Source organism: Schistocerca nitens, chromosome 2 (genome assembly GCF_023898315.1).
Source record: "Schistocerca nitens isolate TAMUIC-IGC-003100 chromosome 2, iqSchNite1.1, whole genome shotgun sequence".
NCBI lineage: Eukaryota > Metazoa > Arthropoda > Insecta > Orthoptera > Acrididae > Schistocerca > Schistocerca nitens.
In genome coordinates this window covers 152,606,803-152,678,891 of record NC_064615.1, presented here as the reverse complement: position 1 = coordinate 152,678,891, position 72,089 = coordinate 152,606,803, and positions in this window count along the sequence as shown.

The window sequence follows — 72,089 nt, the reverse complement described above, 5'->3', positions numbered from 1 at the left end:
ATTTATAAGTCGGCGTGCAACGTAAGATCCCTGCAGATTCTTCCATTTTTGCCGATCTGGAGCTTCTCGTTGCCAGGTCAGTCCTGCTGTCTTCTTAAAATCTCTGACCGATCTGTCCCATGGTCTTTCCCTTGGTCTTTTCTGGTAAATTGGGCTCCAATCCAGTATTTGTTTTTACCACTTTCCATCTTTTCATCGAGATATATGACCAGCCCACTTTCATTTCAAGGTATTCAATGTTTTCATTATGTCACTGGCCTTTGTTACCTGCCTGATATCAACTGCTTTCTTTCTGTCTTTCATTCTGTGCACAACATTGATCTTCTCATTCATCTTTAGGCTACAATTAGTTTTCTGACCATAAACTCATTTAATGTCCATGTCTCACAGCTGTGTGTTGTTACTAGCAGTACACATTCGTCGAAGACTCTTTTACCTATCTCCTCTGACAGCTTGGATTTCAAAACTGAGGAGTGTTTTCCATTAGCTTGCTGTCCTAATTTAATACGTCGAAATATTTGTGGTTTTAGTTCTCCTTTAGTGTCTGCAGTTGACACAGATTATATTCTGTGACCCTTTGAAGTTGCATACTTTCAACAGATGTATTTCCCTTCGGTGTAAATTCATTCACCATGATCCTTGTTTTATCTTGCTTCATTTTTAGGCCAACTTGATAGCGGACTGACGCAAGTTCAGTAACCAGCATATGAAGTTCTCCCATAATATTTGCAAATAATACAATATCATCAGAGAACTTCAAGTTGTTTAATCTCCTTCTCAGAATTTGGACTTCCTTTATTTTCCAATCTAATACAGACATCTCGTTTCCGAGGACTGCTGAGATAATATTGTGTTACACCCTTTTCAATGGGAAATTCATTGGTTTTTTCAATAGAGTTACAAGCGCTTTGGAGGTTTTGCATAGGTTACATAAACCTTTTGTATAGGCCTGTTCTATATCTTGTTCTGTTAGAACCTCAAACATCGTTGGATGACCGATACAGTCGAATACTTTTTCGAATTCTTTGAAGGCAAGGCAAAGACTAAATGGTACTCATTTGTTCTACAAATTGCTTAGAGTGAAGATATGATAACTTGTACAAAACCCTGTGCGGAACCCAGCTTGCTCATTGTGTTGGGCCAGGCCAAGAGTATTCCTCAATGTGGAAGTCAAAATTCTAGTAAAAACTTCCACTATAGACAGGAGTCTGACAGGGAGATAGCTCTTTACATCTTTTATACTACATTTCTTGTATACTAGGGCTATCTTGGCTTTATTCCAATCTTTTGGTAATTTTTCGCTGTGTGAATTGTTTGAAAATATTTTAGCTAAGTGTTTTACAGATTCGTCACCCAATAGCTTCAACATATCGACCGAGAGGTCATCACTGTCAGGTACGGTTCCTTTTTTCACCTTGTTGCAGGGAGTTTAACTTATGAGGCGAGTATTTCTGGTATTTGGGAAGCAGTGGCATCCAATTCATCTATGATTAAGACATCGTCATTGACTTTTCTATGCAGGTTAGTATAAAAAAAATTCAGTATGTCGAGTATTTCTTTGTCTATAGTTCGGCCTTGGTCTGCGTCGAACGCTATTAGATAAGTCACAACAATCACAACCTTCCACCTGGCTGTATTAAACCAGATCTATTTTCAAGACTGGCATTTAGCTTATCTTCTGCATACTTCTTGATGTCATCTTTCATGCTCTTTCTGAGAATCCTCATCTTCGTCTGTTTCTACTTTTACTTTTATTTTCTTCTCCATCAAACTTATCGTTTTATTTGTCAGCTTCTTTGGATGGTTTTTGAGATTTGCAATAGCAACCAACTTCTTCATCTGTTGTGATCGTTAGTTTTGTTACTGATTCTGCTGCACACTCTTTTAATTTTATCAGAATCCTTCCTTTACGTTCTTCGAGCACTTAAAATTTTTCTTTTTCTTTTAATTGGTTCCAGTCTTTCATTTTTTGTATTCAGTTCAAATCTTGCTCTTATTAATCAATGATCACCGCTTGTATTGAACCTCTTCAGCACAGAGACATCTTTAACGTTTCGAGGTCTGTTGGTAAGAATGAAGTCTATTTCATTTTTCACTTTAAAATCAGGACCTTGTCCATCTGCTACTAGGATTGTAGTGTTAGGCGGTGAGGTGTGAACAGCACGTAGCGTTGCGCAGTTGGAGGTGAGCCACCAGCAGTGGTGGATGTGGAGAGATAGATACTAGAGTTTTGAGAGGTTGCTATAAGCGGACGATCTGGACGTGTGTCCGCCAGAAAAAGGAAATTATTAAAGATGGATGTCAGGAATTGATATATATATATATATATATATATATATATATATATATATATATATATATATCAATTCCTGACATCCATCTTTAATAATTTATATATATATATATATATATATATATATATATATATATATATATATATATATATATATATATATATATATATATATATATATATATATGATGACTTTTGAACATTATTAAGGTAAATATATTGTTTGTTCTCTATCAAAATCCTTCATTTGCTAACTATGCCTATCAGTAGTTAGTGCCTTCAGTAGTTAAAATCTTTTATTTAGCTGGCAGTATTGGAGCTCGCTGTATTGCAGTAGTTAGAGTAAAGACGATTTTTGTGAGGTGAGTGATTCATGAAAGGTATAGGTTATTGTTAGTGTGGGCCATTCTTTTTGGGGATTATTGAAAGTCAGATTGCGTTGCGTTAAAAATATTGTGTGTCAGTTTAGTGATGATCAGAATAAGTAAAGAGAGAAATGTCTAAGTACGTTCAGTTTTGCCCGCATCTCGTGGTCGTGCGGTAGCGTTCTCGCTTCCCACGCCCGGGTTCCCGGGTTCGATTCCCGGCGGGGTCAGGGATTTTCTCTGCCTCGTGATGGCTGGGTGTTGTGTGATGTCCTTAGGTTAGTTAGGTTTAAGTAGTTCTAAGTTCTAGGGGACTGATGACCATAGCTGTTAAGTCCCATAGTGCTCAGAGCCATTTGAACGTTCAGTTTTGCTCAGCTATTTGAAAATCAAATAACATAAGAGGTTTACCAGGACAGACATTCATAATTTTCTAAGGGGACGTTACATCATCTCTGTTATTTCTTTCATTTATACCATATTTGCAATAACTGAATCATGTCCCTTGTACGTGTAACTTTGGCTCGTATAATCTTCCCAAACTCTGCATGTCGTTGGGTGGAAGTCATGCGCTGCTGCTAAGTGCCGTTAACGGTGAAATGTTGGAGAAGGAATCTACTCTGTTCTGCCCTCCCGGCTCTCCCCGGAGGAGTATATTCTTTTCGTTCCCCAGAATAACTCTCATTTCTACGTCTCTGTGCCTTTTGATGCACCACTCACACAATTTTATAAAACTCTGCCCAATGGCATGATAGTAAATAAATCAACACTTTCCGAGTTTGAAATTTTAACCTGTGGAAGGACTCAGTTCTGAACAGCTCTTCCTGACATCCCGCTCATCTCTCGAGTCGTCTTTAGCCAAACTGCTGCCTCTGCGTTTTGGATTTTCTGGCGACTAGCTCTCGATTCCTCCCCTCTGCTAAATTATTCAGTAAGGAGTCTCATTCAACGTTTCACCGTGTGTAGATTTGCCTTGCTATTTCTCACGATTCTACAATGTGTCTCCTAAACCTTTCCACACGCTTCTGGAAGGGCATGTAAAACAGTTAGGCCTGGCTTCGCCAGCTATCGACGCCCTGCGAGTCGGTAACAGTGAAGTATTCTGCTGTTCCGTTATCTGATTTCCTGCGAAGCCTCTGGGAGCAGATCTGGTGAGAAATACGGTACATTGACCGCTCTGAGTTTCACTGCAGGCTACGCGTAAGACAGACAGGGTCGGGAGCGGGTGGTTTAGCCACACGGCCACACCGTATCTCGAGATATCGGGCCCCAGCCCTAAGGGTGGTGGTTGCCCCTGAGTACTATAATGTACTCCACTGTCCGCAATACGATTCAGAGACAGTTTCTCAGACTGCGATTCATCATTTACGAAAGCTACAGTCATATCCGTCCACATATACTCTGGGTGTCCGGAAAAAGTCTGAAAAACTTGGAAGGGTGTTTCATTTAGCTTCCGCTGAGAAGTAATTGTTCAGAAAAAAATTCGAAACGTGGGCGCTGAGTTCACTGACATTAAAGGTAGCCGATCAGGCCATCATGCCCTGAAATTCAAGCGGCCCACCATACACAATTATCGTCAGTTGTTCTCATAGCTTAGGCGACAGGGCACGAAAACTGCTGAACCTTTGATTCGGGTCCGATCCTTACACCTGTTCCATATCCAATTTTTGTATCGCTCTCTTGTTCGGTTTTAGGAATCCAAACGCAGAACATGTTTGGCGATACTGGCTCCAGTGGATGGTACGAATTTGCGAACGAAATGGCCTGAGTGACTACTTTCGGTGTAACAATTATTTCTCCAATCTACTCTGCAGCACTCTTGCAAGCATTTCAGACTGTTTTTCATTACCATGGAGATAAGAAGTGAGATGTTAATTGACGTTTTAATCGCTGCATGCTCTAAATACTGCTTTCTGTAAACGTGAGCATACTTGAAATACACTACTGGCCATTAAAATGGCTACACCAAGAAGAAATGCAGATGATGCACGGGTATTCATTGGACAAATGTATTATACTAAAACTGACATGTGATTACATTTTAACGCAATTAGGGTGCATAGATCCTGAGAAATCAGTACCCATAACAACCACCTCTGGCCGTAATAACGGCATTGGTACGCCTGGGCATTGAGTCAGAGCTTTGATGCCCATGCAACTTGGATGCCCATGCAGCGTCAACACGATATCACAGTTCCTCAAGATTAGTGACTGGCGTATTATGACGATCCAGTTGCTCGGCCACCATTTACCAGCCAGGGCAGCAGTCGAACATTTTCAGTATCCAGAAAGGGCCGCAGAGGACCTCCAACATGCGGTCGTGCATTATCCTGCTGAAATGTAGGGCTTCGCAGGGATCGAATGAAGAGTAGAGCCACGGGTCGTAACACATCTGAAGTATAACGTCCACTGTTCAAAGTGCCGTCAATGCGAACAAGATGTGACCGAGACGTGTAACCAATGGCACCTCATACCATCACGCCGGGTCATACGCCAGTATGGCGATGACGAATACACGCTTCCAATGTGCGTTCACCGCGATGTCGCCAAACACGGATCCGACCATTATGATGCTGTAAACTGAACCTGGATTCATCCGAAAAAATGACGTTTTGCCATTCATGCACCCATGTTCGTCTCTGAGTACACCATCGACCAGGCGCTCCTGTCTGTGATGCAGCGTCAAGGGTAACCGCAGCCATGGTCTCCGAGCTGATAGTCCATGCTGCTGCAAACGTCATCGAACTGTTCGTGCACATGGTTCTTGTCTTGCAGACGTCCCCATCCGTTGACTCAGGGATCTAGACGTGGCTGCACGATCCGTTACATCCATGCGGATAAGATGCCTGTCATCTCGACTGCTAGTGATACGAGGCCATTGGGATCCAACACGGCGTTCCGTATTACCCTACTGTACCCACCGATTCCATATTCTGCTAACAGTCATTGGATCTCGACCAACGTGACCAGCAATGTCGTATTACGATAAACCGCAGTCGTGATAGGCTACAATCCGACTTTTATCAATGTCGGAAACGTGATGGTACGCATTTCTCCTCCTTACACGAGGTATCACAACAACATTTCACCAGGCAACGCCGGTCAACTGCTGTTTGTGAATGAGAAATCGGTTAGAAACTTTGCCGCGCGGGATTAGCCGAGAGGTCTAGGGCGCTGCGGTCATGGACTGTGCGGCTGGCCCCGGCGGAGGTTCGAGTCCTCCCTCGGGCTTGGGTGTGTGTGCTTGTCCTTAGGATAATTTAGGTTATGTAGTGTGTAAGCTCAGGGAGTGATGACCTTAGGAGTTATGTCCCATAAGACTTCACACACATTTGAACATTTTGGTTAGAAAATTTCCTCATGTCAGCACGTTGTAGGTGTCGCCACCGACGCCAACCTTGTGTGAATGCTCTGAAAAGCTAATCATTTGCATATCACAGCACCTTCTTCCTGTCGCTTAAATTTCGCGTCCGTAGCACGCCATCTTCGTGGTGTAGCAATTGTAATGGCAAGTAGTGTAGCTTTGTCGGAACTCTAACCACGTGAATTAAAATATATTATGCCAATAGAACATGGGGCGTTTCAGCAATAGACTGCCGCCTATCGCTCTCTGCCCTTGAAGTCTGCAGACTGCACGTTAAGATACACGTCCATATGCTTGTTCTTTGTATTAAATATCAACAGTTTGATTAAATATATTGATGTAAGATTTTTGTTTTTGAGTCATCAGTCTTTTGATTAATTTAATGCGGCCCGCCACGAAATACTCTCGTGTGCCAAGCTCCTCATCTCTGAGTAGCACTTGCAACCTACATCTTCAAATATTTGCTGGAGCAATCCCAAAATCTGTCTTCTCCTACAGTTCTTACCCTCTACAGCACCCTCTAGTACCATGGACGTTATTCCATGATGTCTTATCGCATGTCCTATGATCGCAGTCCCTCCTTATTGCGTCTTTTTCGTATGTTCACTTCCTCGCTGACACTGCGGAGAATCTCCTTATTCTTTGCTTTATCAGTCCAACTAATTTTCAACATCCTTCTGTAGCATCGAATCTCAAATGCTTCGACTCTCTTCATTTCCGGTTTTTCCACAGTCCATGTGTCACTACCATAAAATACTGTGCTCCAAATGTACGTTCTCAGAAATTTCTTCCTCAAATGAAGCCTATGTTTGATAGCAGCAGATTTGTCTTGTACAGGAATGCCCATTTTGCTTGCGCTAGTCTGCTTTTTGTATCCTTCTTGCTCCGTCCATCATGAGTTATTTTGATGGCTAGATAGCAGATTTCCTGAACACCCTGTACTCCGTGATCACCAGTTTTGATGTTAAGTATGTTTTTGTTCGTATCTGGTAATTCGAATTACTTACTTCTGATTTCGATTTACTTTCAATCACTATTCTGTACTTATTAGACTGTTCATTCCATTCAACAGGTCCTCCACTTTCACTGAGGTTAGCAATGTCATGAGAAAATCTTATCATTGATATACTTTCACCTTGAATTTTAACCAAAATCTTGAACCTTTGTTTTATTTCCGTCATTGCTTCTTCGATGTATAGACTGAACAGTAGAAGCGAAAGACTGAAACCTTGTCTCATACCCTTTTTAATCCGAACACTACGTTATTCGTCTCCCACTCTGTTTGCTCCCTCTAGGTTCTTATATATATTATGCATCAACCGTCTTTCCCTATAGCTCACCCCTATTTTGTCAGAATTTCGAGCATCTTAGACCATTCTACACTGTCGAAAGTTTTTCAAGGCCAACAAATCCTACGAACGTGTCTTAATTTTTCTTTAATCTTGCTTCAGTTATCAACTGAAACTTCAGAAGTGCCTTTCTGGTGCCTCTCTTTTCGTCAAACCCAAACTGACGGTCATCTAAAATATTCTCAATTTTGTGTGGAATTCTTCTACAAACATCAAAAAAAGTTTTGCATCACCTCGGTTCCGAGAGTTCCGGAACCTGTACAGAAAATTAGAATAGAGATCAACATAAACATCAATTCCGCCCTCTTTATTGCTCAAGAAAACCACATATCGCATTTTGCACCACCATACAGCGAGACCTTCAGAGGTAAATGATGACTAACTGAAACTCTCAGCTGCCGACAGGTGTTGTTGATATACGTCGATGTGGACAGCTGAAAATTTGTGCCCCGACCGGGACTCGAACCCGGGATCTCTCGCTTACATGGCAGACGCTCCATCCATCTGAGCCACCGAGGACACAGATAAATATTGCGACTGTAGGGACTTATCCCTTGCACGCTTCCCGTGAGACTCACATTCCCAACTGTCCACAATTCTACATATGTAATGTACCTTATAGACATTTGCCCATCCACTCATTACTCGCGCACGCTTTGGCGATTCCCGTAAGAGTTTGAGCAACCTGTGCGCATTCGCACAGACGAAGGTCAATGGCTGGGTAGCCTTTAACTATATACATGAAGACAGTAATGGTTCTCGAAAGAACAGAATACTGTTGATGACCTTGCAGCTTTTCCCTGGAATAGATGATGACCAACTGAAACCCTCAGCTGCCGACAGGTGTTGATGGTATATCAACAACACCTGTCGGCAGCTGAGGGTTTCAGTTAGTCATCATTTATTCCAGGGAAAAGCTGCACGGTCATCAACAGTATACTGTTCTTTCGAGAACAGTTACTGTCTTCATGTACCTTCAGAGGTGGTGGTCCGGATTGCTGTAGACACCAGTACCTCTAATACCTAGTAGTACGTCCTCTTGCTCTGATGCATGCCTGTATTCGTCGTGGCATTCTATCCAAAAGCTCATCAAGTGACTGTTGATCAATATTGTCCCACACCTCAACGGCGATTCGGCGTAGATCCCTCAGAGTCGTTGGTGGTTTGAGTTCTGAAGAAGCTAAGTTTACAGAAAGCAGTCGTCCATAAACATCCCTTTTCAATCGACCCTAGGCGTGTTCGATAGGGTTCATAACTAGAGAACATGCTGGCCACTCTAGTCGAGCGATGTCATTATCCTGAAGGAAATCATTCACAAGATGTGCACGATGGGGGATTGAACTGTCGACCATGAAGAGGAATATCTCGCAGATATGCTGCCGATATGGTTGCACTATGGCATTCACGTACCGTACAGCCGTTACGGCGCCTTCCATCACCACCAGCGGCGTACGTCGGCCCCACATAATGCCACCCCAAAATTGCAGGGAACCTCCACCTTGCTACAGTCACTGGACCGTGTGCCTAAGGCGTTCAGCCTAACCGGGTTGCCTCCAAAGACGTCTCCGACGATTGTCTCGTTGAAGGCATATGCGACACTCATCGGTGAAGGGAACGTGATGCCAACCCTGAGCCGTCCATTCGGCATGTTGTTGGGCCCATCTGTATCGTGCTGCATGGTTTCTTGGTAGCAAAGATGGACCTCGCCATGGAAGGTGCGCATCATGCAGCCTATTGCGTACAGTTTGAGTCGTATCACGACGTCCTGCGGCTGCACGAAAAGCATTATTCAACATGGTGGCGTGCTGTCAGGGTTCCTCCGAGCCATAATGCGTAGGTAACGGTCCTCCATTGCAGTAGTAGCCTTTGGGCGGAATGAGCGAGTCATGTCATCGACAGGTCCTGTCTCTCTGTATCTCCTTCATGTACGAACAACATCGCTTTGGTTCACTCCGAGACACCTGGACACTTCCCTTGTTGAGAGCCCTTCCCGGCACAAAGTAACAATACGGACGCGATGGAATCACGGTATTGACCGTCTAGGCATGGTTGAACTGCAGGTAACACTAGCCGTGTACCTCCTTCCTGGTGGAGTGACTGGAACTGATCGGCTGTCGGACCCCCTCCGTCTAATAGGCGCTGCTCATGCATGGTCGTTTACTTCTTTAAACTGTCAAACGGACTGTGTCTGTGGTACAATACCCATAGTCAACGTCTGTCTTCAGGAGTTCTAGGAACCGGGATGATGCAAATCTTTTTTTGGTGTGTGTATATATTACTCTTTTCTGCAACTTGGGTGCATGAGCTGTTAAGCTGATTGTGCGATAATTCTGGCACTTATCGGCTTTTGCAATCCTGGGTATTGTGTGGATTTCTTTCTTTTTTTTTTTTTTTCGAAAGTCTGATGATATATCGCCAGTCTGACGCGTTCTGCACACCACTGTGAAGAGCTGTCACTTCCCCAAATGATTTTCGAAATTCCGCAGGAATGTTATCCATCCATTCTGCGTTTAGATCTTTTTTCCAAAGGTAAGTCTTCCAATTCCCTACCTCATCCCTATCGACTCGCCTTTCTTCTTCTATTACGTCATCAGACAAATCCTCCCCGCCATAGAGGCCTTCAATGTACTCCTACCGCCTATTCGCTCTTTCCTCTGCATTTACTGTGCAACTGCCGTTGTAGTATTACAGAGTAATAAGTCATCTAAGTTTAGGACAACTGGTATGCAAGCAGTGTTTGACTTATCGTCTTATCCAGTGATACGTGTCGATCGCTCTGGTTGCCAGTAGGGTGATAAAGAACAGACGTTAAATGACCACGCCAGGATCACGATTATCGCCATGGCTGCAAAAGTTGGCAGAGTATTCCAAACAGGAAAGAGCTCTCGAAGGTCGGAAACGAATGAGATAAGCTGAACAAACAGACACTTTTTCCCCACTCGGCCCTGGAGGGAGTTATTTCATTAAAAGAGTAAAGAGAGCACGGGACAGCGGCCGAGTGTGCATTATGAAAATGACGCGCGCGCCCGCACTGGGGCGAGCAAACGCTACTGGGCTCGCGCTGTCGCCGGCGCCGGCCAACCGCGCGGAAAGGGCGAACGCGGGAAGCGGCGGCAAGCGCACTCGCAAGAAAACGTAATTACGCGACTCCCACATCTACCACCTGATTCCGCCAATATCAGTTCCATTAGCACTGCTTTAACCCGACAACTGTGAAACTCAAATGAGCGATTGTTTTTCAATTTGGCCGGCAGCAGGCGAGTCCAGCGTGGGGGGGGGGGGGGGGGGCGAACACGCGCGCACGTGGGCGGGCGGGCGGGGGGGGGGGATTTGGAGGTGGGTGGGGGAGGCGCGTCCGCGGAACTAATCAATACGGGGTGCAATCACCAGCACCCACACGCGCAAAAATTAAACAGCCGGCAGCTGGCGTGGCGCCTAGTGGGAGAGTCGTCGCTCTGGCCGCCGTGCGACGGGCTGGGCAGAGCCGGAGCGCAGCGGGTCGGCTTGTGGAGAAGGCGGAGTGCGCCTCCGCACCTACTGCTGACTACTCTTGCTCTAAACCAGGGGCGGCCAACATTTCAAATGGTTCAAATGGCTCTAAGCACTATGGGACTTAACATCTGAGGTCATCAGTCCCCTAGAACTTAGAACTACTTAAACCTAACTAGCCTAAGGACATCACACACATCCATGCCCGAGGCAGGATTCGAACCTGTGACCGTAGCAGTCACGCAGTTCCGGACTGAAGTGCCTAGAACCGCTCTGCCACCGCGGACGGCCGCCAACATTTCGACTCGCGGGCCGTTTCCTATCTTGAACAGAATGACCTCCTCAATGCCAACCAACATGGTTTCCGAAAACATCCACCATATGAAACCGAACCTGTACTTTAGTTACATGATAAATTGAAAGTTTGCGATAAAGGCAGTCAGATATGTGGAGTATTTCTTGATTCTCAAAAAGTATTTGACCCAGTACCATACCAACGCTTCTTGTCAAAAGTACCATCATATGGGGTATCAAGTGAAATTTGTGACTGGATTGAGGATTTTTTGGTAGGGAGGATGCAGCGTATTATTTTGGATGGACAATCGTAGTCAGATATGGAAGTAACTCTAAGTGTGTTGTAACGTATTACTATGTTTACGACGTTGCTTATCGAGCCATATACGTTGTCTCGCATTTATAGCTGCTTCTCTCACACAATTAATGATAAAAATTCAGAAATTCATGGTCGCCGTCAGCCCAAGCCCTTCCTAACCATTTAGAAGAAAACAGAGCTGGAAAATTATTAGTTTATTTACTTTAATAATTTAATTACAAGTACGCAAATTTCTTTAAGCAGCCAGATAAATAGCACTCCATGTCGTGCATGAAGCAACTTGTTCAATCAGAGTTAGGGAGTAAGATCGACACCAAAGAATTTATCTCTCACATACATTATTTATTGTAACTAAATATTTGGGTGCACATCCTAACTACACATAACTGGTGCCTGACTCGAAATATTTAAGTAAGAATTACGTGAGAATGAAACAGAGCACAATTTAACTACAGCAAGAAGAAACACAGAAGACGGAGGTGGGAGACCATTATACTATCATCTCCTTTGGATTAATACCATAAAATATCTCAGTGAGATTTGCATTACGATTCTACGCATGCACTATTCTGGACAGAGGTTTAACCAATACGCAAGGCTGTGCGATAATTATTTAACATACTAACTGCGTCTGCTTCTTGCAGACGGCCGAACTAGAGCACGTGGTGCATTCTGACTCAAAAGGTAGTGCTGCTTTGTAGAAAGCGCACGAAAGAACAGATATTCTTGCAGAAACTGTAGCTCATTAAACAAGCAAACTGTTAAAATAAAGCCTATTGCGGTACCGTAGTGGACCAGAAGGGTCATTGATTACCAAACACGTGGCACTAAATCGACACACAAAGCCAAAAGCAATTTCCACAAAATATAAGATTAAAAATCATTAAAAAAATAACTTTCTTCACACGCTTCAGTTAAGCTGAAGTTCTTAAGTATTTCACCACTTAAACATAACGAAGTCCTAACTCAACCTGATTCCTATCACCTGAAACCCCCCTCAAGAGCTACGATCCGTACTCACCAAGCGTTCACCGAAGAGTGCTCCTTTCTCTTTCGAGACTACCTAGCTCCCCGTGCAGCGAAAGCTACCAGAGGCGTAGCTCTCCGTCACCAACCTCACACACAAAAACAGCCTTCGACACAGCCCTCGACTAAGATGGGTAAACCTCTCTATTCAGGTACTGGAAACCTAAGTTGGTCATCCTGTGCTCTCCTTCGAACGAGAAGCAACATCGTCTGCTCCCAGCAGACGATGACCAATTCAGCGATTCCCACAAAACAAAACCGAAACCCCACATTAAAACACACATATAATAATCAATAGGGCTTATTTCAGTACTCGGTCTTTCTGGAAGAGTTCATGAATTGAGCTAAAATCAGGTAGTAAAGTGAATAAGTTGTACCGAATTCGACAAGCGTCTTATGAAACGACTTCACAGAGACGTTTCAGTGTTTCAGGAAAGAGTGTTGGGGCCCTTGCTGTTCAAGTCTCTGCAAGTCCATCTTTATACAGATGATTGCGGGACCTCAGCTGTTCAGTATAAAGTGTCGAATCAAAACACCTCATGCCGTCTAAACTTCCATTTGTTATTTTATTTGAGTAACCAGTTTCGGCACTACATTACGCCATCTTCAGGCCCGCTCACCGATATGTAGGAAGAATCCCACCTCTGCTCCAGTCAAAATAGGGGCCAGCATTCAGTGACTTGTGCCCGTAGATTTTTGACACAGCGATGCCTTCAAATGGTTCAAATGGCTCTGAGCACTATGGGACTTAACATCTATGGTCATCAGTCCCCTAGAACTTAGAACTACTTAAACCTAACAAACATTAGGACATCACACAACACCCAGTCATTACGAGGCAGAGAACAGCGATGCCTTCATCACTTGCCTGTACCCGACGGGAGGCCCTAGTCACACGAAATTTTTTTTATGTTGTATGTTAATGACCTTGCAGACAATATTAATAGCAACCTCAGTTATCTTGATAGCGTACTATCTGCAAAAAGTTGCATAAATATTGAGTCAGATCTTGATAAGATTTCAAGGTGGTGCAACTTGCTTTAAACGACCAGAAATGTAAAATTGTGCACTTCACAAAACGAAAACATCGTAATATACTATAGTATCAGAGAGTCAGTATTGGCCAACTCATACGAATACCTGGGTATAATACTTTGTACGGATATGAAATTTAATGATCACATAGGTGCAATTGTGGGTAAAGCAGGTAGTAGGCTTCAGTTTGTTGGTAAAGTACTGGGAAAGCGCAGTCAGTCTACAAAGGAGATTTCCTACAAAGTACTCGTACGACTGATTCTAGAATAATGCTGAAATGTGTGGCACCCGTACGAAATAGGAGTAACAGATGATATTGAACGTATACAGAGGCAGGCAGCACGAATGCTCACAGCTTTCTTTGATCTGTGGGAAAGTGTTCGGGGATGCTGAAATAATTGAACTGGCAGATTCTTGAAGATAGATATAAAGTATCCCGAGAGTGTCTAGTTACAAAGTTTCAACAACCGGCTTTAAATGATGACTCTAGGAATATACTGCAACGCCCTACGTGTCGCTCACATAGCGATCATGAAGGCAAAATTTGAATATATACAGCACGCACAGCGGCATTCAAGGTATCATTCTTCCCGCGCTCCATAGGTAAATGGGACAGGAAGAAACCCTAATAACTGTTACAATGGGACGTACCGTCCGACATGCGCTTTATGGTGGTTTGCAGAGTATGAATGTAGATGTAGAGTGCCATAGTGTTCATCATGGCTGGCACATTTCCCCTACTGCAGGTGAGAAACTGCAAACGCGCCGCATCTAACTGGCAGTGAAGTCACCATGCATACGACTTGGTATTGTATTCCACATTTCTCTACAAAGTACATCACAAACGAAACAAATTTGTAGTGTTTATTTATTTTCTTGCAACACTTATCTAGCATAAACAGTCGGCAGACAATTTCACAGACTTTCTCACTCAAGTTGCCAAGTAATCGTGACTTTTTTAGTTTCGTTATGGAAAAAGGTCTTACACACAAATGTGTCGATCGAAATAGTGTACCACTTTTGCAACTTCGTTACCAAGGCGCAGAAATTCCAACTGAGTAAAGCACTGAAGACATCCTGGACAGATTTATCTTAAAAGGGTTACCTCAATCACTTACATCAGCACATGCAGAGAGGCTCTTTCAACTAAAACGGCAAACGGTCTCGAAAAGAGATGTAAGATTGATAGTGTCCTCAAAACGTTTAGGAACCTATCCTAGTAATTCTCTCAAGGCCGCAATTAATTCTTCAAACCTCGCGTTTTCTTCAACGGCAGTGAGCTTAGCAACTGGACTGTGTTTTTCAGAATGTGTCCCTTCCATAACGCGAATTTCTTTTTAAATACTTGCCCCTCAAATCAGAAAAACTTTTTTTCTCAACTCATTTTGTCTTACTTTCGGCAGTATGCAATCAAGTCCACTTAAAATTCGAGGCCTGCAATCCATTCGGATGTTCTAATTTTCGTTCTTGCATTCATTTTTCCTTTATAAATTCAACAACAGTGAGCTTTAAATCAAAAATTTGTTCCGCGCATGCCGTAATTAACGTACTTTGCAATAATATATAAAGCCTCCATATTCTTCGTTCAGTTTCATCGAAAACTGTTCGAGATGACAGTGAGATAATGCGTGCGACTTAAAAAATTTTAGTATCAGTCCATCGTTGTAATTTTTGACTCTCGCAAATGTCAGCTAAAATCTTTAAATTCTTTTTGTATGGTTTCCTCTTATAATATCACGGGAAATTTCCAGCACCCGTCGCTTATGCGACTGCATAATAGATACCGAGAATTCTCATCTCTCTTCTGTCAATCTCATTCATTTTTAAAGTTTTGTGACACCAGATCGCTAGACTGCTTCTTTTTTGTGGAAATATCCATTCAACATGTGAACGTCCTTCGCACCTCAAAGAAATAGTAAAGGGTAAACAGCGTTGACACGACGATCCTGTAAAGCAGAAGAGAGTTATGCCGACCGAAAAATGCCACACCGCAGTACTAAATGTAATGTCACACTGTATGGAGTATTTCCTGAAAGCAACAAGCAAAGCAGAGACAGGCTGGGCCGTGACCCGCACGCTGCCCACACCTTCGAGCCGCGTGAAGTTTGGCACGCCGTGATCGGGTCCGCTGTAAACAGCTCTTGCCCGTGTTTAGGAAACATTTTCAGGGTGTGTAATCATGTCGAGCAAAATACCCTGGAAAATGATTACATTTGCAGTCGCAGTTTTTGAAATGGTGAATCCATGACTCCAGCTGTGTGGCCTAAAAAGGAACACGCACTACCCCATTCCCTGCCCCGACCGTGTTTATGGCATCGAATTTATCTCCTACTACAGGCCTGTTACAACCCCGTTTTCACACCCACAGTGGAGTACATTGGGCGTGATACAGATTAACGGCAGAACGCGGTAGCACAATCCTAAAAGGAGCCGACTAAAAACTGAATTAAGTACGTACGGTGATAGCCCAGAAAGCAATACACCGTATTTTTTTTCTTCAAGTCTTTATTGATCATAATGAGAATTTCAGACAAGAAATAATGATATTTTATTTACACACCTTATTTTTCCACGCAACCTCCACCCCTTTCTATGGCCTCCTTCCGGCGCGAAACAAGTCGTGTATGAAACTTCCTGGCAGATTACAATGTGCCGGACAGACACTCGACCTCGAGAACTTTGCATTTCGCGGGCAAGTGCGCTACAAACTGAGCTGCCCAAGCACGACGCACGACCCGTCCTCACAACTGTACTTCCAGCAGTACCTCGTCTCCTACCTCTCAAACTTCACAGAAGTTCTCCTGCGAAACTTGCAGGACTAGCACTACTGGAAGTTTCAGAATCAGCGCACACTCCGCTGCAGAGTGAAAATTTCATTCAAGGCGTGAATGCCTTGTAGGTACCAATCCTCGTCCTGGTGGTGGAGCCAGTGCTTCACTGTGTGTATCACCTCCTCATCGTCCTGAAAATGTCTGCCAACTGCCGAATCATAATGCGTCTGTCCTCGCGAATAATAAGATCAGTTCGCTGCAAAATGTCAGGTGTGACAGCCGTGGATGTTCTCGCCGACCGCTGCAGATGGTGGAGCTCCGCCGAACCGCCTTCTGATGAGCTCACCCTCCGTGCCCAGCGCCTAACTGTACTTCTGTCGACAACACAAGCGCCATAGACTTTTCAGAGGCGTTTGTGAACATCCCTCACAGTTTCTTTCTCTACAGTGAAAAACTCAATGACGGCACGTTGCTTATAACGTACATGACCTACAGACGCCATTTTGAAACTGTCGGAAGTGACGGAAACTTGGCGCACTCACTCAGGAGATTTCAAATAATACATACGTAACCTTTCGCATTGGTAGATTTGTCTTCTTCCGAAAAAAAAAAAAAGAAAAAAGCGGTGCATTACTTTCTGGGCAGCACTCGCACGCATATTTTAATAAAGTCTCACAAATATATTAACAATAAAGCTCACACGATTGTACGGAGTAGATGGACACTTATTCCATATCCGGGCGCCAAGGTGCCAGTGCCGAATTATAATGATGTGTAGACCTGTACAGCTAAAGGGATTCTTACCAGAGCAGAGCCTTGTCTGAAATGTACCGAAACTGAGATACTGCCACCATCTATAGACAGAATGATGAACTGAATGCCTATGGCACTAGTTTTGGCAAAATAAGTCCACATTACGAAATATGGGTGTTCGAATAATATCATATCTTACAGAAACGAACCTTTCACATTCTTTTTCTGCACGAGTGTCCTTTGTTCGGAGCTGTTTCGTTGGAGGCGATAAAAAGTTAAAGATCAGAGAGGAAAACATGGTAAAATAGCGCGTAAGTGTCCTGAGGAGATGGAGAACTTGTTTGCTGAACATACACATTTAAACCACGAACGTCTCATTATTTAATCAGAGATACTGCAAACCCCAATTACTTACCAGAAAAACTGAATATTAATATGACGAATACAACGTTCCTTGAGATGTGTAGGATGAACATTCCATACACGTTTCTCAAACGTTTGGAGTACCTAGGCCTGCCACATCTACACTTTGTGACATTGTAACGGTCAAAATTCAATTGTCACCTGCTAACAGAGCAACCAGCGAGAGGGAGAAGGAATTGCTTCTCGGAAAGTCGAAATGTTTCAGGAAAAGACAATGAAACTAAACCAGCAAGCTCGCAACGGAAAATGATATGTAATTTCGTTTCATTATATGCAGAATTTGCCTGTACCATATCTACGCACCGAAATAGATATTTGCGGTCGACAGTTATGGCGTTTTGTTTTTCGTATACACAATTTCTATGGCGACAGCCCATCTATGTACGTGTACTATGAGGGGATCGGGAAGAGAGGTCAGAGCTAGGTAACATCACATCGTTCGCATTACATTAGGAATATGGGAAAGAAGAAAGATGTTCGATGGGTGTCCTGGCCAGAACAAAAACATTGTCATGATTAAGTTCCTGTATCTCATGGTGCACTGACTGAAAATGTTCAATATGGCTACCCACATGTTTTCAGTAGGGGTCATTCGCACCTTCCTGATGATCAGGACTTTACACTCACCTCTAAAAGAAAAACATTGGAGACCGTATAAATTCCAGAGCAGTGGAATTCCACAACGGGATCACGTCAAAAAACCCGAGCCCATTGAACTTGTAAAGTAAGTACAACACACTATTTTCAACGTAAGGCAAGCTGTATATTCTTAGTTTCTGAAAATTCCAAACCCTCCCCTTCCGCTAAAGAAGCCTAGAGTGTACAATCCAGATAGGTAACATCCATTTGAGACTCTGTGAGAAACTTATACTGGACTAAGGAGGACATCGTACGAAAGAAGGAAAAGATGCCTTCAGAACTTAATTTTCCCTGGCAGTTTACAGGAAAAATTCCTATCAATGTTGCAAAAATAAGTGCTTTGAAAATTGTATATCCTGTATTGACAGAGCAGGGAGGAAATTTTTTTAACTGTTTCACGCGAAGCAACGTGGACGGTGCATATTATAACTTCTTGTTTTCTCATTCAAAAAATAACTTTTGTTCCGTGGTTTTCTTACAAGGGCTTAATCAGTCAGCAATAAATCTATTCATTGATTAAAATATAGCTCCGATAGTCTAGTTAGGGTGTAATCTAAAACTATTTAATATCTGAAAACTGTGAGATGCTAGAACGTTTTTATTCTGTTTCCTGAAAAGTTACTAACAATGGACATGGGCTGCTTCTGTGAAAAAAAAAGAAAGACACTTCAGTTGTTATCTGCACTTCCTTCGTGCTGCAACTCAAGTCCGACAGGTGCTGTCCTCTGTGAGACCATCAAATATCTACATTGATACCCATGGAAAGAGTTAATTATTTGAACTTTCTCGAGGAGTGAGCATGGTTTTGATCTTTCTGCAAACTTGAGTGCGTAAGTAAATTTAAATAATAATGTATACTGTTCTAATTTTTAATTATTTAGCAATTATCGGTCACAGATATTTTTAATAAATTTGCGTAAACGATATTTTATAATAAATTGAGATTTAACGGTAGTCCGAAAATCTCATCTACACGGTGTTTCTACTGCACTGTTTTACACTGATGGTACACTGTTTAAATTTAAATTTAAAATAATTCTTTTTAACAGAAACTGCAGGTTACCCTACGTTAATAATAATGAAAAATAATCATCAAAATAGTATATGAACGAGTCTACATCGCCCTTCGACCCAGATGTAGTGGCTTTCCGTTTAATGGAAATACTTAATACAAGATGAGTCCGAAGGAATATTTGAAGATATTGTCAGTAAAATATGAAGGTGAAATCTGGATGGGGCAAATGAACAGTTCTGTCACGTATTTTCTGATATACTGACATTTAAATTTCATAAATCGCTAAACAAATGTGTGAAATTATGTTTTTATTTCATTTTCCACTCAAATAAAGGGGCACACTGACTATAGTTATGGGCCACCATAGCATACGTGAGGCGGACCACGGTGGAACATCACCACCTGACAATGGTCCAGTTTCTAATAGTTAATATCTCCTTTGATAATATTTGACATTAAAAACCGAAGTATTATGAGTGCTCCTTTCACTTTATTGAACACTTGAAATAAAGAAGTACTATGAATGTCATATATACATGCTCTGCAGACAAAATTTGTGCATTGTGAGATATTATGGTAGACAGTGCTCGGTCAGTCAAGAAAATCAGACGACACAAGACAAAGAAATAAGAGAAGTAACTGAGGCCGAGCGAGTGCGCACTGTCTAATATAGACGCTGTCTAATGTAGATGTATGGCAGTAGCATGTGGCAGACTTGAGAGGTGGCATGAGCCCCCTCTCATATTTCTATCTTACGATTTTCCTCTCTAATTGCATGCAGTGAAAAGTTGCTATTCCTTCACACACGGACTTCCCACGCAGCGTCTCTCGTCACTCGCGTGGTCCGGTGACAGGTGGGCTCTGCTGATCTTGAAAGGGTAAGCCGACGGGTGTGAGGGAGTCAAGTGAATGCTTTCCAGACGCCGACATTGTAGAATAGCGGCAGACACGCTCGCAGTGGCCTGACACAAACCCATTCAAAATCCCTAGCGTTCTTAAAGACTCAAGGTAATATCGCGGTTACGAACATCACGAAACGAATGAAAGAAGTACAGAGTCCAATAACAAAACTAGAGCGAAACGGGTACACGAGCACTGCGCGTTCGGATACCAATGATGGAGTACACAGAATTGTGTCTCCGAGGAAAAGCCCACCGTGCTCAAGCCCAATTACCGAGTGCTGTAAACACCTGATTTCTTTGGGATTGGAATTATTATATTCTTCTTGAAGTCTGATTGAATTTTGCCCATCTCATACGTCTTGCTCACCAGATGGTAGAGTTTTGCAGGTCTGGCTCTCCCAAGGCCGTCAGTAGTTCTAATGGAATGTTGGCTACTCCCGGGACCTTGTTTCGACTCAGGTCTTTTATTGCTCTGTCAAACTATTCACGCAGTATCATATCTTCCATTTCATCTTCCTCTACATCCTCTTCCATTTCCGTAATATTGTCCTCAAAAACATCTTCCCTGTATAGACCCTCTATATACTACTTCCACCTTTCTGCTTTCCCATCTTTGCTTAGAACTGGGTTTCCATCTGAGCTCTTGATAGTCATGCAAGTAGTTCTCTTTTCTCCTAAGGTCTCTTTAATTTTCCTGTAGGCAGTATCTATCTTACCCCTCGTGAGATAAGCCTCTACATCCTTACATTTGTCCTCTAGCCATCCCTCCTTAGCCATTTTGCACTTCCTGTCGATCTCATTAAATTCAGTATCTCTTCTGTTATCCAAGGATTCCTTCTAGCCCTCGTCTTTTTACCTACTTGATCCTCTACTGCCATCACTATTTCATCTCTCAAAGCTACCCATTCTTCTTCTACTGTATTTCTTTCCCCCAGTCCTGTCAATTGTTCCCTTATGCTCTCCCTGAAACTCTGTACAACCTCTGGTTTAGTCAGTTTATCCAGGTCCCATCTCCTTAAATTCCCACCTTTTTGCAGTTTCTTCAGTTTTAATCTACAATTCATAACAAATAGATTGTGGGCAGAGTCCACATCTGCCCCTGCAAATGTCTTACAATTTAAAACCTGGTTCCTAAATCTCTGTCTTACCATTATATAATCTATTTGATACCTCCTAGTATCAGGGGTCTTCCATGTATACAACCTTCTTTCATAATTCTTGAACCAAGTGTTAGCTATGATTAAGTTATGCTCTGTTCAAAATTCTACCAGGAGGCTTCCTCTTTCATTTCTTAGCCCCAATCCATATTCACCTACTACGTTTCCCTCTCTTCCTTTTCCTACTGTCGAATTCCAGTCACTCATGACTATTAAATTTTCGTCTCCCTTCACTACCTGAATAGTTTCATTTATCTCATCATACATTTCATCAATATCATCATCTGCAGAGCTAGTTGGCAAAAGTTGTACTACTGTAGTAGGCGTGGGCTTCGTGTCTATCTTGGCCACAATAATGCGTTCACTATGGTGTTTGTAGTAGCTTACCCGCACTCCAATTTTTTTTTATTCATTATTAAACCTACTCCTGCATTAGTCCTGTTCGATTTTGTATTTATAACCCTGTTTTCACCTGACCCAAAGTTTTGTTCCTCCTGTCACCGAACTTCACTTATTCCCACTATATTTAACTTTAACCTATCCATTTCCCTTTTTAAATTTTCTAACCTGCCTGTCCGATTAAGGGATCTGACATTCCATCCTCCGGTCCGTAGAACGCCAGTTTTCTTTCTCCTGATAACTTCGTCCTCTTGAGTAGTCCCCGCCCGGAGATGGGAATGGGGGACTATTTTACCTCCGGAATATTTTCCCCAAGCGGACGCCATCATCATTTAACCATACAGTGAATCTGCATGCCCTCGGGAAAAATTACGACCGTAGTTTCCCCTTGCTTTCAGCCGTTCACAGTACCATAACAGCAAGGCCGTTTTGGTTAGTGTTACAGGGCCAGATCAGTCAATCATCCAGACTATTGCCCCTGCAGCTACTGAAATGGCTGTTGCCCCTCTTCGGGAACCACACGTTTGTCTGGCTTCTCAACAGACACACCTCCGTTGTGGTTGCACCTACGGTACGGCTATCTGTATCGTTGAGGCACGCAGCCACTCCACCAACGGCAAGGTCCATGGTTCATGGGGGGGGGGGGGGGGTTAACTCATGTAGACACTTTTCGTGCCTGTAGCACTCAAACTCTCCGGACATCCCGCCTGAACGGGATGACCACGTGGTGTCGTGACAGACTGCGCCAGCCACGGAAATGTGTCTTGATGTCAGAAGAGCTCCACTCACAGGGAGGCAAAGCTCCTTCTGTGGGGGATTATTTAAACATTGTACTTCAATGAAAATAGTCACCCGCGCAAAGTGCTCCACTTTTCATAGCCAAGCAAAATGTGCTCATTTGCAGACTGTCACGCAGATTGCTTACTTGAGTCAGGTTGCCACTGACAATCTTCTAATAACCAAAACCGCTTTTCTGGCACCTCTTCGGTGTGTTCATAAGAGAGTAACAGTTAAAAATTGTTGTACAGTTGGCCCCTTTACAACGAAGAAAATCACCTTGGGGAAAATTACTAAACTCTGAATTAATTGCTGTCACGACCACCAAAAGCTATGTACAGTCGTGGACAAAACGAGCGAGACCCCTCGCCTTTTCGTTATGCTGATCCGCACGGCTTTAAAGTCTGCTACACAGCATAACAGGCAAGGCGACGAAGTGCTACCAACATACTATGCGCAGGCGTGAAATTGACAAACTATCTGAACTTTTTTAGACTGTATTCCATAATTTGTAAGACTATATTAATGCTGATTAGTGTGTTAAATACAACACGTAAATATAAGACAGAACTGAAAGAACAAAGGCTAATTGGTATGAACTGGACAAATAAAAATGAATTTCAACTTATCGAGATGACTTAACTGTTTCAGTAAGACAAAGAACCCCAGATCGTTACGAAGTAGCAAAATATTATCCGCATTCGGCCGCGAAACGATCTGTGTCAACGTTCAGACCAGTCATACTGGATTACCGTTGCTGACCTACCATGAAAGTGTGCAAATTTAGCAATGCGTGAAGTTTCATAACGAAATTCAGTTAAAAATCATTCAGTGCCACGCTTAAGTCAATTCCATTATTGACAGAAGCGGAAAAAGTAGGCAGTAACATGTATGAAATTCTACAAGAGTGTCATATTGACATGCACAGGGCGCCAGTACAGAATAAAGGTAGCGATAAAACGTATTGGGTGCGCGAGAATTTCTTAAAATTTCTTTACTGATATTCTACCTGCCTCCATAGAGATTAGAACCGAAAACAAACCAGACCTTCCTTTCACTATGCTAGCAGACAACCTAGGCAAACAGCCCTCTATTATTACCCCAGACATGAACAAGCAGGCAATTTCGAAATGAAAATCTGCAGTTTCTGTTGCATAGAGCTTTCTGGACTCAAAAACATGAATTTTCTTCCTTTATGTCACCGCTTATGTGACAATAATTCGGGATGTTTACCGAAATAACAAATTACTGTTATTAGAGAGTAAATTTTGTAGGATAATTCTGCACCACCCCAGGAAATAAACGGCTACATAGCTGCCAAACGTATTCTGCATTGTTTCGAATTCTCCACTAGACTCGCCACAGCCAGAAAACGTTCATTAGCAGAAGTGTTTCTTAAGCTAGCTAGCAATGAGAATGTTCGTACTTCTAAAACGCGGTGGCATTAATACTGGGATGTGAATTACCACGTGTATAGGCAAATACATTCTATTTGCATTCCTGTAAACGTGATTTGGATCGAAAACGTAGCTACGACTAATATGCTTATGTATCGACAGCAACTAGAACATTTCGAATAAAGAGTAGCGGGTGTTATTTATGCGGCCCTCATCTTCAGTGTTTTCGTTGTTAGGATTTCGTCACCTAAACCGGTAAAAACGGAACCCTACTAGTCTCACTTTCTTGACCGTCTATCGGTCTACCCAACCCTTAAAACCCGTTTACCTCCAGAACGGGTGGACATAATAAGCGGAAATGTATCGCACTTCTTGCTGTAACCGGTCCCATGCTGGTGTAAAAAAGTGAGCTTCTATGTCAACGCAATCAAAAGATACGACGGTTTATGTAAAGAAAATTTACGCGAAAGGTCAAAAAATGGCTTCAAGAACTATGCGACCTAACTGCTTAGGTCATCAGCCCCTAGACCTAGAACTACTTAAACCTAGCTAGCCTAAGGGCATCACAGACATCTATGCCCGAGGTAGAATTCCAACCTGCGACTGAAGCAGCCGTGCGGTTCGTCACTGAAGCGCCTGGAACCGCTCGGCCACCGCAACGCGGCGAAACCCTACTCACCTCATGTATAATGATAATATATACTGTCTAGTGAGGATAAACTGTATTCTCCAGCAACTCAGATCGTTTGATCACGGAACTTTTACGAAGCTACATTCAAACTTTGTCGAAGTCGTCTGCAATATCCATTACAAACACCCTAGGAACCTAGTATGCGATATCCACTTCTGAATACGCTGGCAGATAATGCAGTACTATAACAAGTAGGTGGGAATTTATTGTTATTGGTCCACGCATGACACTTTATTTCAATATCAATTTAACGCGCCTAGGTGTTTGTATATGCCTGAAACTATTGAACAAAAAGTAAATAAACAACAAACGAGCCGGCCGCGGTGGTCTCGTGGTTCTAGGCGCGCAGTCCGGAACCGTGCGACTGCTACGGTCGCTGGTTCGAATCCTGCCTGGGGCATGGATGTGTGTGATGTCCTTAGGTTAGTTAGGTTTAAGTAGTTCTATGTTCTAGGGGACTTATGACCACAGCAGTTGAGTCCCATAGTGCTCAGAGGCATTTGAACCATTTTGAAACAGCAAACAACTTCGATGTTTAAATCAAATGAAAGTCACATGTCGTAATTAAAACATAATTTCGTCGTTACATCTACATGACTACATCAACAGGATTTCTTGGCAATCCGGACTTACGTGCCTGGCAGAAGGTTAGGGTTATTTCTCTACCGTCCCACTCATTAACAGTGTGCGGGAAAAAGGACCACTTAAATCTTTTCTTGCGAGCCTTGAATTACATTATTACTATGGTTTCTTCCTGTGTTCCCGAGGAAATACCCCGATCTTGCTGAAACTTCGCTCAGTGAAAGCGGGGACAAAATATGCGAACACGTGTCTCGGCTTATCTGCTTACACTCTACCGCTTCTGAGAAAACGACGGTCAAAGTTTTCAATGCGCTGTTACTATAGTGTAGACACCTCTTAGCGGGTAAGCATTCAACTGGAGCGGTGGCTCTGCGGCTACCATAGCGATTTCTGAACTTTGCGCTGCGAGTTCGAAACCCGGTTTTTCCTTTTTTTTCCCCTCACTCTCTGAATTATCTACGAATGTTTCTTCCAATTTATGTTGAAACACTGTTGTCGTTATTCGTCAGTTAATTTACTGTGTAAAGAAATAAGTTAAAAAGGGAACACACAGTGCGTAGTGGGGCGATCACTCTGTTGTAGAAATAATTCAGAAGCCAAGATCGCTTAAATATTGTTTACTGGATAACCGGTTTCAACACACTAAAGGTGCCATCATCGGATCTGAATGTAGATTAACATTTATAAAATATTTGGTTATAACGATACATGAGGCAGCCCAGATGATGTTAGATCAGCTTGTCTCATTCGTTTATTACTTTTTAATTCATTAATTACACATAAAGTTAATTGGCGAATAATGACAACTTTATTTCAACATAACTTAGAAAAAAAAATTCGTAGATAATTCTGATAGAGAGGCAGGAAAATAAAATAATTAAAAAACCCAATATGGTATCGAACACGGGAATCAGTGTTAAGAAGGAACGACGGTAGCCACCGCTTCAATTGCGTTCTCGGCTGCAGAAGGTATCTACACTAGAGCAACAGCGCGTTGATAACTTTGACCGTCGTTTTCTCGGAAACGGTCGAGTGTCTGCAGATAAGCCGAAACACATGTTCGCTTATTTTGTCCTCTCCTTCACTGAGCAAAGTTTCGGGACAATCAGCCTATGACATTTGGCGAGTTCCCCTCGCTCGTCGAGTCGCTTCTTACGCCCGGCGAGAATTATGTATGCCTCCGAGTAAACTGTGCCACCTGGAAACACGGCGAGCGGGGATAAACACGTTTTCCTTCTTATAAGGCAACCTTCTACAGATAATATTCACGAAGTGTTCTTCAGGTTGCCTCAGATATTTCAGAAATGTTTCTTGCCTCAGGCCTGCCGCATATGCAAAACGTAAACATTTCATTTCATGTAATATTTATCAGGATAAGACATGACAAGAGTGGACCAGTCACTTCTGAGAAAAATTAGAGATTCTAAGTTGCTCCACTATGTAATGACACGGGCACGGGCTTGCGATCTGTCTTTTATGCCATCGATTTCCGTGTTACACATACTTGGCCACTGCGTTGCGGCTGCCATCTTGGAGGAGGCAGTCTGTTTCCTGCCAGCGCTGTTTCCGCAGCCAACATTAACCGCGATGAATCATTCAGTCAACGCTAAATGGCCCATCTGGCTGAGGCAGACAAGGGCGCTATAATACTCCATGCAGAGGGATCTTCAAATGCCGACATAGCGAGAACTATGGGTCTTCACAAGTCGACGGTAGCCAGGTGGATCAGACGAAAGGAAGAGAGTGGTAACTTGAATGGGAGGCCTCATGGCCGTCGCCGCAAAACAACGCAAGCTCAGGATCAGCAGATACGCCGTTTCAGTGAGAACCACCCATTTGTCAACGCACGACAAATCAGCAAATTCATGAAGCTTGGAATGAGTTACTTGAATCTCCTAGTTCTGTGGCTCGAGTTGTGGGCTCAATGCCCAACAGACTTCCAGCTGTTGTGGAAGCCAAAGGAGACTATACGCGATTTTTTTTTACAGACTTATGTTTTATATAATTTCAAGGAAACGCAATAAGTGGAATGGGGACAAACAAATTAATTCACAGCAAGATATGTAATATTTAATTTCATAAGAGAAGAAATACTCACCTTATATATTCATTCAGTCTCTATAAAATACGTGACACACGTGTGTATGCAAGAAGGGTACAAAACAGTTCAGCACAAAATAAAAATGTTGAGGAGAAGCTCCCCGATGAAGACGTAATTGCAGAACAAAGGTTGGGCTAGAAGGAGAGGTAAGGAGGCCCGAAAAAGCAGAACAAAATCAAATACCCAATAGACTTTGAGTAGTTGTCGCAGCAAAGGGCGGTTGGTATATGCGATTCGGAGCAACTGTACAAGAATAGTTTTATTTACTGATTTTTGAGGCTTTATTTTGTGACGGCTAAACAGTGCTGCATCATGAGACCCGCTATTTTTCCACATGTGGCTAAACATCAGAGCTGAAAAAATTTTGAGAGGTACCGAAGTTCTCTGGAAGAGTAAAGTGTTTTAGACAAGAAGATGATTTTTAGTTCATTTCATTTTAACCATTCACACTATGCTTCGACATTCTAATCTTTGATTTCATTTTATTATTACGTATCTTTCCTTCAGTTAAAGTCAGCGGTAGTAAGTTTCAAGATATGAAGAATAACTGGAAGTTTTTAATTTGTGGAATAGCGTATTTAACAGTTCATATTTTCAACAAATCTGTAGTTATAGGACATATTAAGAAGCAAGTAAAAATGGCACTGTGGAAAGATCAGGTTGGCCTCTAAAGGGTAACGACGGTAAAATAGCAAATACTAAACAATGGGTAACAACTATTGTTGATGGTGAGTAGCCGTAATCGATATGTCACTTTTCCGTAATTGTATTTCTGAAGTTTATCGTCAATCCTAGGACTGACATCGATACTCTGTTTTACGTAAAGAATACAACCTTCAAAATTTATTTAGCAGCGCAGAATATTAAATCACAGTTTATAGATCAGGAACCTAATCCAACTGCCTTTAATTTTATTCTCACGGATGACTTTGGGACAGTAAATAACAAGAGAAATAACAAAACTCTCAGAATCAATATATAGAATTCAAGTGTCCAGTGGATTCAAAAGTTTGCTATAATAGCGATTAATTGCTTTTACAGACTCCTTCATGCCTACATTTTCTATCAGACAATGTTTGAAACTAGGACTAAGAAGGTAAACAATTTTTCCACAAATTGTCAAATTGGAAGTCGGAGAGACAGTTACACAAATTACGATGACAACAAACGTTTTTCAAGTAAACTGATCACAGGAGGAATCCAACGCATTTATTGTGAGTTACATGCACAGTATGTAAACTGGCAACGCCACCAACACACAATACCACTAACAAGGGAACATCCCCATCGCACCGCCCTCAGATTTAGTTATAAGTTGATACAGGGGATAGGCCTTGAAAAACTGAACACAGATCAATCGAGAAAACAGGAAGAAGTTGTGTGGAAGTATGAAAAAAATAAGCAAAATATACAAACTGAGTAGTCCATGCGCAAGATAGGCAACATCAAGGATAGGGTGAGCTCAGGAGCGCCGTGATCCCGTGGTTAGCGCACGCAGCTGCGGAACGAGAGGTCCTTCCGTCAAATTTTCCCAGGAGTGAAAAGTTTAATTTTTATTTTCAGACAATTATTATCTGTCCGTCCGTCTGTCCGATGCGAGGTAACCGCGCCGTAGTATGATGACGCTACACCTAAAAAACATCGAAAGACATGACGTCAGTCGACTATAGCGCACGGAAGAGAGAGTATTCCTGCTAATGAGGCTCCCTGGCTGGCAGTTAACTGTTCGCTACTTTGGACGAGAGTGCATTAAATACGTGCGATGCATTGCGTGGGCAATATGAATCCAGCAAATATAGCTCGTGACTCCAATAACAATGTCAATGAATATTTTCCGAACTGTAAGGCATCGGAAAGTTCCTTAAGGGATCGAACGATTGTCGAACATTTGTATGATTATTTCCTACATTTGTTGAATAACAGTACGTGTGGTGATGATTGTCTGAAAATAAAAAAAATCAAACAACTAACCCGAGGGAAGACTTAAACCAACGACCTCTCGTTCTGCAGCTCCTCACGCTAACCACGCGACCACTGCGCTCCCGTGCTCAAGCTATCCTTGATGTTGCTTATCATGCACACGGACTACTCAGTTTGTTTGGTTTGAATATTTTTTTCATAGGTCCACACAACTTCTTCCTGTTTTTCGAATGATCTGTGTTCAGTTTTCAAGGCCTATCCACTGTGTCAACTTATAACTAAATCTGAGGAGGGTGCGATGGGAAGGTTCCCTTGTTAGCTATGAAACAACTGTAGCAAAACGGAGCATCCTCTTATCCATGTGATGGATAAGACGACTAATTCGCAACATAAATGTCAATGTAAGCATCAGTTTCTGTTGGAACGTGCTTCCCGGACCAAATTACATACATTTCCTACGTCTTCAATGCGAATCATGTAGCAAATGTAATTTAAAGGACATAAAAATATCGAGTGAATTTACTAAAATAATTATGAACCACTTGAATTTGCATTCAACAGGCAATGTTCAGAAGTCTGGTGTAGGAGTACTGCATGCTCTAATTCGAAACAACAAAAATCAACAGAGTAACTATTATTGAACGTCATCAGGTCACTCATCGAGCATTCCTATGCAGTACTGTTACTGGTGACGTGTTATGATGCCTTTATCGTTAACTTCCTAAGAAGAAATGAAAGGCTGAGCCCCACCAAAAGACGTAAACTCGAGGAGAGAGTTGCGTGAACATATTATTTTACATCTGATAAATCCAAAAGTGTGTTTTGGGCTACGAATTCTGCCCCCAGGGTGTGTGCAACACAGCTGGAATCTGTTGCCAACAACTGAGTCACCTTTCGGTCACAGTGTAAGAAAATCGAGCAACAAAACTACATCACCTGTGCTACTGCATGATAACGCACTATGTTGATTTGAGAAACAAAACTATCCAGGAGATTGATAGGAAAGTCGTCTCTCAGGCACATTTGTATTGATAGGGAAGTCCTCTCTCAAGCACTTGTCCCTCTCGTCATATATTTGTAAAATTTTACCTTTCCCACTCTAGATCGATCAACCGTCAAGGCAATTCATTTCTAGACGAAAATACTTTTAAAACTACTCTGGTTTATTGACATCGTTAGAACAAGTAGGTTTCTACAGGCGTAGAATTTGTAAACAACTTTAGCATTGTCATATCGTTTTAGATATCGTGAAAGAAAATTCTGCTGCTAATTAATTTCTCTTTGATAATTACTGTTGCGTTTAGTAAACTAATGGAAAATGCAATTAAAATATTCACTGTACTAATACAAACTAAAGTCAGCTTAATACAGAAACATCACGACGGCAGTCTATCTTAATAAAGCATTAAGTTTCTGTGAGACAATTGGGCTTATTTTAACACGAATTAGTAGGATATTACAGACTTTACACTTAGAAAAGATCTGTATTTATTTCATTTCCTGTACCATTCGTAAGTGTTATGAAAATGGGGCTTTTCATAGATAAAATTATGTATTCACAACAACAACAAAATGTCGGCAGAAAACTAAAGTGGCATTATGAATCTGGCAGTACCGTAAGGTTTTCACTCTGACACTAAGAGTTACTGAAAGTAGCAAGAAGAATTTTGCTCGAGCGTTGTCTTACGATTCCCTTATTAGGTTTTTATCTGCCTGCTTGTAGCTGTGCTACAAAAGAATTAAAAATCTGGCTTTCAGCAAGTCTCGAAAGGCGAACAAAAGCAGCTTGCACCTGGTTACTAAGCATGTTACCTGGGGACTGGTTTTTTCTTAAAGCGGGAAGACATCCTTTTGTGGTTCAATTGGCAAATGTCAGTCAGACGTGTGACGTTAGTCTAAGCGTTTCGGTGTGTTGAATTTGTACCAATGATTTTTCTACACGTTTTTTCTGTCCCAAATAAAGTTGAAGTCTCCCATTAGTATTTTCACGTCATCTTGGTGAATTTTGCTCATGGTATTTTCGAGTGTGTTCCAGAATTTTTCAACATTGTCGATGTTTTTCTTATTTTCGATGTTGGTGGGTTCAAATGGTTCAAATGGCTCTGAGCACTATGGGACTTAACTGCTGTGGTCATCAGTCCCCTAGAACTTAGAACTAGTTAAACCTAACTAACCTAAGGACATCGCACACATCCATGCCCGAGGCAGGATGCGAACCTGCGACCGTAGCGGTCGCGCGGTTCCAGACTGTAGCGCCTAGAACCTCTCGAACACTCCGGCCGTCGATGTTGGTGGGGACACGTGCATTGATGAGTGTGTATGTTTTACTGGGGCTCTGAATGACCATAGTCATAAGTCGCTTGTTGACGGGCCAGCCGCGGTGGCCGAGCGGTTCTTGGCTCTTCAGTCTGGAACCGCGCGACTGCTACGGTCGCAGGTTCGAATCCAGCCTTGGGCATGAATTTGTGTGATGTCCTTAGATTAGCTAGGTATAAGTAGTTCTAAGTTCTAGGAGACTGATGACCTCCACTGTTAAGTTCCATAGTGCTCAGAGCCATTGGAACCTTTTGATTGTCGATCGGTGTGAATTCTTTGGCAGAGTTGATAGATCGGTGTTCGAGAAATGCAATGCCGAAGATTGGTACGCCTTTCGTTACCTTTTGTTGTATTCTGCTCTTGAAGATGCAATGGTTTCCCTCATACACGGTTTCATTGTCAGTTAGTCGTGGTTCTTGAAGTGCAAGGATGAGAATTTTTTGTCGGTCCATTTCTTTTGTGAGATTATTTAGTTTTCGTGTTTGGATCAAGGTATCGATGTTTACTTTTAAATGCATGTTTTTTGCTTGTAGGGAAATTTACCAGAGATCTTCGATATTCTCTGTCGTGCTAACCTGGACTCCCCAGAATCCGAAAATCCAACTGCCGCCTGTCGACAGCCGGGTTGTGTACCACCTGGGATAAAGTTGACTTTGCTTGCATAGTTTACGTTTGCTTGTGTTTCATTGGTTGTGCTTGGGTGATACCAGGACCGGACAGGACCAGAGGGTGTTGAAGCCTTTGAAAGCAAATATTTTCAGCCAAGCTCATTGAGCTAACACGGTGACCAGAGTAACGGTGATTTTCACTCAGACGTGTCTGGATTTTGCGTTCAACGGATTGAGTAGCCGTTCAGGATTGTGTTAGTATTTGGTTCACCCCTAGTATTTGATTTCCTCGGTACCACCCATATGGGGGAGGGTTTCCACTATCCGCCACACGCGATTATTATTATTATTATTATTATTATTATTATTATTATTATTATTATTATTGTCATTATGTCTCAGCAAATCCCATATGGTGTATCTTCCCACCACTGAAATAGATGTGTATTGTTCGATTCAGTATTTCCATCACATAAATGTGGTTTATAATTACGTTACATTGCTACTAGTAGACATATTTCTCACTTTTTCTTAGACAGTTGCTACCTGTTACTCCATCATAGGAATTTATGTGCGAAGCATTGTTGAAATACAGACGTTCAAATTATCCGATTTCTGTAATTTCATTTCGATACCAGATCGTTCTAATCGGATTCAGCCACGTAGTCTTAATGTGGATATCCGACCACGACTGTCATCATATGATAGACTGTGTAAACCACATTCTTTATCGGACTGTTGAATATAGATCACTTATCTATGACAGGACCTGAATTCTTAAACACTGTGGAAAATAATAATCCGATGTGCTTATTACAAATACGTTATTCCAATATAAATATGTGAACTAACGAGATAACAGTTTATTTACAGGAGCAGAACTAATGTTCAAATGTTCAAATGTGTGTGAAATCGTATGGGACTTAACTGCTAAGGTCATCAGTACCTAAGCTTACACACTACTTAACCTAAATCATCCTAAGGACAAACACACACACCCATGCCCGAGGGAGGACTCGAACCTCCGCCGGGATCAGCCACGCAGCTCATGACTGCAGCGCCCCTGACCGCTCGGCTAATCCCGCGCGGCTACTAAAAGTATACTCGTCCACAAAACCCATGTGGACAATTATCTGATAATCGGTCAAGCTTTGCTTTGTCGCAGCTCTTTAGGATACAAGTCCATTTACTTTCAGGCTCTTACATACAATTCTTGCAATGCAAGGTAATTGAAAAAACTCATCCACTCGACGCCAACTGAGGAACTGACTGGTGCATGTGTTGTTCAACACACAGTAGTTGTCACCCTCACTGGAATCAATGAGTGTGTGCGTGTGTGTGTGTGTGTGTGTGTGTGTGTGTGTGTGTGTGTGTGTGTGAGTGAGTTTTCGTGTTAATGCACAATCTGAATCAATACTATTAACATCAGACAGACAACCGGGCATCAAATATGACTGTAAAGTATGTTAATGCGATGGGAAGTTACAAACTGAATTTTCACCTAACCCACGTCCTGCATATTACGTTAAGTAAGATGTATTAACTCCATAGTATCGTTAGCAGAGAGTGCGTTCTTGTTGTCGAGGCCTGCGACAAGCGCAGCGATCAGCACTGCCCAATGCCGCCGCGATTTGTTTATGTTGGCTGAGCGTGGACACTGCAGCAGACGCTTCGCCATAAACAGAAAGAAATCACCTTGGCTCTGACTGCAGTGAGCGGATATCCCTGCCTGCGTGTTCTTATAGTAACCAACGTGAGACTCTACTCACAGGTGCCATGGAGCAATTGCAACGGGTATCATGTCATTAGTCATGAGAATATTAACCAGTGATGAAATGTCCACTCTATTTGAATCCTAAGAAAATAGGAAACTTCTCACAAAGGAATGTGAGGTGATATCAAAATTTATCCAACATACAAAAATTAACTGCAGGGCTTTCATGTATGCAGTAGTAGCACACAAGGAAATAATATGTCTTGGAAGCGTATATTTCATTTCCTCTTCTCATATTAACGTCCTTGTTTTAGAATGAAGTGAGAAAATTAACGCGAAAAACTTAAGTTCCTGAGAAGCATATAAGTCATTTCCTCGTCTCATATCATAGCTTTTGTTTTAGTATGAGGTGAAAAAATAAACAGTTTACGGCTCTGAAACATAATATGACACCAGATTCTTATCGTAGGCGCTATCGGAAACGCAAAAAGCAGGGAGCTGTCCATTCTTTTGTCCTAAAGAGCTGCGACAAAGCAAAGCTTGACCGATTATCAGATAATTGTCCACATGGGTTTTGTGGACGAGTATACTTTTAGTAGCCGCGCGGGATTAGCCGAGCGGTCAGGGGCGCTGCAGTCATGAGCTGCGTGGCTGATCCCGGCGGAGGTTCGAGTCCTCCCTCGGGCATGGGTGTGTGTGTTTGTCCTTAGGATGATTTAGGTTAAGTAGTGTGTAAGCTTAGGTACTGATGACCTTAGCAGTTAAGTCCCATACGATTTCACACACATTTGAACATTTGAACATTAGTTCTGCTCCTGTAAATAAACTGTTATCTCGTTAGTTCACATATTTATATTGGAATAACGTATTTGTAATAAGCACATCGGATTATTATTTTCCACAGTGTTTAAGAATTCAGGTCCTGTCATAGATAAGTGATCTATATTCAACAGTCCGATAAAGAATGTGGTTTACACAGTCTATCATATGATGACAGTCGTGGTCGGATATCCACATTAAGACTACCTGGCTGAATCCGATTAGAACGATCTGGTATCGAAATGAAATTACAGAAATCGGATAATTTGAACGTCTGTATTTCAACAATGCTTCGCACATAAATTCCTATGATGGAGTAACAGGTAGCAACTGTCTAAGAAAAAGTGAGAAATATGTCTACTAGTAGCAATGTAACGTAATTATAAACCACATTTATGTGATGGAAATACTGAATCGAACAATACACATCTATTTCAGTGGTGGGAAGATACACCATATGGGATTTGCTGAGACATAATGACAATAATAATAATAATAATAATAATAATAATAATAATAATAATCGCGTGTGGCGGATAGTGGAAACCCTCCCCCATATGGGTGGTACCGAGGAAATCAAATACTAGGGGTGAACCAAATACTAACACAATCCTGAACGGCTACTCAATCCGTTGAACGCAAAATCCAGACACGTCTGAGTGAAAATCACCGTTACTCTGGTCACCGTGTTAGCTCAATGAGCTTGGCTGAAAATATTTGCTTTCAAAGGCTTCAACACCCTCTGGTCCTGTCCGGTCCTGGTATCACCCAAGCACAACCAATGAAACACAAGCAAACGTAAACTATGCAAGCAAAGTCAACTTTATCCCAGGTGGTACACAACCCGGCTGTCGACAGGCGGCAGTTGGATTTTCGGATTCTGGGGAGTCCAGGTTAGCACGACAGAGAATATCGAAGATCTCTGGTAAATTTCCCTACAAGCAAAAAACATGCATTTAAAAGTAAACATCGATACCTTGATCCAAACACGAAAACTAAATAATCTCACAAAAGAAATGGACCGACAAAAAATTCTCATCCTTGCACTTCAAGAACCACGACTAACTGACAATGAAACCGTGTATGAGGGAAACCATTGCATCTTCAAGAGCAGAATACAACAAAAGGTAACGAAAGGCGTACCAATCTTCGGCATTGCATTTCTCGAACACCGATCTATCAACTCTGCCAAAGAATTCACACCGATCGACAATCAAAAGGTTCCAATGGCTCTGAGCACTATGGAACTTAACAGTGGAGGTCATCAGTCTCCTAGAACTTAGAACTACTTATACCTAGCTAATCTAAGGACATCACACAAATTCATGCCCAAGGCTGGATTCGAACCTGCGACCGTAGCAGTCGCGCGGTTCCGGACTGAAGAGCCAAGAACCGCTCGGCCACCGCGGCTGGCCCGTCAACAAGCGACTTATGACTATGGTCATTCAGAGCCCCAGTAAAACATACACACTCATCAATGCACGTGTCCCCACCAACATCGACGGCCGGAGTGTTCGAGAGGTTCTAGGCGCTACAGTCTGGAACCGCGCGACCGCTACGGTCGCAGGTTCGCATCCTGCCTCGGGCATGGATGTGTGCGATGTCCTTAGGTTAGTTAGGTTTAACTAGTTCTAAGTTCTAGGGGACTGATGACCACAGCAGTTAAGTCCCATAGTGCTCAGAGCCATTTGAACCATTTGAACCCACCAACATCGAAAATAAGAAAAACATCGACAATGTTGAAAAATTCTGGAACACACTCGAAAATACCATGAGCAAAATTCACCAAGATGACGTGAAAATACTAATGGGAGACTTCAACTCTATTTGGGACAGAAAAAACGTGTAGAAAAATCATTGGTACAAATTCAACACACCGAAACGCTTAGACTAACGTCACACGTCTGACTGACATTTGCCAATTGAACCACAAAAGGATGTCTTCCCGCTTTAAGAAAAAACCAGTCCCCAGGTAACATGCTTAGTAACCAGGTGCAAGCTGCTTTTGTTCGCCTTTCGAGACTTGCTGAAAGCCAGATTTTTAATTCTTTTGTAGCACAGCTACAAGCAGGCAGATAAAAACCTAATAAGGGAATCGTAAGACAACGCTCGAGCAAAATTCTTCTTGCTACTTTCAGTAACTCTTAGTGTCAGAATGAAAACCTTACGGTACTGCCAGATTCATAATGCCACTTTAGTTTTCTGCCGACATTTTGTTGTTGTTGTGAATACATAATTTTATCTATGAAAAGCCCCATTTTCATAACACTTACGAATGGTACAGGAAATGAAATAAATACAGATCTTTTCTAAGTGTAAAGTCTGTAATATCCTACTAATTCGTGTTAAAATAAGCCCAATTGTCTCACAGAAACTTAATGCTTTATTAAGATAGACTGCCGTCGTGATGTTTCTGTATTAAGCTGACTTTAGTTTGTATTAGTACAGTGAATATTTTAATTGCATTTTCCATTAGTTTACTAAACGCAACAGTAATTATCAAAGAGAAATTAATTAGCAGCAGAATTTTCTTTCACGATATCTAAAACGATATGACAATGCTAAAGTTGTTTACAAATTCTACGCCTGTAGAAACCTACTTGTTCTAACGATGTCAATAAACAAGTGTAGTTTTAAAAGTATTTTCGTCTAGAAATGAATTGCCTTGACGGTTGATCGATCTAGAGTGGGAAAGGTAAAATTTTACAAATATATGACGAGAGGGACAAGTGCTTGAGAGAGGACTTCCCTATCAATACAAATGTGCCTGAGAGACGACTTTCCTATCAATCTCCTGGATAGTTTTGTTTCTCAAATCAACATAGTGCGTTATCATGCAGTAGCACAGGTGATGTAGTTTTGTTGCTCGATTTTCTTACACTGTGACCGAAAGGTGTCTCAGTTGTTGGCAACAAATTCCAGCTGTGTTGCACACACCCTGGGGGCAGAATTCGTAGCCCAAAACACACTTTTGGATTTATCAGATGTAAAATAATATGTTCACGCAACTCTTTCCTCGAGTGTACGTCTTTTGGTGGGGCTCAGCCTTTCATTTCTTCTTAGGAAGTTAACGATAAAGGCATCATAACACGTCACCAGTAACAGTACTGCATAGGAATGCTCGATGAGTGACCTGATGACGTTCAATAATAGTTACTCTGTTGATTTTTGTTGTTTCGAATTAGAGCATGCAGTACTCCTACACCAGACTTCTGAACATTGCCTGTTGAATGCAAATTCAAGTGGTTCATAATTATTTTAGTAAATTCACTCGATATTTTTATGTCCTTTAAATTACATTTGCTACATGATTCGCATTGAAGACGTAGGAAATGTATGTTATTTGGTCCGGGAAGCACGTTCCAACAGAAACTGATGCTTACATTGACATTTATGTTGCGAATTAGTCGTCTTATCCATCACATGGATAAGAGGATGCTCCGTTTTGCTACAGTTGTTTCATAGCTAACAAGGGAACCTCCCCATCGCACCCTCCTCAGTTTTAGTTATAAGTTGACACAGTGGATAGGCCTTGAAAACTGAACACAGATCATTCGTAAAACAGGAAGAAGTTGTGTGGACCTATGAAAAAAATATTCAAACCAAACAAACTGAGTAGTCCGTGTGCATGATAAGCAACATCAAGGATAGCTTGAGCACGGGAGCGCAGTGGTCGCGTGGTTAGCGTGAGGAGCTGCAGAACGAGAGGTCGTTGGTTTAAGGCTTCCCTCGGGTTAGTTGTTTGATTTTTTTTATTTTCAGACAATCATCACCACACGTACTGTTATTCAACAAATGTAGGAAATAATCATACAAATGTTCGACAATCGTTCGATCCCTTAAGGAACTTTCCGATGCCTTACAGTTCGGAAAATATTCATTGACATTGTTATTGGAGTCACGAGCTATATTTGCTGGATTCATATTGCCCACGCAATGCATCGCACGTATTTAATGCACTCTCGTCCAAAGTAGCGAACAGTTAACTGCCAGCCAGGGAGCCTCATTAGCAGGAATACTCTCTCTTCCGTGCGCTATAGTCGACTGACGTCATGTCTTTCGATGTTTTTTAGGTGTAGCGTCATCATACTACGGCGCGGTTACCTCGCATCGGACGGACGGACGGACAGATAATAATTGTCTGAAAATAAAAATTAAACTTTTCACTCCTGGGAAAATTTGACGGAAGGACCTCTCGTTCCGCAGCTGCGTGCGCTAACCACGGGATCACGGCGCTCCTGAGCTCACCCTATCCTTGATGTTGCCTATCTTGCGCATGGACTACTCAGTTTGTATATTTTGCTTATTTTTTTCATACTTCCACACAACTTCTTCCTGTTTTCTCGATTGATCTGTGTTCAGTTTTTCAAGGCCTATCCCCTGTATCAACTTATAACTAAATCTGAGGGCGGTGCGATGGGGATGTTCCCTTGTTAGTGGTATTGTGTGTTGGTGGCGTTGCCAGTTTACATACTGTGCATGTAACTCACAATAAATGCGTTGGATGCCTCCTGTGATCAGTTTACTTGAAAAACGTTTGTTGTCATCGTAATTTATGTAACTGGCTCTCCGACTTCCAATTTGACAATTTGTGGAAAAATTGTTTACCTCGTTAGTCCTAGTTTCAAACATTGTCTGTCTGACGGAAAACGTAGGCATGAAGGGGTCTGTAAAAAGCAATTAATCGCTATTATAGCCAACTTTTGAATTCACATGATACTTGAATTCTCTATATTGATTCTGAGAGTTTTGTTATTTCTCTTGTTATTTACTGTCTCAATGTCATCCGTGAAAATAAAATTAAAGGCAGTTGGATTAGGTTCCTGATCTATAAACTGTGATTTAATATTCTGCGCTGCTAAATAAATTTTGAAGATTGTATTCTTTACGTAAAACAGAGTATCGGTGTCAGTCCTAGGATTGACGATAAACTTCAGAAATACGATTACGGAAAAGTGACATATCGATTATGGCTCCTCACCATCAACAATAGTTGTTACCCATAGTTTCATATTTGCTATTTTATCGTCGTTACCCTTTAGAGACCAACCTGATCATTCCACAATGCCATTTTTGACTCGCTTCTTAATATGTCCTATAACTACAGATTTGTCGAAAATATTAACTGTTAAATACGCTTTCCACAAATTAGAAACTTCCAGTTATTCTTCATATCTTGAAACTTACTACCGTTGACTTTCACTGGAGAAAAGATACATAATAATAAAATGAAATCAAAGATTAGAATGTCAAATCATAGTGTGAATGGTTAAAATGAAATGAACTAAAAATCATCTCCTTGTCTAAAAGTAATTCTTCCAGAGAACTTCGGCACCTCAAAATTTTTTACACCTCTGATGTTCAGCCACATGTGGACAAATAGCGGGTCCCATGATGCAGCACTGTTTAGCCGTCACAAAATGAAGCCTCAAAAATCAGTCCACATTCCATTTACTGCGTTTCCTTGAAATTATATAAAAGATACGTCTGTAAGTAAAAAAAAAAAAAGACGAAGAAGAAAGAAACAAAGCTTGAAACAGCTGATTGGTGAAGCCTCCTTTGGCTTCCACAACAGCTCGAAGTCTGTTGGGCATTGAGCCCACAACTCGAGCCACATAACTAGGAGATTCAAGTAACTCATTCCAAGCGTCATGAATCACATCAGAAAGCTGTCGGCGAGTCGACGGTGACTGCCCTTTTCTCGTATTACTCTGACCATTTCTGTCCAGATATTCTCAATGGGATTCGTGTCAGCTCCTTTAGGTGGCCATTCCGTTACAGTAATATTACTATGGTCGTCGACCCGCCTCTTAACCACACGTGCCATATGAATAGACGAGCGATCTTGTTGGAACATGATCTGATCATCGCCAAATCTTGCTGCCACAGCAGGCAACATCACGTTCTCCAGAATTGATATGTAATTGCGCGCATCGAATCTTCCTTCCACTTCCCACAGGAGCCCACACCCTTCGGCCGATATCCACGCCCATACCGTTACCGACTACAAATGGCTCTGGGCACTGTGGGACTTAACATCTGTGGTCATCAGTCCCCTAGAACGTAGAACTACTTAAACCTAACTAACCTAAGGACATCACACACATCCATGCGCGAGGCAGGATTCGAACCTGCGACCGTAGCGGTCACGCGGTTCCAGACTGAAGCGCCTCGAACCGCACGGCCACACCGGCCGGCACCGACAACCTGCCACTCCTTCGGCAACTGTAAATATATTTTCGATTATACCTAGCACATTTAGGCCGGTAAACTAGTACTTTTCCGGATGATGCCGTAGAGAAAACTTTTTGGTGCGTGAAAATCACTCGCCTCCAAAACTGGAGAAGTTTGTCGCCATTTTCAGTAGCAAAAGCAAGGCAAGCTTCTCTTTGGGAAACAGTCAATGTCTCTTTCACAGCAGCGCTTCTTGCTCTCAGTCCACCTTCCCTTACACGAGGAGTGACGGTCTTACTGCTAACATTGAGACCCAAAGTTTGCTGAATTTGTCGTGCGTTGACAAATGGGTGGTTCTCACTGAAACGGCGTATCTGCTGATCCTGAGCTGCTGTTATTTTGCGGCGACGGCCATGAGGCCTCCCATTCAAGTTACCACTCTCTTCCTTTCGTCTGATCCACCTGGCTACCGTCGACTTGTGAAGACCCATAGTTCTTGCTATGTCGGCATTTGAAGATCCCTCTGCATGGAGTTCTATTATAGCGCCCTTGTCTGCCTCAGCCAGATGGGCCATTTAGCGTTGACTGAATGATTCGTCGCGGTTAATATTGGCTGCGGAAACAGCGCTGGCAGGAAACAGACTGCCTCCTCCACGATGGCAGCCACAACGCAGTGGCCAAGTATGTGTAACACGGAAATCGATGGCATAAAAGAGAGATCGCAAGCCCATACCCGTGTCATTACATAGTGGAGCAACTTAAAATCTCTAATTTTTCTCAGAAGGGACTGGTCCACTCTTGTCATGTCTTATCCTGATAAATATTACATGAAATGAAATGTTTACGTTTTGCATATGCGGCAGGCCTGACGCAAGAAACATTTCTGAAATATCTGAGGCAACCTGAAGAACACTTCATGAATTTTATCTGTAGAGGGTTGCCTTATAAGAAGGAAAACGTGTTTATCCCCGCTCGCCGTGTTTCCAGGTGGCGCAGTTTACTCGGAGGCATACATAATTCTCGCCGGGCGTAAGAAGCGACTCGACGAGCGAGGGGAACTCGCCAAGTGTCATAGTCTGATTGTCCCGAAACTTTGCTCACAAGGGGAGGCCGCCAAATGTGAAATTCAGATTCGATTCATACTGCGCATAATAAAAGCTCATGGCCAGAGGTGTAATGTGGCAAAGCACCAAGATGCACTTCTCAGCTGTTGTCGAGAAAATCGACAGTTAGAAGAAACCATTGCGGTGAAATACTCTCTACGATTAATAATTTTCTACAGCGTCGTGGCGCAGCGGTAAGCGCTCGAGTTCGTAATCCGAAGGTCGCCGGATCGAATCTCACGCCATGCAACATTTTTTTATTATTATTATTTTTTTGTAATTCAAATATATATATATATATATATATATATATATATGTATATATATATATATATATATATATATATATATATATATATATATAAACTATTAATGAATTGCTTATGCATGTTGGTGAAGGCGGATCGCTCTCCAATTGTAGCGCCTCCATTTTACCGTTTGTTTAACAGGGTGTACCAAAGCTCTCACGTCCGCACTGATTTTCGACGGTGTTATAAGTTGTGCTAGGGACCGCATCTACCTTCTTTCGAAGTTAGCAGGCAACTACGCTGTTATGCGGCGGCTCGTTTCGGCCCATTCAACATCTGTCCTTCAAGTGTAACGAGCGATTAACGGAGTTTATATTTCATACCTGCCACAGCAAATTTGTGTTCGTGGGGTTTCTATTCTAATTCGAACGTTTGACTTACGCTATACGTATTCGTTTCGGAATATCGTTTCTACGTCTTCCGCTAACTATACGTGGTTAACATTATGAAGACAATTAATAACATTTGTGAAATACAAATTTGTTTGCGGAAAACATAATGATGTTCGAAGTCGCCAGTTTTTCCACGACAAACGACTTTCAACAACTTATTATATGCATAATTGTTGCAACCTGTTGCCGGGAATTATATATATATATATATATATATATATATATATATATATATATATATATATGTGTGTGTGTGTGTGTGTGTGTGTGTGTGTGTGTGTGTGTTTATACACACATTTGAATTACAAAAAACAAATACTAAAAAAAAAAAGTTGCATGGAGCGAGATTCGATCCGCCGAACTTCGGATTACGAACTCGAGCGCTTACCGCTGCGCCACGACGCTGTAGAAAATTATGAGTCGTAGAGAGTATTTCACCGCAGCGGTTTCTTCTAACTGTCGATTTTCTCGACAACGGCTGAGAAGTGCATCTTGGTGCTTTGCCACATTACACCTCTGGCCATGAGCTTTTATTATGCGCAGTATGAATCGAATCTGAATTTCACAATTGGCGGCCTCCCCTTGTCAGTGAAGGAGAGGACAAAATAAGCGAACTTGTGTTTCGGCTTATCTGCAGACACTCGACCGTTTCCGAGAAAACGACGGCCAAAGTTATCAACGCGCTGTTGCTCTAGTGTAGATACATTCTGCAGCCGAGAACGCAATTGAAGCGGTGGCTCAGTGGCTACCGTCGTTCCTTCTTAGCATTGATTCCCGTGTTCGAGACCATATTGGGTTTTTTAATTATTTTATTTTCCTGCCTCTCTATCAGAATTATCTTCGAATGTTTTTTTCTAATTTATGTTGAAATAATGTTGTCATTACTCGACAATTAACTTTATGTGTAATTAATGAATTAAAAAAATAATAAACGAATGAGACAAGCTGATATAAAATCATCTCGTCTGCCTCATGTATCGTTATATCCAAATGGTTTATCAATGTTAATCTACATTTAGATCCGATAATGGCACCTTTAGTGTGTTGAAACCGGTTATCCAGTAGACAGTATTTAAGCGATCTTGGCTTCTGAATTATTTCTACAACAGAGTGATCGCCCCACTACGCACTGTGTGTTCCCTTTTTAACTTATTTCTTTACACAGTAAATTAACTGACGAATAACGACAACAGTGTTTCATCATAAATTGGAATAAACATTCGTAGATAATTCAGAGAGTGAGGGGGGAAAAAAGGAAAAACCGGGTTTCGAACTCGCAGCGCAAAGTTCCGAAGTCGCTATGGTAGCCGCAGAGCCACCGCTTCAGTTGAATCCTTAACCGCTAAGCGGTATCTACATTATAGCAACAACGCATTGAACACTTTGACCGTCGTTTTCTCAGAAGCGGTCGAGTTTAAGCTTATTTTGTCCCCTCTTTCAATGAGCGTAGTTAAAAGCAAGATCGGGGTCTGACACTTGGCGTGCCCCCTCGTAAATTGCGTGCGTTGGGATTCAGTAGACAGAATGCGTCCACTTTCCTCGACTACTCATTGACATGTTTGGAAACTTTCTTTGTTGTAGTTGCACTTTGCATTATGAGGGCTGGTTTTCCTGATGAGGATCTACTTATGGACTTTGCTCCTAATTTACGTTACTGTGTAGTAGACCTACTGCAACTACTTAAACCGGAAACGTTTGTTTGTTTGGATACTCCGCTTCTTAGTTGCTACATTTCGCTAAAATATTTTCCTTTTTCTCAAAACGGCAAGTTAAGATGACCACTGCAACATGGTAAGATCAGTAACAATTTAATACTTTGAAACAGTTATGTGTGGTGTACGAGGAGTCTACTGTTGTTGACTGAGGAATACATTAAACACGAAAGCTGCGTCCAATAACAATAATTAACTTTCGGTTACATGACAAAACACAAGTCGAAGCACTGTCAGTTCATCTCAGTACCCAGTAAAACTTAAACTGGAAAGATCGAAAACATACTTTTGTGGGGAAGGCAAACGAATGACTGCGTTTTATTGGCCGCACACTAAGAATACGCAACAGGCCAACTGAAAACACTGCCTACACTACGTTTGTCCGTCCACTGCTATAATATCCTTGACAGACGTGATTGACTGTGCACGCAAAAACGTCCAAGGAACGGTAGCACGCTTTGTAATGTCACGAAATAGGGGAGAGAGGATCCCAGATTTGATAATCGAGTTGGGGTAACATTCATGAAAACATATGCGTTTTTCGTTGCCACGAGATCTTTTCACGAAATTTCAATCACCACCATATGTTCTGAATGCCAAAACATTATTTCCTAGGGTACTTACACAAGAAGAAACCATAGTAATAATGTAATTCAAGGCTCGCAAGAAAAGATTTAAGTAGTCCCTTTTCCCGCACACTGTTAATGAGTGGGACGGTAGAGAAATAATCCGAACCTTCTGCCAGGCACGTAAGTCCGGATTGCAAAGAAATCCTGTTGATGTAGTCATGTAGATGTAACAACGAAATTATGTTGTAATTACGACATGTGACTTTCACTTGATCTGAACATCGAAGTTGTTTACTGTTTATTTACTTTTTGTTCATTAATTTCAGCCATATACGAACACCTAGGCGCGTTAAAGTGATATTGAAATAAAGTGTCATGCATGGACCAATAACAATAAGTTCCCACCTACTTGTTATAGTACTGCATTATCTGCCAGCGTATTCAGAAGTGGATATCGCATACTAAGTTCCTAGGGTGTTTGTAATGGATATTGCAGACGACTTCGACAAAGTTTGAATGTAGCTTCGTAAAAGTTCCGTGATCAAACGATCTGAGTTGCTGGAGAATACAGTTTATCCTCACTAGACAGTATATATTATCATTATACATGAGGTGAGTAGGGTTTCGCCGCGTTGCGGTGGCCGAGCGGTTCCAGGCGCTTCAGTGACGAACCGCACGGCTGCTTCAGTCGCAGGTTGGAATTCTACCTCGGGCATAGATGTCTGTGATGCCCTTAGGCTAGCTAGGTTTAAGTAGTTCTAGGTCTAGGGGCTGATGACCTAAGCAGTTAGGTCGCATAGTTCTTGAAGCCATTTTTTGACCTTTCGCGTAAATTTTCTTTACATAAACCGTCGTATCTTTTGATTGCGTTGACATAGAAGCTCACTTTTTTACACCAGCAAGGGACCGGTTACAGCAAGAAGTGCGATACATTTCCGCTTATTATGTCCACCCGTTCTGGAGGTAAACGGGTTTTAAGGGTTGGGTAGACCGATAGACGGTCAAGAAAGTGAGACTAGTAGGGTTCCGTTTTTACCGGTTTAGGTGACGAAATCCTAACAACGAAAACACTGAAGATGAGGGCCGCATAAATAACACCCGCTACTCTTTATTCGAAATGTTCTAGTTGCTGTCGATACATAAGCATATTAGTCGTAGCTACGTTTTCGATCCAAATCACGTTTACAGGAATGCAAATAGAATGTATTTGCCTATACACGTGGTAATTCACATCCCAGTATTGATGCCACCGCGTTTTAGAAGTACGAACATTCTCATTGCTAGCTAGCTTAAGAAACACTTCTGCTAATGAACGTTTTCTGGCTGTGGCGAGTCTAGTGGAGAATTCGAAACAATGCAGAATACGTTTGGCAGCTATGTAGCCGTTTATTTCCTGGGGTGGTGCAGAATTATCCTACAAAATTTACTCTCTAATAACAGTAATTTGTTATTTCGATAATCATCCCGAATGATTGTCGCATAAGTGGTGACATAAAGGAAGAAAATTCATGTTTTTGAGTCCAGAAAGCTCTATGCAACAGAAACTGCAGATTTTTATTGCGAAATTGCCGGCTTGTTCATGTCTGGGGTAATAATAGAGGGCTGTTTGCCTAGGTTGTCTGCTAGCATAGTGAAAGGAAGGTCTGGTTTGTTTTCGGTTCTAATCTCTATGGAGGCAGGTAGAATATCAGTAAAGCAATTTTAAGAAATTCTCGCGCACCCAATACGATTTATCGCTACCTTTATTCTGTACTGGCGCTCTGTGGATGTCAATATGACACTCTTGTAGAATTTCATACATGATACTGCCTCCTTTTTCCGCTTCTGTCAATAATGGAATTGACTTAAGTGTGGCACTGAATGATGTTTAAGTGAATTTCGTTATGAATCTTCACGCATTGCTAAATTTGCACACTTTCATGGTAGGTCAGCAATGGTAATCCAGTATGACTGGTCTGAACGTTGACACAGACCGTTTCGCGGGCGAATGCGGATAATATTTTGCTAATTCGTAACGGTCTGGGGTTCTTTGTCTGTTATCTGGATAAGCTGAAATTCATTTTTATTCGTCCGTTTCATACAAATTAGCGTTTCTTCTTTCAGTTCTGTCTTATGTTTACGTGTTGTATTTAACACACTAATCAGCATTAATATAGTCTTAGAAATTATGGAATACAGTCTAAAAAAGTTCAGATAGTTTGTCAATTTCACGCCTGCGCATAGTATGTTGGTAGCACTTCGTCGCCTTGCCTGTTATGCTGTGTAGCAGACTTTAAAGCCGTGCGGATCAGCATAACGAAAAGGCGAGGGGTCTCGCTCGTTTTGTCCACGACTGTACATTATTATTGTCTACTAGCTAAGTACCTGGCATTGCCCAGGTATGTATTTGTACCAATCCTCTATTAGTCCATCTTCCCCTTCTCCCTCTCTCCGTATATCTCCTTTACCCCCTCCCTCTGTCCACCTCCGCATTCCCATAGGTACATTGCAGCATACGTGGATGCTATTTGCGAAATACGCGGTGAATGGAGTCCGTAGCAAGTAAGTAATAAATTAAAACTTCTTGCTTCATGTGCCGGTTTTACTGCATGAAGAGTGAAAACGAAGTACATCTATATCTACATCTATATGGTTACTCTGCAATTCAGACTTAAGTGCCTGGCGGAGGGTTCATCGAACCATTTTCATACTACTTCTCTACCGTTCCACTCTCGACTGGCGCGTGGTAAAAAGGAACACCTAAATCTTTCCGGTCGAGCTCTGATTTCTCTTATTTTATTATGATGATCATTTCTTCCTACGTAGGTTGGTGTCAACAAAATATTTTCGCATACATATCAGTGACACTCTCACCCCTACTGCTCCATAACACGAAACGAACTGTCCTTCTTTGAACTTTTTCGATGTCCTCCGTCAATCCTACCTGGTATGGATCCAATACCGCACAGCAATATTCCAGCAGTGGACGGACAAGTGTAATGTAGGCTGTCTCTTTAGTGGGTTTTTCGCATCTTCTAAGTGTTCTGCCAACAAAGCGCAGTCTTTGTTTCGCCTTCCCCACAATATTATCTATGTGATCCTTCCAAGTCAAGTTGCTCGTAAACGTAATTCCTAGGTATTTAGTCGAAATGACAGCCCTTACATTTGTGCGATTTATCGTATACCCTCAATTTATCGGATTTCTTTTAGTACCCATGTGGATGAGCTCGCACTTTTCTTTGTGTAGTGCTAATTGCCACTTTTCGCACCATACAGTAATTCTCCCTAGATGATTTTGCAATTGAAATAGATCGTCTGATGATTTTACTAGACGGTAAATTACAGCGTCATCTGCACAATCTTAGGGGGCTGCTGAGATTAACACCTACATCACTTATGTAAATCAGGAACAGCAGAGTGTCTTTGACACTACCTTGCGGAACGCCAGATATCACTTCTGTTCTACTCGATGATTTGCCGTCTATTACTACGAACTGTGACCTCTGAGAGGAAATCACGAAACAGTCACACAAATGAGACGATACTCCATATGCACGCAATTTGATTAATAGTCGCTTGTGAGCAACGGTATCAAAAGCCTTCTGGAAATCTAGGAATATGTAATCGGTCTGAGATCCCTTGTCGACAACACTCATTACTTCATGGGAATAAAGAGCTAGCTGTGTTGCACAAGAACGATATTTTCTGAATCCGTGTTGGTTATGCATCAATAAGGTGATTCATTATGTTTGAGTACAGTATATGCTCCAAAATCCTACTGCAAATTGAGGTCAGTGATATCGGTCTGTAATTGAATGGGTTACTCCAATTTCCTTTCTTGATTATTGGTGTGACCTGTGCTACTTTCCAGTCTTTAGGAACAGACCTTTCGTTAAGTGAGCGGTTGTATATTATTGCTAAGAAAGGCACTATTTTGGTTGCATACTCTGAAAGAAACATGATTGGTACACCATCTGGACCGGAAGACTTGCCTTTCTTAAGTGATTTGAGTTGTTCGCAACACCTAATCTACATTTATGTCACTCATGCTAACAGCTGTTCTGGTTTCGAATTCTGGAATATTTACTTCGTCTTCTTTCCTGAAGGAATTACGGAAAACTGCATTTAGTAACTCGGCTTTAGTGGCACCATCATCGGTAACATTTCCATCTCTATCGGGCAGTGGCGGTATTGACTGTTTTTTGTCACTGGTGTAATTTACATACGACCAGAATCTCTTTGAGTTTTCTACCATATTTTGAGAAAATATTTCATTGTGGAAACTATTAAAAGCATCTCGCATTGACGTCCGCACTAAATTTCGAGCTTCCGTGAAACTTACCAGTCTTGCCGATTTTGCGCTCTTCTGAATTTGGCATGCTTTTTTCCTTGCTTCTGCAACAGTGTTCTGACGTGTTTTGTGCACCATGGTAAGCGAAAAACTTTTTCCTTTCATCATTTTGTGTACTGTATGTTCGGCTACTAAGGTTACAAGATAGGCTCTTCTGTAATTGAAAATTATTGTATGGAGTAAAAGTGACGACCTGTCGGAAGTAATCATTACAGTACATGTTACGCCTCATAGGCAATGAACTATTTTGACATGGGCCAACAAGGTCCGAATAATTTGCACTGAAGATGGTCACACGGTGACCGAAATCGATCTGTAAAATAAAGGATTTCAACCTTTACGACCAATGAAGCGATTTATCCAAAATATATTGAAACCATGGGTAACACAAGAAATATTTCATATGATTCGCGAAAGAAGAAAGTACGAAAATATTCAGCAATACAGAATTACAAGACACTTAGGAATGAAATAAATAGGAAATGCAAGGAAGCGAATGCGAAACTGCTGCATGAAAAATTTTAAGAAATCGAAACAGAAATGATTGTAGGAATGTTGAGCCAGCGTAAAGAAAAGTCAAAACAACATTCGGTGAAATTAAAAGCAAGGGTGGTAACATAAAGAGTGAAATGGGGATTCCACTGTTATATGCAGAGGAGAGGTCGGACAGGTGGAAACAGTGAACTGAAGAGCTCTTACGAGAAAAAAGTCTTATCCGATAACGTGATAAGAGAAGAAAGGGGAATAGATATAAAGGGCAAAGGGGGCAAAGTATTAGAATCTGAATTTAAAAGAGCTTTGAAAGAATTACGATTGAATGAGGTAGAAGAGATAGATAACATTCCATCAGAATTTCTAAAATCATTGGGCACTGGCCACAAGTGATTATTCACGTTGGTGTGTAGACTGTATGAATCTGGTGATATATCATTATAGTTTCGGAAAACATCATGTACACAATTTCGGAGACGGAAAGAGACGACAACTGCGAGATTTATTCTGCAATCAGCTTAACAGTCCATGCATCCCAGTTGCTGACAACAATAATATACAGACGAATGGAAAATAAAACTGAAGATCTGTTAGATGACGATCAGGTTGGCTTTAGGAAAGGTAAGGGCACCAGAGAGGTAACCCTCACAATGCGATTGATAATGAAAGCAAGACTGGAGTAAAATAAAGACACGTTCATAGGGTTTATCAAGCTGGAAAAGCTAAAATGGTGCAAAGTGCTCGAAATTCTGAGAAAGTTTAGGGTAAGCTGTAGGGAAAGACGAGTAATATACAATATGTACAAGAACCGAGATAGAACAATAAGCGTGGAAGACGAAGACCCAATTGTACGGATTAAAAAGGGTGTAAGACAAAGATGTAGTCTTTCGGCCCTACTGTTCAATCTGTACATCGAAGAAGTAACCAAGAAAATAAAATAAAAGTTTAAAAGTTAAATTAAATTCAAGGTGAAAGGATATTGGCGATAAGCCCTATCCTCAATGAAAGTGAAGAAGAAATATAGGATCTGTTGAAAGTAAATCAAAGAATGACGGAAGTAATGATAAGTAGCAGAAATGAGAACAGCGAGTAACTTAACATCAAGATTGGTGATCACGAAATAAATGAAATTACAGAATTCTACTATCTAGGTAGCAAAATAACCCATGATGGTCGGAGCAAGGAGGAATTCTGCCTCGGGCATGGATGTGTGTGATGCCCCTAGGTTAGTTAGGTTTAAGTAGTTCTAAGTTCTAGGGGACTGATGACCACAGATGTTAAGTCCCATAGTGCTCAGAGCCATTTTTTTTTGTAGCGCACAAGTATTGCACCACAATTTAGTATGAAATTAAAAACCAAAATTTATGTTTAAAACTTTCTTAAAGTATAGTTTAGTTTAATAATATTCCAAATACCAAGTCTTGATGTCTAAACTTAATAGTTTACGGAAAAATGCCGTTTTAAGAGAAAAATCAGAGGCAGTAAATAATGACGCTAGGAAGCCATAATTTGGTCAGAAGGTGCAGTTAGAAGTTATAAACAAGTGATGCTGGTTTCCAAAACTATAAACAAAAATTAACGCCAGAATCCACATTTTTGGGAAAAATCAGAGGCGCTAAATAATGGACATATAAATTTGAAAATTAGTTTTATGCTTCAGTACACCCCAAAAACAATAACAGAGAGTCCACGTTAATCTACCTCTTATAGTTTTTGATTAATTAAATAAAAACTAATTTTTGTAGATTAAGTACCTGAAATTTTAATGATAGAGGATTTTGGTTAAACCAGATGTCAAATTTATCAAATAATAGAGCTACACCAAGTTTAAGACTTGTAACATAAATAGCAACTCATATAAGTCTTTGCAAAGGTATGGTTCAAGGGCAACAATCTACCATTAGTTCCACTAAATAAATTCCGTTAAGTAAAGTTTTCATCCTAGCGAGCTGGAACTTACTACGTGCTTTCAAACTGCTTATCTGCATACCAGTAAAAATTAAGAAGTTTCTGAAGTAATTGGTAACTATATTATTAAAGATTATGTGCCCGAGAAAGCGGTCGTTTGTAGACTGCCACCGTATGCAAATAGACAGAGACAACAGATGTTTTCCCCGGCAGTCCGCACCGGCACCTTATAAATACAGCCCCTGAAGCAGTGGAAAGGTTCACTTCGTTCTCAGACACTGTGAGGTCCACGCCAGTTAAACGTCTGGTCGCGCTCTGCCTCGGATGACGTCAGAGCCGAGCTGTGACAAGCGCGTATTTGGCAGTGAAAACGGATAGTGAACTCGCGAGGACTGTACACCGTCCTGGATCGTTTAGAATTCGGTAAAATGACTGTTAGTGTGCCGTCCGTGTGAAATTCAACTCCGCGTGACAAGTGGTGAATTTATTTCCACTTTTATGGCGAGCATTAATTTTTTAACATTTATTGCGAACTTTCAATTGAGTGATGTTAGTCAGGGCGAAAAACAATCTTGTAGGAAGTTACCGTAGAGGTCGCCTCTGAACTGCTAAAGTTGCTGTAAGATTAGAAAGACTTGTTTTCAACTGAACAAAACGCAATTTTAAGTGTTGTTTGTGTGAAACTTTAATTGCATTAAATCTTGATTGGAACTTTAAACTTTTACTGAAGCCATAGTCCTGATCCCGAAAAGAAATGGGAAATAGACACTTTTCTTTCAGTAGGCTAGACCGTAATGTGATCGTGCAGACTGGAAACTAAAGTCAGTAAGTTTGTAACGCCGGAAATGCATATCCTCCTATTTCCATCTATTGTACTATAATTTTTTTTCCTTGGTTTGTTACCTCAAGATATGACATTTCTGTCTCTTTGTATATTGTAATTGTTTTACTATTTGTATATATATGCATTTATGTCGATGTATAATTGGTTTGTTTTGTGAATATTATTTGTATTTATACGCTGGGTCTTGCCTAGGGAAAACTATACTATCGAACGAATACATCGATAGGTCGTGTGGAGAACGAAAGTGTTTAGGATCTTTGGTAGTGTTAACTCTGCAGCGTGGAGCGCGGGCAGAGCAATAGAGAGTCTGGCTGGAGTAGCGAGTGGAGCAGGTGTGTGGTGTGAAGCTCCCGCGAGTTGCCGCGCTTTCGGGGTTTGGCAGCATGTAATTGCGCTCGACTTGAAATGATAGTTTCTGACATGGTGTCGCGGACGGGAAGCATTAGCTGGCGCACATCAAGAGCCCGTTTCGTCTGGTGACCGTGTCGAGAAGAAGGCGCGCCAACATCCAGCTTCTGCAACAGCGACGGCCGACAATGAGTGACCGTCGCCACATCCTCGATCGACGGCTTCAAACCTTCAATCAACCAACAAGGAAGACTGGAAGCACGTAAAGTTTTAGAACTGTATGGCAGACCTCAGCTTTTCAGACTTTTAAAATTGTTGCATCACAAAATTACAGCTACTTAGCATGAACCTTTGTTGCTCATTGTCCCAATTGCATTACCAAGCAGGGTCCCTTCCTTTTCCGAAATGAACCCGAGTGTCGTTGAAATTCAAACGCCAGCATAATTCCATTTCACTGCTTTAATTTCAAAGTTCAGTTAAAGTATTCATAGCTGGCTACAATACTTAGATTACACAAGCACAAATTAAGAGTGCTAGTGTTGTTATCATATTTTAGCTTACCTGTGACTGCAGCTCAGCGTGGTACGTACTAAATTTTACTATTGTTAATTGTTCAGAATCATTTAATTCAAGTTCAAAGTTAAATCTCTTATTTCTAAATTGCGTAGATTCAAGTAGCTTTTGAAATGATTGTTGAGGTAGTCCAAGACTAACCGTATTTTACTGAATTTCGATGTGCTTCAGAAAGAAAGCTCACTATTAATTTCATTCACTAAATTAACTTTCGATTTTCCGGTTTTATTAATTCTTTTGCTAAATTAAGTCAGAGTGTAGCGAAATTTATTACTTCTGGCAAACTTTCAGTTTTCACACTCCACGTGTCAACCTTCAGTTGCCACGCTTCTAGTGCTAATTATATGTGTAATAACCTTTCTTTTTCAGTTACTATAGTAATTGTCCTTAAGACTGGCGACCGTAATTTCCCCCAAATCTCAAATATCTAATTACCGCTAGTTAATTGTTAACGTAACGGCCGCACATTTACTTTCTTTATTAACTTTACCCCTTTTCAAAATTAATTTCCACCAGTTTCATATGCATTTTTCCTTTCATTTAGATGTAACCCTTTCCTCCCTCTTTACCGACAAATTAACCTCGGTGACGATTGCTTTTCCCAAATTTCCATTAGGTACACGCGGTTTAATTTTTCACTGTCATTAAGGTCGATAAGTGAGGGGGAGGTTACACGTGGCGACCTGGTGACAGGACAATCTTCGGATTTGAGGTTGTTCTGGACACGAATTTTGTATGGTGCAAATCTCGTAACAAAGTACTGGTTACGTGCAGGCCGTTACGTCAGCGAGAATAAGTAGTGGGAGTAATCCTAATTATATTTGAGATTTGGCATTTATATTGAAAATTATTAAAATGAGTGAAGGCAACAATTACCAAAATTTGGTAGACTTGGATACGGAACAATCGGTCGAACAGTGGGAAACGCGCACCCCGGTACCCATTGTTCAGGGGCAGGCGGCGAGCATGAAAGACGCGACCGCCGAAACGCAACAAAGAGCAGAAATGGAATTCCAAACTTTAGAAAATGTTTCGGAATCGGAAGTGAAAATCAAATCTGAATCCCTTGATGACGAATACGGGGGGACAATTAAAGAGGAAGCCGCTACGGAAGTAAAACCGGTAGTTTCCGGGAATTTAACTAATTTATTGAATGTTTTGATTAACGAAATCAAGAGTCAATCGGCCAAGCAAGAAGCTCAGGCTGCCAAGCAAGAAGCTCAGGCTGCCTAGCAAGAAGCTCAGTCTGAAAAAATTGAACGGATGCTAGACAATCAGAACAAAGCTATTAACGTTGTTAACAACAATGTTGGAGTTGTTAACGCAAAAGTTGATAAAATCAAAGAAGATATTGTTGTAATTAATACCGAAATCGGTAATCTTAAACAGGAAATGATAGGCGTTCAGGCGGAAATTGCGAGCATAAATACTCGTTTTTATTCCGAAATTAGCAGAATCGAGAAAAGTGTAGGAGAATCAGTTGCTCCGATCATCGAGAATAAGGTGACGGAACAAATTCAGTTAGTGAAAAAAGAGGATCAAAAGAAGGTGGAAACTTTAAAGGCTTTAGTATCCGAAGTAGATACCAAACTGACGAAGCAGGCTAATACCTGCAAAGAGAAAAAAAGAGAAGTAGAAACGCTTGCGACAACCACTTGCCAAGTAATTACGAGAGTGTCGGAATTAGAAAAGAAACTTGACGAAAAACAGAGCTATGTGCCAATCTATGCACATAGTTCGGAATTGTTGACGAAAGAGGAGCGGTTCGACCCCTTGAAAAAAGGCGGTATACACGCGACGGAGTTCATTAAAAATTGTGGACTAATGAGAGAAAAATTAATGCGGTTATTGATGTGTTGGCTGGTGATGCCAAGCGTTGGGGCTTAAACCTCAACATTACGAACCTGACTTTTGACGAGTTTAAAAATTTGTTTCTGGCTGAATACTGGTCAGAGCAAAAACAGCAAAGTGTCTGGCGCGAATTTGTCGTATCGAGGCCTTTCGATGCGAATTCGCGCGGCTCGATGAAGGAGTTTTGTGAGGGCTGGATCCGCAAGTTGGAATATTTGCGTGATCGCCGCACGGAATCCGAAATCATCTGGGAACTCTACAAGAAGCTTCCAGATGATACAAAACGCTATGTAGGAAGTAATCACGGGACAATCAATGATTTCCTGGGAAGAGTTGGGGACGAGGACTATTGGCGCAATAATCGCGACAGTGGTGGAGGCCGTGGTAACAACAATGGGTACCACAGCAACCACAACAACGACAACTATGGGAATAATGCATACTGCAATCTTGGCAGCAATAACAATAGTGGTTCGGGCCGTAATGACAATCGATACAATGCAAATAATAACAGGAATGACGGAAACCAGTATCATACTAACGTGATACGGGCTTCACAGGATAGTAATAACGCCAGAGGGTGTGATAAGCCGCCTCAGCAGCATCCGGGGAGCGTATCTGCTGGGACGAGACAGGGAAACCATTAGCCGCGCCGGTGAGGGGCCGACCGAGCGTGGAGAAATTTTGGAGGCCCAATAACAAGAGAAAACCCAGGTGTCGTCGTTATGAAAATTCCGTATGGAATAATCAACGGCGGGAGAGTGTGCCAGTGTTAAGAGAAAGGAGTGCACACACAAGTAGTAGATCAGCTGTAGACACGGCAGTAGAAAATGCATTCACTGTCAGTGAGAACAATTTGAGTAGTGTTCCGGAAATCAATAATAAAGTGGCAGCTGTAATACCCGCAGCGGAACTGGAGATTGGGTTTAAGAATGATTCGCAATTGTTGAGGGAAGATCAGATGTCGGATAAAATGTCCGTCATCGAGCGAGGGGATGCATAGAGGGATGAGGTCTGGTTAAGGCAGTTCGGTCGCTTATACGACGAACTAAGAGATTATAGGGGCCTGTATGGGAGAAGTGTTTATGGGGAGCGCGTGCAGGATTTTCCGCGTCTCGTCCCGCAGGAAGATAGTGTTTGTGAAATGATAGAAAGTTCTGGCCCTAACCGGCAGACTTTACTAGAAATAGTTGATGTTAATGGGGAGCACGAGCAAGCTTCGTCGTGTTTCGTCCCGCAAGAGTTGGATGTTGAAGTAGTAACGGAAAGTTCTGGCCCTGACCGGCAGACTTTACCGAAAGTTATAGTGGTAGAAGTAGCCGACCCATCCGACGCAAACCTCCAGTTTAAACATTGTGAGAGTATTAAGGAGAAAGATTATGAAAATTTTAGTGATAGCCGAACACGACTGGTAGAAAAGCACGCCGATTACAGAGTGTATGAGGTTAGAGCTGACGTTATACGGTCAGACGATAGCAGTGTGGGTTGCGCAGATCTAGAGGAAGTAATTGCAGATACTACTGCGCACATTCCTCTAGGTAGATTGGCAGATGAGATCAATCTGATCAAAGAGGAATCAACGAAAGTGACAATTAGTGAATCGATAGCAAAGCAACACTCACTAGTTGACGAGTTACAGGAAAAGGTTTCGGTATTGGAGGCAAAGTTACAGACTAAGCCTCAGGACAAAAGTGTTGAAATTAAAACTATATGTGAACAGAGGCTGAAAAAGCCGCCAGATAAACCGGATTTAGGATCAAAGCCGGATGGTTTTTTCTGGAATGACCTGGATATAGACGAGGATTTACTGTGGGAAAATAAAGAAACAGTCGAGGACAAGTGTAGACAGATAGTAGTGTCTGTTAATATGCACGACCTACAACTAAAAGTGTTGATTGACACCGGTGCAGAATTGAGTGCTGTATCTGGGAAAATATTTGAGTTACTGAAAGACAGACCCGGCATCGTAGTTATGTCAGTAACAGGAGTGAAAATTATCGGTGCTACTGGGAAGGCCAGTAAACCGGTCACAAAACAGATTTTTGTCAACTTCGAGATATGTGGGGCACGATTCGAACAAGAGTTTGTCGTCGTGCCAGACTTAACTACGGAAGTAATTATCGGGTTAGATTGGCTATTAAAGTACCGTGCAGTGATTAATTGCGAAAGTAGAACTTTGACATGTACGTCACAACATAAAACAATAGTAGTTAGTTTTGACGAGGTAGGAGACGGTGTGCATAGGCAATACCAGCAATACCACATTGTTAACTGGCCAGATGCTATTGACGTAGGTATGAATTTGAACTACTGTAATGTGAGGAATCTCGGCATTGACAATAGTGTGGAAAGTGAATTGGAAAGTATTGTAGACGGTGTGTCAAACGTAACACACGAACAAAGACGAGGCCTGTATGAAGTAATAATGAGGAATAAGAGTGTGTTTTCAGACAAACCGGGACTTGTGGAAGGATATAAATGCAAGTTGCATGTAATTCCGCACGAACCATTCTTCGTGAGACCGTATGCTATACTGCTGTCCAAAAAGGAAGCAGTGCAACGGGAGATAGATAAGATGATCGAATGGGGAGTGATTGAAAGAAGTACGAGTCCATACAATAACGGTTTGGTCATTGTAGCAAAACGGGATGGTAGTGTGCGTATTGTGATTGACGCACGCACGTTGAATAGGGTCGTTCAACGCGAAACAGACAGACCAGAGAGTATGGAGGAGATTTTGCAACGTTTTCATGACGTTAAGTTCATGACTAGCCTCGATCTGACGGCTAGTTACTGGCAAATAGAACTCGACGAAGAATCTAGGCCATACACCGCCTTCTTATTTGCGGGCAGGTGTTATCACTATAGAGTACTGCCGGTTGGACTTAATATATCTGTGTCCGTATTCATCAGGGCCCTAGATAAAGTGCTAGGACCGGCTTTGAGTCCAAGATTAACTGTATATGTTGACGACCTATTGTTGGCGAATGCCACTTGGCATGACCATTGTGACCTGTTAGATGAAGTTTTTAGAGCATTGCGCCGTGGCGGAATGACTCTAAAGCTAAAGAAATGCGAATTTGTGAAGCAGGAACTGAAATTTTTGGGCATGTAATTACCACTGCTGGTATTACGAAGGACCCAGAGAAACTAGAGGCAATAAGGAATTGTTCTCCACCCAAGTCTAGGAAACAGTTAAAAAGTTTTCTAGGGTTATTAGGATTTTACCGTAAATTTGTAAAAGGACAAGTGTTTAATGATGAAAATTTGAATAACCTCTTACGCAAAAACGTTCCGTTTGTGTGGACTGACGGGTGTCAGGCCGCTTTCGAGAGATTAAAAGACGAGTTGTTAAGATCTAACATACTATTTCATCCTGATATATCGCTACCCTTCCATCTGGGAACGGATTCGTCGAATTACGGGGTGGGGGTAGAACTGTTCCAAGAGGTTGATAAAGGAGAGAAATTAAGGAAGTATTACAAGATATACGATCATATCTTGTACATACGTAAGGGTGAAGATAGTAATATTTGGCGGGTATGCTGGCCCACCAAATACGTCACGGAAATAATAGACTACTACCATTTGGCGTATGGTCACTGTGGACCTAAGAAATGTACGGAAAAGCTGAGTGAAGTAGTGCATTTTAACAACCTATTAAAACGCGTTACTGACAGAGTGAAAACTTGCGATTTATGTCAGAAGGTGAAGGTTACCAACTGTACGAGTCGTGGTCCCATGCAAAGTATAAGGCCTAACGACACCTTTGAATTACTGTGCGTGGACTTGTACGGGCCTTTGCCCAAGTCATCAGGAAACTTTGCCTACATTTTAGTAGTGCTAGAAGCTTTTTCCAAGTTCATCAAACTACCCGATTAGGAAAGCTACAGCCAAAGCGGTCTATAGCAAGCTTGTGAACGATTATTTTGTTCATATTGGTAAGCCCAAGGCGATTCTATCAGACAATGGGGCACAATTTACTTCTAAGTTGTGGAATGAAGGCATGGAAAGTAATGGGGTCAAAGTGATCCATATTTCAGCTTACTGTCCGGCTGGAAATCCCGCTGAGAGGTATATGCGTGAGCTAGGCCGACTTTGCCATACCTATTGCCATGACAACCATAGGGCATGAGGCAAATATGTAGCAGTATTTGAGAGAATTATGAAAACCTTGAGACATGAATCGACGGGATTTTCTCCAGAGGAAATCCTGTTGGATGACAGAAGTAAAAGTTTAGTGGAAGAGATAATCAAATTCCCTCCACGGATTAACATTAGTATTGGTGTGAAAAAAAGATCGTTTGCGAGAAGTAATGAAGCTAAAAGCCGATGCTCGCATACGTCGTCATGACGCTAAAGCGCGTTTTGCTCAGTTTGCAATAGGAGACATAGTACTTGTAAAAGCTCATGAGAAATCGAGCGAGATAGACCATGAAATCTCTAAATTTAAGTTTGTTTATAATGGACCATATAAAGTCATTGGTATACCTCACACAAATGCTTATTGCTTAGAGTATCCAAGCTCTGGAAAACTATTAGGTATACGGAACATTGTAGACTTGAAATTGTACCAACCTAGTATCGATTAATACCAAACAATGGGTAATTTGTACAGTATGTAAAATAGAGTGTAAGATTTAACGATTTGCTAGATTGCAATGCTTTTGACTGACCAAGGTCATTAAAGAAGTTGTAATTAATAAGTAATTAATTTTGATTAATCAATTTAATTTTAATTAATTTAATTATGATCTAATCAACTGAAAAATCCAAGCTGCTAGTTTAAGTTTTCAGCTGAGTCACAGTAGATTAAGGAATGTAAATATGATTTTGTAAATAGCTGTAAGATTTCATAAATATGTGATTTACTAGTCATTGCCGATGTACTTAGACGCTGTTTTAAGTTTCAGGCTAGTACATGCGTGTGATGATGGACAGTGTTGAGTTATCCACTGTGATAGTGTTTATGGACTCCTTGAGATTACTCGGGAGTGAGTTTTTCCGAAAGAATTCAGTGAAACGGACGTTCTGGAAACGCCGTTACAAGGGCGAGTGAGATCAAGCGTGCCGCACAGGCGGGCGCAACAATACTGGCAAGGCGGAGCCGCTGTCGGCTCTTGTGCCGCTGTTGGCTCTTGTGCCGCTGTCGGCATTTTGTACTTGCGAGTACGGAAGGTGGAGTTGTTTTTTTTTCGGGCAGCTGATGTGAAAGAATTCTGCTGTTAATATTTATGTTTTTGTCGATCTGCTGTACATTATTTTCTTGTTTAGCGTTAAATAGATTCTCGTGACGAGAATATTAATTATGAAAAGGTTATACAAAATATGTAGTCTATTTAATTATTTATTTGCGTATTTTGATCTACCTGTTTTTATGACCATGCACTCTAATTAATTCTGCAAATAGTATTTCATTTCCTATAGTGTTAAGAATTTTAATGATTTTGGAATAGCTAAACTATTTTCTATGTTTTCTATGAATTTTGATATGTTGTCAACCTGTTTTATTTTGTGCAAGATGACAGAGTGGAATAAGATTAGGAGTGTCTCCACTCAATTATTATTGTCAAAAATTGGTTTATGGTTAATTAGACGAATGCTAAATTTTTTTGATGTTTTGAGCATATGCATTTCCGCTGTTTCTTTTTTGGGACATTTTCTGAGTCTGTTTACGTTACACGAACATCCTCAGACAATGTGGGGCGTATCCTCCTATTTCCATCTATTGTACTATATTTTTTTTTCCTTGGTTTGTTACCTCAAGATATGACATTTCTGTCTCTTTGTATATTGTAATTGTTTTACTATTTGTATATATATGCATTTATGTCGATGTATAATTGGTTTGTTTTGTGAATATTATTTGTATTTATACGCTGGGTCTGGCCTAGGGAAAACTATACTATCGAACGAATACATTGATAGGTCGTGTGGAGAACGAAAGTGTTTAGGATCTTTGGTAGTGTTAACTCTGCCGCGTGGAGCGCGGGCAGAGCAATAGAGAGTCTGGCTGGAGTAGCGAGTGGAGCAGGTGTGTGGTGTGAAGCTCCCGCGAGTTGCCGCGCTTTCGAGGTTTGGCAGCATGTAATTGCGCTCGACTTGAAATGATAGTTTCTGACATGGTGTCGCGGACGGGAAGCATTAGCTGGCGCACATCAAGAGCCCGTTTCGTCTGGTGACCGTGTCGAGAAGAAGGCGCGCCAACATCCAGCTTCTGCAACAGCGACGGCCGACAATGAGTGACCGTCGCCACATCCTCGATCGACGGCTTCAAACCTTCAATCAACCAACAAGGAAGACTGGAAGCACGTAAAGTTTTAGAACTGTATGGCAGACCTCAGCTTTTCAGACTTTTAAAATTGTTGCATCACAAAATTACAGCTACTTAGCATGAACCTTTGTTGCTCATTGTCCCAATTGCATTACCAAGCAGGGTCCCTTCCTTTTCCGAAATGAACCCGAGTGTCGTTGAAATTCAAACGCCAGCATAATTCCATTTCACTGCTTTAATTTCAAAGTTCAGTTAAAGTATTCATAGCTGGCTACAATACTTAGATTACACAAGCACAAATTAAGAGTGCTAGTTTTGTTACCATATTTTAGCTTACCTGTGACTGCAGCTCAGCGTGGTACGTACTAAATTTTACTATTGTTAATTGTTCAGAATCATTTAATTCAAGTTCAAAGTTAAATCTCTTATTTCTAAATTGCGTAGATTCAAGTAGCTTTTGAAATGATTGTTGAGGTAGTCCAAGACTAACCGTATTTTACTGAATTTCGATGTGCTTCAGAAAGAAAGCTCACTATTAATTTCATTCACTAAATTAACTTTCGATTTTCCGGTTTTATTAATTCTTTTGCTAAATTAAGTCAGAGTGTAGCGAAATTTATTACTTCTGGCAAACTTTCAGTTTTCACACTCCACGTGTCAACCTTCAGTTGCCACGCTTCTAGTGCTAATTATATGTGTAATAACCTTTCTTTTTCAGTTACTATAGTAATTGTCCTTAAGACTGGCGACCGTAATTTCCCCCAAATCTCAAATATCTAATTACCGCTAGTTAATTGTTAACGTAACGGCCGCACATTTACTTTCTTTATTAACTTTACCCCTATTTCAAAATTAATTTCCACCAGTTTCATTTGCATTTTTCCTTTCATTTAGATGTAACCCTTTCCTCCCTCTTTACCGACAAATTAACCTCGGTGACGATTGCTTTTCCCAAATTTCCATTAGGTACACGCGGTTTAATTTTTCACTGTCATTAAGGTCGATAAGTGAGGGGGAGGTTACAAGTTTCCCTTCGATTTCTGGCTGACCACCAAATTAGTTGCCAGGCTCACGTGATTAAAGACGGCATCAAAAACTTTAAACCAGTGAAGTAACTTACTCGCTGCCCCACAAATCGAAACATTTGAGATGTGGTGTTACAGTAGAATGCTGAATAATAGGTAGAGTGACAAGGTACAGAATGAGGAGGTTCTCCGTGGAATCGGCGAAGAAAGGAATACATGGGAAACATTGACAGAAAGCAGGGACAGGAAGGTAGGACATCTGTTAAAACATCAGGGAATATCATCCATGGTACTAGAGGGAGCCGTATGGGGTAAAAGCTGTAGAGGGTAACAGACACTGGAATACATCCAAAGAGATTGGGTCAGGAGAGGAATTCGTGAGGGGCAGCATCCATTATAACAGCCTTATTCATTTCTTGATGATTGGTCTTCCATTATTATTATTTATTTAAATTGTTTACACCCATAGAGGATCACACAAAGCGAACTACGATCGGTGGCTGCCATTTTTCTTGTCCTACCAGAATTGTTTCATCCTCTCGCTATGTTTAGCTCGAAGTTCTTCCGTCCACTTTCCCAGAGATTTTTGGGTTTTTCTTCTGGTGCAACTTCCCAACAGTAGAACCTCTGTCTGAAGATTTTTCGATCTGCGATGTCTGCTGATGTGATGTTGTCATTTTTGAGATACGTTTGAACTTGCTTGATCCAGACTGTTGTCGTTTGTAGTTACTGCGAGTACATTAGAATTTTCTTTGTTAATCTTATAGATCTTATAATTCAAGGTTTCCCGGAGACATTTAAGTCTCATCTTTATCTGCAATAATGATGGAAGCAGAAGAAAGTAATTAAAATTCGCGCAGTCGGATCATGAACAATAGGTTTCTTGCTTAGTATGCAAAAATGTTGACCATTACACCACCGCAGCACCAGCGCTGCACCTACTACCCAAGTCGAGTGCCCTCCCCAACACAAACTTCATATTTTCAGCTTGTTTTCCCCCTACATTCTCAATATTGCCAGGGCTCTATGGCATTCATTATAAGATATATAAGATCACCTATGGTACAGGAATTTCCCATTATGTCCAACGCTGCGATGCTATACCAATGCCGAAGAGTCGTGATAATAGTGACAATGTAGGAGCAAAAAATTAAAAAAAAGGATGAAGATATAATTGAAGTTAGTGTTGGGGAGAGCACACGTCTTGAGTAGTTCGTGCAGAAATTTCGACCTTAGTGTTGCGGGTCATGTTGTTGCTGTTGTAATCTTCAGTCCTGAGACTTGTTTTATGCAGCTCTCCATGCTACTCTATCCTGTGCAACCTCTTTCATCTCCAAGTAACTACCGCAACCTACGTCCTTCTGAATCTGCTTAGTGTATTCGTCTCTTGGTCTACCTCTACGATTTTTACCCTCCACGCTGCCCTCCAATACTAAATTGGTGATCCGGTGATGCCTCAGAATATGCCCTACCAACTGATCCCTTCATCTAGTCAAGTTGTGCCACAAATTCTTCACCGGACGAAGTGGCCGAGCGGTTCTAGGCGCTACAGTCCGGAACCGCGCGGCCGCTTCGGTCGCAGGTTCGAATCCTGCCTCGGGCATGGATGTGTGTGATGTCCTTAGGTTAGTTAGGTTTAAGTAGTTCTAAGTTCTAGGGGACTGATGACCTCAGAAGTTAAGTCCCATGGTGCTCAGAGCCATTTGAGCCACAAATTCGTCTTCTGCCCAATTCTATTCAGCACATCCTCATTATTTACGTGATCTACCTATCTAATCTTCCTCATTCTTCTGTAGAACCACATTTTGAAAGCCTCTAATGTCTTCTTGTCTAAGCTATTTATAGTCCATGTTTCACTTCCATGACTGGGTGTTGTGTGCTGTCCTCAGGTTAGTTAGATTTAAGTGGTTCTAAGTTCTAGGGGACTGATGTCCATAGATGTTAAGTCCCATAGTGCTCAGAGCCATTTGAACCATTTTCACTTCCATATATGGAAACACTCCATACAAATACTTTCAGAAAAGACTTCCAGACATTTAAATCCATACTCGATGTTAACAAATTTCTCTTCTTCAGAACCGCTTTCCTTGGCATCGCTAGTCTACATTTTACATCCTCTCTTCTTCGACCATCATCAATTAGTTTGCTCCCCAAATAGCAAGATTGATCTACTACTTTAAGCGTCTCATTTCCTAATCTAATTCCCTTAATCCGACTACATTCCATTATCCTCGTTTTGCATTTGTTGATGTTCATCTTATATCCTCCTTGCAAGACACTGTCCATTCCATTCAACTGCTCTACCAGGCCCTTCACGGCCTCCGGCAGATTTACAGTATCATCGGCAAACCGCAAAGTTTTTATTTCTTCTGCATGGATTTTAATTCTTACTCCAAATTTTTCTTTTGTTTATTTTACTTCCTGCTCAATATACAGATTGAATAACATCGGGGATAGGCTACAACCCTATGTCACACCATTCCCAACCACTGCTTCCCTTTCATGCCACTCGACTCTTATAACTGCCCTCTAGTTTCTGTACAAATCGTAAATAGGCTTCGCTCCCTGTATTTTACCCCGGAAAACTTCATAATTTTAAGGAGAGTAGCCCATTTAATATTGTCAGAAGCTTTGAGAGGTGGCAGAAGCCCCCTCTCATATTTCTACACTCCTGGAAATTGAAATAAGAACACCGTGAATTCATTGTCCCAGGAAGGGGAAACTTTATTGACACATTCCTGGGGTCAGATACATCACATGATCACACTGACAGAACCACAGGCACATAGACACAGGCAACAGAGCATGCACAATGTCGGCACTAGTACAGTGTATATCCACCTTTCGCAGCAATGCAGGCTGCTATTCTCCCATGGAGACAATCGTAGTGATGCTGGATGTAGTCCTGTGGAACGGCTTGCCATGCCATTTCCACCTGGCGCCTCAGTTGGACCAGCGTTCGTGCTGGACGTGCAGACCGTGTGAGACGACGCTTCATCCAGTCCCAAACATGCTCAATGGGGGACAGATCCGGAGATCTTGCTGGCCAGGGTAGTTGACTTACACCTTCTAGAGCACGCTGGGTGGCACGGGATACATGCGGACGTGCATTGTCCTGTTGGAACAGCAAGTTCCCTTGCCGGTCTAGGAATGGTAGAACGATGGGTTCGATGACGGTTTGGATGTACCGTACACTATTCAGTTTCCCCTCGACGATCACCAGTGGTGTACGGCCAGTGTAGGAGATCGCTCCCCACACCATGATGCCGGGTGTTGGCCCTGTGTGCCTCGGTCGTATGCAGTCCTGATTGTGGCGCTCACCTGCACGGCGCCAAACACGCATACGACCATCATTGGCACCAAGGCAGAAGCGACTCTCATCGCTGAAGACGACACGTCTCCATTCGTCCCTCCATTGACGCCTGTCGCGACACCACTGGAGGCGGGCTGCACGATGTTGGGGCGTGAGCGGAAGACGGCCTAACGGTGTGCGGGACCGTAGCCCAGCTTCATGGAGACGGTTGCGAATGGTCCTCGCCGATACCCCAGGAGCAACAGTGTCCCTAATTTGCTGGGAAGTGGCGGTGCGGTCCCCTACGGCACTGCGTAGGATCCTACGGTCTTGGCATGCATCCGTGCGTCGCTGCGGTCCGGTCCCAGGTCGACGGGCACGTGCACCTTCCGCCGACCACTGGCGACAACATCGATGTACTGTGGAGACCTCACGCCCCACGTGTTGAGCAATTCGGCGGTACGTCCACCCGGCCTCCCGCATGCCCACTATACGCCCTCGCTCAAAGTCCGTCAACTGCACATACGGTTCACGTCCACGCTGTCGCGGCATGCTACCAGTGTTAAAGACTGCGAGGGAGCACCGTATGCCACGGCAAACTGGCTGACACTGACGGCGGCGGTGCACAAATGCTGCGCAGCTAACGCCATTCGACGGCCAACACCGCGGTTCCTGGTGTTTCCGCTGTGCCGTGCGTGTGATCATTGCTTGTACAGCCCTCTCGCAGTGTCCGGAGCAAGTATGGTGGGTCTGACACACCGGTGTCAATGTGTTCTTTTTTCCATTTCCAGGAGTGTATCTTACTCTGAGTAATTCGATTTTCCTCTCTAATTGCATGCGGTGAAAAGTTGCTATTCCTTCACACTTGGACTTCCCATGCAGCGTCTCTCGTCACACAGGTGGTCCGGTGACAGGCGGGCTCTGCTGATCTTCAAAGGGTTAAACCGACGGGTGTGAGGGACTCGAGTGAATGCTTTCCAGACGCCGACATTGTCATCATAGCGGCGGAGACACGCCTGCAGTGGCCTGAAGGAGCGGCTAGGCTAGAGGTTATGTTACCTCACAGAAACTTAGCGAAAACACTTTCTCGCAGGCTACCAGCGAGGCGTGGGAATGACTTGTGTACCCAGGCAGTCTTGGCGGGCAAATTCCCGCGTTTTCTGCAAAATCGTAACTGCGATTGGCTTGCTCAGGGCATAGCTCCGTGATGTAGAAAAATCGGCGCAGAAATTGGCGCCAAGAATCTCCATTGGTGGAATGGTAGTGCTTCCGCAATAGAGTGGAATTTTCCGCCGGTTTTCGAGTTGCTGATTGGAACGTTTAACCACGGCCACTGTCGTGGGGGCGGGAATGTTCTGTGTTCGTTTTGTATGGGTGCTCTTGTAGTAGTGGACTCTCGCCTTTCGGTCGGAGTAGGTTACAAGACTGAGCTCTCACTGCTTTGGACAGCCTGCCTTCCGTTGGCTGTCTAATATACTTTTATTTGATTGTAACTGTTTAACGAAGTTGCTGATGTTTCACTTCAACGTAGCTTTCCGAGTACAGTTGGCAATTGAGCGTTCTGCATACAAGCGGCCTATGTTGTCTGTCTTGGGCAGCTTTGGCTAAAGTTGACTGTATCGGAATTACTGTGTGACTTCGCTTGTGAAAATCAATCACTGTACCGTCAGTGATTGTGTGGCGAGCCTTCTTCGTCTCCCTCAGAGGCGCATTTGTATTGATAGGAAGTCTTTAGTCTGGAACAACCAGACCAGGACAATTTGTTTCGGGCTATACTCGCGACTTTATCATCACCACGACGAGATGTCGAAGCAACCAGCCATCGCTTCCATTACGCCAGATCGTGTCTTTGCAGCTAAGAAGACAGGTTGGTAATGTACGTCTGCAGCAGCGGCAAAGCAGGCATTATTGCTAGGCGATAATCAGAGCTCAGCAGAGCGCGCCTGTTCGTCTTTTCTAACTTTGTTCTGTCTTGGATGTTCATTGCCTGAGTTCTCACTACTGTAGCAGCAATTCATGTTGGGTTGGCTGTGTGTTTCTCTTAAGATTTGAGTTGCAAGGAATTGGCTCCACATACCACTTCGTCATAAATGAGACAATCTAGTTTAGGGACAACTTCACCTTCACAGCATTTATTTGAGTATCCTATTTGAGCTAATTTGATGTATTGTAAATGTTTCATGTGTTTTGTTTATTATTTTGAGTTTAGTAATAATAAATCATATTGTTATTTTGGACAGAACTTTCATTCTGTTAATCGGTAGAGCAACCCCATCATTTCTCACTACGTTAATGAAACTTTCCTTTATTTAACTTATTTATCAAATTAAACTATTGCAGGTGCCAAACTCTTTCCTACTCCACTTGCAGGGACGATTACAGTCCGTTCGCGTTTCTTTTTAATCCATGTGCAACAGCAAAAGTCGGAGTTAGAATAGGGGGGGGGGGGGCGGGGGGCTTAGTGCATCATTTATATATGAAGATTCTCGAAGAAGTTGGTGTTAAACACACTACTAGCCCCGGCACCTCGCATAACATGGCGACCCTTAGCCTCGGATCTTTCCTGTAAATCACTGATAAGCAAACAGTATTCTTAGTAGGAACATTCAAATTTTTTCTCTTTTTTTTAATGATTAATACCGAAGTTCCTTTTCCTGTATTTCCGCTATTAGTTTTAAGTAGCGGCGCATGATTATAGTTCTTGGTTTCAGCTTATATATTTTTTGTTTGTTTATTGTTTTATGTGTTTCTTTGATGTGGTGTCCATACCACATCACACTTTGTCGGGTTTGTGTGCGGTTTCTGTACCACAACAAATCGGGTATGTAATTACAGCGTTGGAACAGCGTTGTTGAAATTTTATGTCTATGTGGAAAAATATAGGGAGAAGATTATTTTTATTTTGCATTTTAAGTAAATTTGTTTTTTATGAATGATCACGAGAAGTAAGGCACGACTATTATCGAGTGAAGCTAAAACAAAAGATGATAGCATAATGGATAAGCGGCAGTTGTCTGACGGGGATAGGTTCGGAGATGAGATGGGCACATTTTTAGCAGGACAGGGTGGCAGGTTCATTGATGAGGAAGGTGATTTGGACGCGATGTTAGAACAACGTCGCGGCCGTGATTATGATAGTGAGGTAGAGGATGAAACAGAGACAGGCACACAGGTCGAGACGGTAGCAGAAGTTTATAGTCAAACGAACGAGAGCAGACAGAGGCCAGGTGTCCAGAGTTACATCGCAGATGTGTGACGAGGATCAAAAAGATGACATTAACCCAATACTACGATCAATGAAAGAAGAAGCTGACGAACAACGCAAGAAGGACAAGGAAGAGGCTGACGAACAGCGTAAGAAGGACACTCAGGCAATAATTTCGCATATAGGGGAAATTCGTGGGGAATTACTAACAATAAAGAAAGAATGTGGAGAAGCAAAACAAATGTCAATGGTAGCACAAAAAGTAGCAGGCTTAGCCAAACCGGCAGCAACAGGGGCAATGAAAATCGCAAAAGTAAATTCTCAACTCGCACGGCGCTTGCGAACTGCGACACAAGCCCACTCAAAATCCCTAGCGTTCTTAAAAACCCAAGGTAATATCGCGGTTACGAACATCACGAAACGAATGAAAGAAGTAGAGAGTCGAATAGCAAAACTAGAGCGAAACGGGCACAAGAGCACTGCGCGTTCGGATACCAATTATGCAGTACACAGAATTGTGTCTCCGAGGAAAAGCCCGCCGTGCTCTAGCTCAGTGACAGATTGCGGAACTAAAAATGCATACGCAGAAGCAGCGAGTAATAGCTCCATTAATTGCAGCCCACTTAGAAGAGTGAATGCTGAATGCCACTTCCACAGCGATTACAATTATCAAAAAGATAGATCAGGACACTCAGCAGACGTGCAAGTATCGGAAACGAGTGACAACACCAGTGCGAGGATTTTGATCACAATCACTTCCTGTCGATACTAAAATTACAAAAGTTCAGAGATAATGGAGGGTCGATGCATCCCAAGAGCTGGGTGATGCGGTTTACAAATTCATTATCGTCATCGTGGCCAACCCTGGCAAAATTAGAATTCATGCGTGGACACATCGAAGGCCAAGCCGCGGAAAAGATGCGGGGTGTGGCAGCGACGTGTCAGACTTATCAGGACTTTGTTGATGCGTTCCTGCGGATCTACTGGTCAAAGGAAACGCAAGACAGGATTAAAGAGGAAATAATATTTTGTCCTGAACTGGAAGTGTCCGGGCAAAGGAGCGCAACCGAATTGTTTGATGATTTACTCAAGAAGAATCAGTTTTTAGATAGTCCATATAGAAAGGGAGAAATCATCAAATTTTGTTTTTCCAAATTGCCAGTTAGGTACCAACAGACACTAGTCGGGAAGTGTGGATCTGACATAGAAGCATTCAAGAGTCTATTGCATGAACTCGAAGTTGTCTTTGACAAACAAGACGCAAATGACAGGGAGAAGGGGCAGATTAACAAATACCAACGACCAGCAAGGGAGGACGACAACAGATGGCATAATCGCACTGGTCATTTAGGAAACCAAGGTCACGAAAATCAATATTACGCTAACCACGGTTTTGGAAACCAGAGACACGGAAACCAGAACGTCAGGGAACAGGGTCATGCTAGACAAGGAAGCAGGGACAGGAGGAATAACGAACGGCAAAGCGACCGTAATTGGAGAGAGCGAAATCAAGGACAACAGGAGAACCAGGAGATTGAAATTAGACCTGCAAATCCTAATACACATCAGACGAGGAGGAATCTAACAAGGGATTGGCGTTAGTCCATAGTACTCCACCACATCTCTCACGCAAAGAAGTTCGTGGAATAATAGTAGTTTAAGTGGTGTACATAGTAGAAGAGCAAATACATGAACCTTACTATGGTAGTAGTGTAAGTGGTGTACATAGTAGAATGGGCAAATACATGAACCTTGCTACAGGTAACAATGATACTTTCGTTAATAGATTAAGATTGTTAAAGTATTAACACGCTGCGTTTTCTCGCATAAGAATTTACTGCTGCTAGCCTTTTTTTGTTTTTGTTCGCGACTTCCAATGTCGATGGAGTAGGAGGCACTACCTTTCCATGAGCAATGTTTTTGCCCTTTCCAGTCTGGTGTCCATGTTGAGGGATAATGATGAGTGGGGAGATGTCGCACAAACGGGCGCTTACAAGAACGTGCTCTTAGAAGCGCCCTGAGAAGTCGTGATACGCTCTATAGCGGCCACAACCAGTTCGTGAGACGTTCATACCAGTGCTTGATGCACGCGTCAGTGTACTGCAAGATTGTGGTATATCGCGTGATTTCGAGGATGAATATGGGCAGTATTGTTTTTACAGTGATGCGCCAGCATCGTTGTCTTGTAAGTCGGTGTAAACCTGTGAGCGTTTGACTCTAATGGTGCCCTAGACGGTAGAAATGCGGGCATAAAGCCTACCATGCCAATGTGCTGGTTGGTGATTTAACGTACTGCTTATGACTGTCACAGATGAATAACCAAGGAATTATACTTGGAGATTCGTGACATACTGTGTAGATGGTGTGTGGTGGGCGACGGAATCCTCAACAGGAACCAGTCCTGGCTTGGTCATATTACATTGCCTCTGGAAAGGTGTGCTTTGATCGCGAAAACCGCATCACATAGAAAAAGAAGTTGCAACTATAAACTTATTCTCTTGTATAGCCATGGCTAACCCAGTCCCTGGAGTTGCAGTGAGGCGTAGTGAGAACTCGGAGGCCATGTCGTACGGCGCGCACATCACTGTCGTCGTCAATAGCGGCGAGCAGCAAGACATCTCAGCGTAACAGGAATTATGTAAGAGTATTGTATGAGGTAAAAAAAAATAATAAAAATGGTACGATATATCAGGATAACTTAAACTGTAGGATTTAACAATATCTAGATCAATATTATTGGGGTTATCTACCACAAGTAGGAATGTTTGGCACACACCTGTTGGGATGTTATTTTTCAGGTCACCAAATCAAAGACCCGAGATGGAGGGACGACCGGCGAGCGAACATAGAATAGTTGCATGTTCTTTATAGCTCAGTAAAACTTCAACCTGCCTAATAACATAACTTATTCAAAAGACATAGAATGAAGATCGTTGGCATATGGTAGTTAATTCTTGAGCATGTCAACAGTCGATCTATATAAGTAATAGTAATATTAGTGCAGGCCCGCACATTTAGTTGTTCATCCATTACATAGAGTCAGTTGTCACACACCATGTACAGTACTGAGATCGGTCTCTACACAAATATCAAAATAAATTATTTCCATGTCTAGATTAGATACACCAAGATTTTGTTATAATGATAGATACAGATAAATAATAATAAAAT